This window comes from Petromyzon marinus, chromosome 10, assembly GCF_048934315.1.
Source record: "Petromyzon marinus isolate PM22_M1 ecotype Great Lakes invasive population chromosome 10, UKy_Petmar_22M1.pri1.0, whole genome shotgun sequence".
NCBI lineage: Eukaryota > Metazoa > Chordata > Hyperoartia > Petromyzontiformes > Petromyzontidae > Petromyzon > Petromyzon marinus.
Window position 1 is genome coordinate 10,494,242 of NC_133676.1, and position 70,939 is coordinate 10,565,180.

Genomic DNA, 70,939 nt, shown 5'->3' on the forward strand with positions numbered 1-70,939 from the left:
CGTCGTGTGAAGTTCGTGATTTAAATGCCCGGCAAGAGAAAAGATTGCGCAACGCACGCCTCGATCCCCGGCTGCTCGTGCCGTGAGGGGCATGGCAGGATCCCCGGGGAGCGGTGGGGGTGGTGGTGGCGGTGGAAGTATGGTGAAAGGTATTCAACGGAATTACTCTTTGGCTCTTTCGGTAAAGTCACGTAGAAAGAAAATAAATAAATAAAAACATTATGATATTATTTAATTTATTTTCTTTCTACGTGCCAAGGTCGCTATAATATTATTTAATGTATTTTATTTATACGTGACTTTACCGAAAGAACCAAAGAGTAATTCCTGCAGTCACGAAAGCTTAAAATCAAGTTTTATATTTAACGAAACTATCGTCGATACCTAAGACAAAGATGCCCCACGTAGCCTTGACAGACTTTTGGGGCAAGTGCTGTGAGCGAGTAACACCTATGACGGCCGACACGGCACGCGAGGGGGTGAGTGGCTAACACCACGCCCGGCCGCCTTTGTTTCCCCAGGGGCGATGTTAGCACACAGCACCAGGTACTCATTTGAGGCTGAGTCGACCTATAGGAGGCCGGTTCGGATAATCGTCACTGGCATTGACCGTGAGCGGGAATCGATCTCGCGATGGTGGAAAACATTACACTGCACTGTTTTCAATGTTAATAAAATTAATATATTGTGGCGTTAAAGACTATATATGTATATATTTAGAGTCATACATGCGATCGGATGTAAACGTGTTTTGTACATACATACATGAGTGGGTTTTCAAAATAAACAAATCGCGTTTTGCTGAGTACAGGCAGGCTCAAAGCGGTAAGCAACAGGCAGCACTGTTGAAGGTGTGATAGATGTCGGAGTGAATACGTTTCTTGATCAAGGTTTTTGTTCGAACTAATTTTAGAAAGAGACAACAGGAGAGGGAATCCCACAGTGGAGCAGTGCGAGGAAGAAGCAGAGAGAGAGAGAGAAGAAGTGTTGTGACCTGCAGTGTGGTGAGATCGTGAGTGGGTGAGTGCATGAGTGAGTGAGCGCACTGTTGTGACCTGCGGTGTGGCGGTGGTTGAACGCAGCATGGATGAGACGAAGCGGTCAGTGCCGAACCTTCAACATGGGCGGAGGAATCTACTCCTGGAGTTCATAGATGAGCGATGACTATGGTAGTAGCTCTAGAAGAGAGGCATGGATGGGGGACTCGTGGTCATCCATGGAATGTCCTGAGTCTGGACTTGAACAGGGGCAGCGAGTCGACAGCACGACGGCTGGGGAAACGCTAATTCCAGACCATGGAGGCAGCAGAAGAGAAATAAGCGAACTACCGCTGAGCGGCGGGTATATTGACGAGGCGCTTGGCTACGAATAAAGGACATCCTCACCGGGTCTCGAGGTCATGCTTCAGGAAGATCTTGCTGCGTTGCAATGAGAGTGCGGCTTCGTTTGTCAGGGAACTGGGTGCGCAGAGAAAGCCAGCCCGCTCGTTGAAGAGGGTATGCATTGGATGCACGTTGAACTTCTTTCGCACCGTACGTAACCAACCGTGCTAATCGGAGGTGCGGGGTGGCATTCGCAGCGCTGCACAGAACGTAACGTCTCAATTGTTTAAAATAATTGGCGGTAACATTTACTAATGGTTATATTTTTAATATCGCTGGCTGTGTCTTATACACGACTTCGTTCGATTCCATATGGGGGACAATTTACATTTAACACGTACACGTTGTGATGACATGACCACGACGATGTCGGAGATTGTCTACGGTACGCCAGTAGAGCAGAATACATAAATACATAGAATGCATTATTTGTATTAAACAAATTAGTTGGTGACACTGCGTGGGGAGTGGTACACAAAACCAAACCGCTAGAACACTCAAGACTTCGTCAACAGCACTGCCACGGCTTTAAAGTATATATATAAAATCAGCGACGTTTCAAACAGTACACCTATATTTGTTATGTGCAGTGAAGGGCCATTGCCCGAAACGTCACTAATCATTTTAGAAATATTCTTTGAAAGCATGCGGTGTTCTTTAAGAGCGTTTAGAGGTATTGCGTTCATACAACTATATTTTTTGTTCTTTCGGCAAAGTGACGTACATACAACTGTTGTAATTTCTACGGATAAATTGATTATTTTACGACAACAACAGAAAACACTACACCCAAGTGTCTTTTATGATTAACGCGTCAAATTTGACCACTGTTACTCAGTGACGGATGCAGATCATAATGATTATAATAATGTCCGCTAAAGGGCTCGAGAGCTGGAACGTCGACGCTCATAAATAAACATGTATTAAGTACATAAGTCGAGTTTATTGTGATTAATGAATAAAAAATAATAATCTAGAAAGCTAAATACCGCAGTTCACATTTTAACCGTACGAAAATAACGGCTCCGATATCCATTGTGTTTACTCAGATTGCAGGGACAATATGCACGTTTCACATTATTTTTGCTTTTGGAAACCTCGTGCTCGAGACTCACAAGTACTTGAATCTCGTTCCATCGTGCACCAAAGTTTATTGGCTACTCCGTGGAGTATGACGCTAAAGCCGATATAAAGTGGGCGAAGCGTCGCTACACTCTTTACTAACACGCACATTCACGCATCAGTGGAACGTTACGTAACTGCGTTCGCATTGGTTCATATACGCACACACAAAAAAAACACAAAAACACTCACCATCTCTCGTCGTTCACATTTCCTTGTGAATTATATTATAGGCAAATGTTTCGGGCAATAGCCCTAATTCAGAACGCACGATTGCACACACGTACACACATTATGAGACTTGGCTATCAACAGTGCGCTTGAGCTGAATTAAATGTACTATCGATGGTTTTACAGATATACAACGCAATCAATAGTATGGCTTAATTTTCATGACTATTTATGGATTGCGCTCAGGATATACTTGTCCCCATCATCGAAACGTCGAAATGACAGCACTCGCAAATGACATTCTATTCAGGCGACGGCCACCAATCCCAGGCTCGTTACGTCGTGGGGACGTAACTAGCGAGGGTTATTTATTTATTTCATATATGTTGAACCGTTATTTATTTTCAATGCGCATCCGAGAAAACGAGTTTAACACCAGCTTTGCCTTTGCACACTTCACCGCTCGCCAAACACAACGCCAAGGGCCAGCGCCAAGGTGGGAAAGAGACGCAGTCTCGGTTCCGCTTGAACGTCGGTGACGGGCAAAACAACAATAACCTCGGCGTGATGATGGTGTGGTGATGGCGTGGTCGTGGTGGTGTGGTGATGATGGTGTGTCGATGGCGTGGCCGTGGTGTGGTAATGAGGGTGTGGTGATGTCGTGGTGGTGTGGTGATGATGGTGTGGTGATGCCGTTGTGATGCCGTGGTCGTGGTGATGGCGTGGTCGTGGTGGTTGTGGTGATGATGGTGTGTCGATGGCGTGGTCGTGGTGTGATAATGAGGGTGTGGTGATGTCGTGGTGATGGCCTGGTGCTGATATTGTGTTGGGGATGGCGGAAATCCGCAAAACGTGACTGCTGATGAGACACTGACTGTTGAAACCGGTCCAGAGTTTTGCTTTGTATTAAACCAATACTGCTGATGAGAAGCACTTCCGGCCGCGATTGCCGATGTATTGGGTACAAAAATATAATTTAACATTTTGACGCGGAGAGACAACTGTTGAGAGGTGGCGTTATTCATTTCTTCATGAGCATTCTTCACAGCGATGCTCAGTGACTGAATGTTTGTGCAAAACTACGCAGCGTTTTAGGGTACATTAAAGAAAAAAATCCCTCAACACACTCGTCAACAACACTGCCTTCAAAGAACGATCTACAGTACAGTGTTGACGAGCGCGTTGAGTTGTGTTTCTTGACGAGCGTGACGAGTTTGTTTTGTAAATTGTTAAATGTGTTTGTGCACCACTGCCTGCGTAGTTATGTATATAGAATGTTGAATTTATTTCGCACTGTACGTAGCCGACCGTACTAATCGGGAGTTGCGGGGGATGGACAAACACACTCAACACACACAGCGTCGTCAAATTATTTGGTTACATTTCTTCGAAAACAGTGGTTCTGGCCGAGCTACTGTTTTTGTTGCGGTATATAGCACAAACAAGGACACTAGACACATTTGGTCAATAACACTTCGCTGAAAGGGCGGACATTATTATACAATATATATCATGCGCGATGTTTCAGAAATGTGGCCTTCTTCAAAGGAGAGACAAAGGTCCGCCGAATGGCCTTTAACAGACTGTTGGGGCAGGTGCCGTTAGCGAGCACCTACGATGGTGCCGACTCCCATTGTGGCGATATTTACACATCGCACCAGGCACTCGTATAAGGCTGAGTCGACCTAGGGGAGGCCCGGAACTGGCTCACATAGTCGCCGCTTGGCCGAACTCGGGATCTCTGTGAGGTGTGTTCGACAGAGGAGACCTCTCTGCACAGAGGAGAGAAATGAAACTCAAACAGGCGGACGCGGTCACGTACGAGGAGAGTGCGGATGTGACTTCCGATTCCATGGGGTGAGCTGCGTACTAATATCAGAGAGTGTGATTCAAGCGAGGGACATCTTGCGAAGCGAAGTCTCCACCCTCCCCCACCCGATCTCAGCACCGCTTTATAAGCCCATTTAACTTTAAATAAATCAGTGAAACACGCCATTTAATTATTTATATCGCAATATATCTCCCCACCGCTGTTTTTTCTCGTTCGTATGTGAGCACGTGCACTTAGGAACGCTCTCGATTTCGCACTCGCCTGTGCGTTCGCGTGTACATTGTGTGTGTGTGTGTGTACACGACGTTGTCTTTGTATGGAGAAGGAGGTGGCTTGTGAAGGACGCGACCGGGCAAGTTGGAGGCAGTCGCCCTCCAACAACAACGGACGGCGGAGGAGCGACGCTCACAACAACGAGCGGAGCGCCGGGCGGATAAAACGAAGCACGCTAGCACAGGAGGCGGCACGCGTGGTGCATCTGTCAGCCATCTCAGTCAGCTAACCCATGCATAGCACCTGAGTCTCACCCGTGACCTCCTGTCAGCGAGCCTTCGACACTTCACGTCGCCTTAAAGTGCAACCTAGCCTGGTTCAAGCAGTTGTGGTAACGTCTCCGACGGTTCGTGGTGAATGACGGCGGTTGTACAAAAAAATAACTTTGACGTCTGGGCCTCCAATAGGACGACTCGGATTGACATCAGTGAATGGTGCGGTGCGTAAAATGCGGGAATGGAGAGACAAAGGTGGCCGGACGTGGTATACTACTGACCACACCACCTCCCACTCGCGTGCCGTTCTGTTCCCGATGCCCCCCCCCCCCCCGCTAACAGCGTTTGCCCCAACAGTCTGTAAAAGCCATACGGCGGGGGGGGGGGCTATTTGTCTTTATCTGTGCGGCTGTGTAGCCCTTAATAGGTGCTCGCTAACAGCGCTCGCCTCCGTATGGGCTCGGTCTTTGGGTGGATTCTGCGAATTTCATGTCACGGCGAGCGGCGCGTGAAGCTGCACTTGGGCTGCGCTCGCGTCGACGACGCAGCCTTAAATTAGCCTCGACCGCGGCGGTGTTTGTGGTGGTGTTGGTGGTGATGGCGGTGGTGTTGGTGGTGTTGTTGGTGATGGCGGTGGTGTTGGTGGTGTTGGTGGTGATGGCGGTGGTGTTGGTGGTGATGGCGGTGGTGTTGGTGGTGATGGCGGTGGTGTTGGTGGTGATGGCGGTGGTGGTGGTCTTGGTGGTGGTGTTGGCGGTGGTGTTGGTGGTGTTGGCGGTGGTGTTGGTGATGGCGGTGGTGGTGGTGTTGATGGTTGTCTTGGCGGTGGTGGTGATGGTGTTGGCCGTGGTGTTGGTGGTGGTGTTGGTGGTGGTGGTGTTGATGGTGGTGTTGATGGTGGTGGTGTTGGTGTTGATGGTGGTGTTGATGGTGGTGGGGGTGTTGATGGTGGTGTTGATGGTGTTGGTGGTGGTGTTGTTGGTGTTGGTGGTGGTGTTGATGGTGGTGTTGATGGTGTTGGTGTTGATGGTGGTGGTGTTGATGGTGGTGGTGTTGATGGTGGTGTTGATGGTGTTGATGGTGGTGATGGTGTTGATGGTGGTGTTGGTGTTGATGGTGGTGGTGGTGGTGTTGGTGGTGGTGTTGATGGTGGTGTTGATGGTGGTGGTGTTGGTGGTGGTGTTGATGGTGGTGTTGGTGTTGGTGTTGATGGTGGTGGTGTTGATGGTGTTGATGGTGGTGGTGTTGATGATGGTGTTGGTAGTGGTGTTGATGGTGGTGGTGTTGTTGGTGGTGGTGTTGATGGTGGTGGTGGTGTTGATGGTGGTGGTGGTGTTGGTGGTGGTGTTGGTGGTGGTGATGGTGATGATGGTGGTGGTGTTGGTGGTGGTGATGGTGATGATGGTGGTGGTGTTGATGGTGGTGGTGTTGATGGTGGTGTTGATGGTGTTGATGGTGGTGTTGATGGTGGTGATGTTGGTGGTGGTGTTGATGGTGGTGGTGTTGGTGTTGATGGTGGTGGTGTTGATGGTGTTGATGGTGGTGGTGTTGATGATGGTGTTGGTAGTGGCGTTGATGGTGGTGGTGGTGTTGGTGGTGGTGGTGTTGATGGTGGTGTTGATGGTGGTGGTGTTGGCCGTGGTGTTGATGGTGTTGATGGTGGTGGTGGTGTTGATGGTGGTGGTGGTGTTGGTGGTGGTGTTGGTGGTGGTGTTGGTGGTGGTGTTGGTGGTGGTGATGGTGATGATGGTGGTGGTGGTGTTGGTGGTGGTGATGATGGTGTTGATGTTGATGGTGTTGGTGTTGATGGTGTTGTTGATGGTGTTGATGGTGTTGTTGATGTTGGTGGTGTTGATGGTGGTGTTGATGTTGATGGTGTTGATGGTGTTGGTGTTGATGGTGGTGTTGGTGTTGATGATGATGGTGGTGATGGTGTTGTTGATGGTGTTGATGGTGTTGTTGATGTTGGTGGTGGTGGTGTTGATGGTGGTGTTCATGTTGATGGTGTTGATGGTGGTGGTGTTGATGGTGGTGGTGTTGGTGTTGATGGTGGTGGTGTTGATGGTGGTGGTGTTGATGGTGTTGATGGTGGTGGTGGTGTTGGTGGTGGTGGTGTTGATGGTGGTGTTGATGGTGGTGGTGGTGTTGATAGTGGTGGTGGTGTTGGCGGCATTCAGCACTCGCGTGGAAACAAAGGGGTCCGGGCGTGGCGCTGGCCAAGCCATAGGTGTCTCGTGCGCGAAATCGCTTGCTCGCTCACAGCATCCCGCCACAAATCTATATATATAATTCGTGGGGTGGTGGATGTGTGTACTGTACTGCATAGGCCTACGTCGCAAGGCTTTTAAATACATTCTATATTTTGTGTTACAATTCATATCGACGAATAATCATGTTTTTTTGTACGTAGTGTAATATAAAACAAGCCAAGACAAAACCTGGTAGAGTTGCTGTTTCCCTGTGATTATTTAAAAAAAAAACAGTTCTCTCCCTCGCAACGGGCTCATGATCTTACCTTTGTTATTAATAAAGGTCTGATAATCTAACAGACCGAAACATAGGTTTATTAGGCTCACACTGCCGGTATGACATCGCGAGCATTAGAACGCGGCGCAGAGGCAAATTAATGAAGAGGCGATTAATTACATCAAACTAGCGTTTAGATATGATTAATTGTCGTAGCGAGCAATATAGTTGTAGGGTTTGCGTGCGCGACGTCACGTTTGATTAATGTTAAATGACACATTGCGTGTTCTCGGGCAAATTATGAACTTCGCGAACAACCATGGAATTTTCGTGGATTTTTTCGTTTCAATGTATATTTTTAAAGACAAACTGACTCGTTTAATCATTGCAAAAGAGATACGGTAGAATATATAATAAGGCACCAGTATTCGCTCTGAGGCGCCAGACCTTGGACAACCTTGGACAATTGTCCAGGTCTGCGGTCCCCTGCATAGTAAAGATATTTTCCACCAACTAATGAGTGTTTGCATATGCAGGCAGATGATTGTTATCACGATAATTAATTACTTTCATTATTATACACCAGGAATTGTACACCATCTCTTATTCAGTAACAGTACGAGAAGTACGCATTATAAAATCTGAAATGAGACAGAGGCACAATGTGCAACGTAACTGCGAATGCGCAGGACACGTACATGTCCTGTTTCTTGCCGTTGGTTTTTCACACCTGATGATGACTGTTTGCGTTACAGTCGAAACGTGAGAATTTTATTGTTTTATATATATTATTATTTATTGTTTCCCTTCAACGTGACTTTACCGAAAGAACCAAGAATATGTCCTGTTCTGTTGTTTCGTTATCACGGCTGTGGAACACGGGCGCACAACGCCAAGCTGCCAGCAACAAACAACATTTTCAAGGATGTAATGACTTAAGAGTTCATTCGTGTTTTTTTTATTAATTGGCCAATGTTGTAAAATGGACTTCCAATGCTGGGCATTTTGAGAGAAGAATGCTGAAAATAAACTGCAGTTTTGTGGCTCCAATAGTTGGTAGGTCACTCCTGTGAATAAAAACGCTCCATATACTTAGTTATTTCGGTATATATTTATATATATATTTTATTATTTTGTTGTTTCCCTTCAACGTGACTTTACCGAAAGAACTAAGAATATGAATTACTGCAGTCACGAAAGCTTTAAATCAAAATTTAAAAACGCTCCAATTTCCGTCAGTGGATCCTCCATCCGATAATATAACGCGCCATGATCAACTCCGCTCCACTACCCGTTCTGGAGGAGAGACATCACCCGAAACGTTATCCTACTTGGTCTTAAGCATTTGCATCATTTCAAGCAGTGTTAATGGGGACGTTCGATAAGCCTGTTTTGTTGTTTTGTACAGTGAATGGGTTGACACGATGATAGAAACTCGCACGCATACATCCCATACAAGGCACTCACTCGGGCACCGTGCGTGTAGATTTGGGTCCCGTTCCTGTCACCGCTTAGAGGTCACGTGTCCAGTCACATTTAACCGCGAGTCCATAGGGAGATGAGTCCGTAGGGAGATGAGTCCACAGGGAGATGTGTCCATAGGGAGATGAGTCCGTAGGGAGATGAATCCGCAGGGAGATGAGTCCGCAGAGAGATGAGTCCGTAGGGAGATTAATCCATAGGGAGATGAGTCCGTAGGGAGATGAGTCCACAGGGAGATGAGTCCGTAGGGAGATTAATCCGTAGGGAGATGAGTCCACAGGGAGATGAATCCGCAGGGAGATGAGTCCGCAGAGAGATGAGTCCATAGGGAGATGAGTCCGCAGGGAGATGAGTCCGTAGGGAGATGAGTCCGTAGGGAGATGAGTCCATAGGTAGATGACTCCGCAGGGAGATGAGTCCGCAGGGAGATGAGTCCGTAGGGAGATGAGTCTGCAGGGAGATGAGTCCGTAGGGAGATGAGTCCGTAGGGAGATGAGTCCATAGGTAGATGAGTCCCTAGGGAGATGAGTCTGCAGGGAGATGAGTCCGTAGGGAGATGAGTCCGTAGGGAGATGAGTCTGCAGGGAGATGAGTCCATAGGGAGATGAGTTCACAAGGAGATGAGTCCGTAGGGAGATGAGTCCGCAGGGAGATGAGTCCGTAGAGAGATGAGTCCGTAGGGAGATGAGTCCGTAGGGAGATGAGTCCGCAAGGAGATGAGTCTGTAGGGAGATTAATCCGTAGGGAAATGCGTCCGCAGGGAGATGAGGTTGGTGGGTGCGGGGTTGAAGAGGGAGTTGGTGGCGGCGAGGGGGGTGGAGGAGACGGATTGAAGAGGGAGTTGGTGGGAGCGGGCGGGTGGGGGGGACCTCAGGAGATGGATTCGGGGTTCCCAGGCAAGTGACGTTGCGGGGGTCAAAGGGCGAGACCTTTGGGAGCGAACAAGTTCAATTCCTACGTCAGCAGTCCTGCTGTGTTTGTTTCACACCTGATGACCGTTTCTTGTGTTGCGATCGAAACGTCGTCATCTATTATTTTTTCTACCTACATGACTTTACCGAAAGAACCAAAGAGTATGGATTCCTGCAGTCACGAAAGCTTCAAATCAAGATTGAAGTTCAATTCCGGCTGTGCGCCGCACGTGCGGCGGTGGTGGAGACTGTGGTGGCGGCGGTTGTGGTGGACGGAGGCGACCGGCGCGTGGATTCACGTGTCAAGTACTCGTGCGTGCACTTCAAGCGCACTTCTGACCTCTAAGAGTAATATTGTACGCACACGCAGTGAATGATAAAAACAAGGCTAAACAGCCTGGGCGGGTTTGACTAGAGCGTGGATCATATCAAGCACTGTGCGTGGATGAAATCAGGAAGAGAAAAAGGTTGCGATGGGTGAGACACGTGTGCAGGATGGATGGAGGAGGGGCAGGTTACCGAGACGGGCATCGGAATGGCACGCAAGCCCTGAAGCCAGATGAAGGTAACGGTGAGACTCAGAGGCCGTAACTACATTATCTGCCCAGGGGGTGCGGCAATAGGTAGTATACGGTGCGTCCCCAATAGTTGATTTGAATTAAAATGAAACGTGGTAGGCCAAACGAAAGCATTTCCATTTAAAAAAAAACGCATTTTAAAAGTCGTTTTTTAATTAAGTTCGTCGTTCTATTACACTTTTGAAAACGTGTCTCATGGTGGTTGTCAAGGGGGGGGGGGGGGGTGGAGGCACCCCTGCCTGACCCCACGCTAGTTACGCAACTGGTGACACTGAGAGCGGCTACCCTCGAAGGCCGTGTCGAGTGCGAGCTAAGGAGAAGACCCTGTAAAGAGAGCGGTCCTTGCATGTCGACTTTTACAACGACTGTCAGACCTAAGCCGATGGAAGGAGGCGACGGCGAGGTGTAGATTGCCTCGACGGCATTGGCCGCGCGATGAGCAATGATCTTGATCTTGAGTGAATATGCCGTCTTGGCAGAGTGTGAGAAACAATCACCAGGCAATGCAGGCCACACCCTGCTGGCGAGGCTCGCTTGAATTTGAAACCCCGCCAAATTTTGAAACCCGGCCAAATTCCACCGAGACCGCCACTCGTGTCGAGATGAAAACTCCACTGTGAAACGTTGGGTTGGGGAAGCCGATTTGCTCGATGGATTCAACAACGACAAATACTTTATTCGAATGTTTCTCACCTTCGTGAAAGTTCCACCGCCAGATCCTCTGTGCATCTCCTTGTATCTACAATGAACACAGGGCGACGTTGATACGAGGGCCGGTCAACGCCCACATACATCTCACACTTGGGTGCTATAGATACTCACACTCACATTGAACGTTGTTACATCACTGCTCTGTGCAATGCTGCTAGCGGGCCCCCATTAATGTCAACACGGGTGGCGGTCTTGGCCATTCAAAGGCTGCGGCGTAGCAGCCTTTGTCTCCGAAATCTGCCAGGTATTCGATTCGTTTCTAGGCTCAGTAAACCTCGGGGATCTCAAGGCGATATTAAGAAACACATTGCCGATGGTGTACACAGCTACGAATAGAAGCACGTACACGCGCGCTCACGAATTCACGTACACGCCAATTCACGTAATTAACATTGTACTACAGCATCCGTGTACTGAGATCAGGTGATACCACCACCACGGAGGCCGTGCGCGTGGCTGGGTACACGTCAAGAAGTTGTACACACAAACGTCTAAACACCATCTCGGGCATATGTGCGTACGCATGTACTTGATATGTATATAGCATAATGCTGTGGAGAGACAAAGGGAGCAAGACGGACATTCTGTGCTTGCCGCTAAAGTGCCAGGGACCGGTAGATCAATGCCCCACGACTAGGCCACGGACTTCAATAGCCGAACCAGACGTGCCGCTTCGCCCCGAAAAAGACAATAGCAGAGAAAGGGGGATGGAAGAAGATCGAACGTGAAGTATCTTTGCGCGTCGATCCCTTTGCGAGTTGGCTCGCGCGCAACGATCATCAAGCAACACAGAGACACGGCAGCAACACACAGAGAGACACGGCAACAACACACACAGAGACACGGCAACAACACACAGAGAGACACGGCAGCAACACACACAGAGACACGGCAACAACACACACAGAGACATGGCAACAGCACACACAGAGACACGGCAGCAACACACAGAGAGACACGGCAGCAACACACAGAGACACGGCAGCAACACACAGAGACACGGCAACAACACACACAGAGACACGGCAACAGCACACACAGAGACACGGCAGCAACACACACAGAGACACGGCAACAACACACAGAGAGACACGGCAACAACACACAGAGACACGGCAACAACACACAGAGACACGGCAACAACACACACAGAGACACGGCAACAACACACAGAGAGACACGGCAACAACACACACACAGAGACACGGCAGCAACACACAGAGACACGGCAACAGCACACACAGAGACACGGCAACAACACACACAGAGACACGGCAACAACACACACAGAGACACGGCAACAACACACACAGAGACACGGCAGCAACACACACAGAGACACGGCAACAACACACAGAGAGACACGGCAACAACACACAGAGACACGGCAACAAAACACAGAGACACGGCAACAACACACACAGAGACACGGCAACAACACACACAGAGACACGGCAACAACACACACAGAGACACGGCAGCAACACACACAGAGACACGGCAACAACACACACAGAGACACGGCAGCAACACACACAGAGACACGGCAACAACACACAGAGAGACACGGCAACAACACACAGAGACACGGCAACAACACACAGAGACACGGCAACAACACACACAGAGACACGGCAACAACACACACAGAGACACGGCAACAACACACACAGAGACACGGCAACAACACACACAGAGACACGGCAACAACACACACACAGAGACACGGCAACAACACACATAGAACACGGCAGCAACACACAGAGACACGGCAACAGCACACACAGAGACACGGCAACAACACACACAGAGACACGGCAACAATACACAGAGAGACACGGCAGCAACACACAGAGACACGGCAACAACACACACAGAGACACGGCAACAACACACACAGAGACACGGCAGCAACACACACAGAGACACGGCAAACAACACACAGAGAGACACGGCAACAACACACAGAGAGACACGGCAACAACACACAGAGACACGGCAACAACACACAGAGAGACACGGCAACAACACACAGAGACACGGCAACAACACACAGAGAGACACGGCAACAACACACAGAGAGACACGGTAACAACACACAGAGACACGGCAACAACACACAGAGACACGGCAACAACACACACAGAGACACGGCAACAACACACAGAGAGACACGGCAAACAACACACAGAGACACGGCAACAACACACAGAGACAAGGCAACAACACACAGAGACACGGCAACAACACAGAGAGACACGGCAACAACACAAAGAGACACGGCAACAACACACAGAGACACAACAACACAGAGAGACACGGCAGCAACACACAGAGAGACACGGCAACAACACACAGAGACACGGTAACAACACACAGAGACAATGCAACAACACAGAGACACGGCAACAACACACACAGAGACACGGCAACAATACACACATATACACGGCAACAACACACAGAGACACGGCAACAACACACAGAGAGACACGACAACAACACACAGAGAGACACGGCAACAACACACACAGAGACACGGTAACAACACACAGAGACAATGCAACAACACACAGAGAGACACGGCAGCAACACACACAGACACGACAGCAACACACAGAGAGACATGGCAACAACACACAGAGAGACATGGCAACAACACACAGAGAGACACGGTAACAACACACAGAGACACAACAATAACACACAGAGAGACACGGCAATAACAACACACAGAGAGACACGGCAACAACAACACAGAGACACAACAACAACACACAGAGAGACACAGCAACAACACACAGAGACATGGTAACAACAACACACAGAGACATGGCAACAACACACAGAGACACGGCAACAACACACAGAGACACAACAACAACACACAGAGAGACACGGCAACAACACACAGAGACACAACAACAACAACACACAGAGAGACACGGCAACAACACACAGAGACATGGCAACAACAACACACAGAGACACGGCAACAACACACAGAGACACAACAACAACACACAGAGAGACACGGCAACAACACACAGAGAGACACGGCAACAACACACAGAGACACGGCAACAACACACAGAGAGACACGGCAACAACACACAGAGACACAGCAACAACACACAGAGAGACACGGCAGCAACACACAGAGACACGGTAACAACACACACAGAGACACAACAACAACACACAGAGAGACACGGCAACAACACACAGAGACACAACAACTCACACAGAGACGCAGCAACTCACACAGAGACACAACAACACCACACAGAGACACAACAACAACTCACAGAGACACGGCAAACAACACACAGAGACACAACAACACACAGAGAGACAACAACAACACACAGAGACACAACAACTCACAGAGACACGGCAACAACACACAGAGACACAACAACACCACACAGAGACACAACAACTCACACAGAGACACCACAACTCACGAAGAGAACAACTCACACAGGAGACACAACAACAACAACAACTCACAAAGGAGACACAACAACAACTCACACAGGAGACAACACAGCAACAACTCACAAAGGAGACAACAACAACAACTCACACAGAAGACAACAGCAACTCACAAAGGAGACACAACAACAACAACTCACACAGGAGACAACAACAACTCACACATGAGACACAACAACAGCAACAACTCACACAGGAGACACAACAACAACAACTCACAAAGGAGACACAACAACAACAACAACTCACACAGCAGACAACAACAACTCACACATGAGACACAACAACAACAACAACAACTCACACAGCAGACAACAACAACTCACACATGAGACACAACAACAACTCACACAGGAGACAACAACAACAACTCACACAGGAGACAACAACCCACACTGGAGACAACAACAACAACTCACAAAGTAGACAACAACAACAACTCACACAGAAGACAACAACTCACAAAGGAGACACAACAACAACAACTCACACAGGAGACAACAACAACAACTCACAAAGTAGACAACAACAACAATAACTCACACAGGAGACGACAACAACTCATACAGGAGACACAACAACAACAACTCACACAGGAGACAACAACAGCAACAACTCACACAGGAGACACAACAACAACAACTCACGCAGCACGGTGACCGTGGCACCGTAGTCCCCAGCGCAGCCGCCTTCACCGGGCGCGCTTCGGCGGAGCGCGCCCGAAGGCGCGGGCGCGATTCGCGCGTCGGGTCACCGCCACCCCTCCGCGCGTCATCGGCGTGATGGACAGGGGCCGCGAGGAGGAATATTTTACAGTCGCGTGCGGAGGAGAGCCAAAGAGAACGACTCGCGGAGCGACCGCGTGCCCCAGGCCACGCTCGCGCTTTTTCGCCGACTGTTTTCGTTTTTTACGAGGCGCGACGCGGAGCGGTTTGCGCTTATTTGTTTTGCTCGTTCGTTCGCTCGTTCGCTTGTTTGTTTTGCTTTTTTTTTTGCGCGAATATTTTTACCTGTCCATCTCGCGAGCTCCGCGGTCGCACGCGCTGGCGCGTGAGTTCCTCTCACCTGGGCGAGGTGTGAGTGGGGGCCGCCTCCCCCCACAGCCCCCTCCCCCACCACCCCCCCCCCCCCCCCCCCATGAAGTGCGCGTGAGTGCAGCGGCTCGGAACGACTGCGCGTCTCTAACTCCACTTGCAAGTCTCCCGAAACAACAAAAGCCGTTCGGAAATGGCACCAGACCGGGGCCCTCTCGCTTTATGGCACCGTCTAGACGGCAACGATCACGCCGCACCCCCCACGCCAGCACACACGCACACACACACGCACACACACACACACGCACGCACACACACACACACACGCACACACACACACGCACGCACACACACACGCACACACGCACACGCGCACACACACACGCGCAGGACACAAGAGCGTTCTGCGGACGAACAACTCTGTGCTTCCGTAGTTGTGATGATGGCAGTGTGGGTTGGCTGCTGGCGCCGGCTCGTTAGTAACAATTGATAACGATGGAAATAAAAATAAGGAAATACGAAAAAAAGTGATAGCGCGTTGTTGGCATCGGTGCAAGCAGCACAAATTATACGAAGACGACAAAAAAAACACCCCAACGCATTCGTCAATAACATTCATCTCAAGACGAGTGATAATCTCGCTGCTATTAAGAAGGGCCATTGCCTGAAACGTCACCCATCACATTTTTTCAACATTTTATATTGATAAGCATGAATACGTTTTGATGACGACGACGCGTTCTTCCCAATCAAAATGTGTGCGGTACACATACACACATATTGAACGACATTTACATTCACGACGTGCAGAACGTATAGGAGCGGGCTGTCGTTAGCGAGCGCCTATTGAAGCCGTCACGGGAACGCGAAGAGGTTATGGCAAGCAGCACGCCCGGCCGCCTTTGTCTCCTCAATGCTTCCGTTTTACGGTCGGCAGCAGCTACTGGTTTCTGGCTGAGTCGACCTAGTGGAGGCCTGCTACAGGGTCAAATACCACTTGCCACTGATGTCGTCCTCGGCCTGGAAATCGAGCAGGACCTAGGAATTGGCGCGACAGTACGAACCACCGTGCTCCAACAGCAACAACAACCGCGGTTCGCCACGAAGTGGGGGTGACGAGACCACAACACTTGTGCCAGGCTAGGTGCACCTTGGGTTCATGCTAGGCCACGTAAAGTGTCGGTGGCTCGCGGCACGGCAGCAGGTCACGGGACAGACTCCAAGTGTTATGGGGGTTGACAGAGATGACCGGCAGATTCACCACCGTCCCGAATTGCTTCTTTTTTTATCCGCCCGGCCCTCTCTTCGTTGTTTTGACCGTCGCTCCTTCGCTCTCCCTTCCACGTAGATAAATGCACGTACGTTCGGAGCCACACACTCCAGCAGCCTGAGTCATCGCTTACGGGAAAGCAGATCATTATCGAGCATTACTCACTGCGTGCAGTACTGAGAACAGCCTACATGAGCACACGCCAAGCAGGGCAATTTAAGCCACACTGCACGACGTGTTAACGACTTCCACCGTCGCCTATAGCATTGAACAAACAAAAGGCATTTGTGATACTGCATTGGCAGTGGCGCGCAAGCACAAATGAGAAAAGCAGCAACTCAACCAATTCGTCAATACCACTGCCCTAAGAAGAACAAAAACATACCTTGAATAGGCGAGGTTTTGTGTACTGCCAATTTGCTATGAAAAATGCAAGGTTTTCAACCGTACGCTGTATACTATACTCATATGGAACGTAGACCCAGTTTGTTGTTTACAAGAAAATACCGAATGCATGTCGCGTTGTTGTTATTATTTTATCCAGGATGTGCGTGTCGAGTCTTCGAGCCAGCTGTCCAGGATATCCCACTTACACATGGGGAAGCTGTGCTGCAGTGGTTATAGCCCACTGCGCTCCTGAAAACGCCCACCACGGTAAAGAATCCCGGCCACGGCTAACATCATTGGCAAATGATTTCTCAACAACAATAACAACAACAAAGAAAACGATGATTTTACCTCCCTTATGTCGATTGAGCCTCGAATGCATGCTCTCACGTGGTGTGTAAAGAACAGCATTTCAGAGTGATAAAGGCCACCGGGCGTTGTTATTACCCCGCCCCCCGCGTCACCACCACCCCGTGTGCCCGTTTCAGTCTTAATAGTTGCTCGCTAAGAGCACTTGCCCCTAACGTCTTTATGGGTTATAGTGGGGGTGTTATCTTTGTCTGTCTATACGCCAGTGTGTTTGTCTATGTACGTACAGGTGCGCTATTGTCTTTGTCAAATGGCTGCTTTTATAATCGTGACAAAGGAAAAACCGTGGAACGTTTCCGTGTCCCCACTCGCGTTTTGAGAAGCGTGAGTGCAAAAATTTAAAGTTTCTCTTACGATGTACGGACCAACTCGCCAGCAGATGGAAAATCCAAGTTGTGCTAAACACCATTAATTGGTCGTATTACATTTTTGGAGTTGTTTCTATCATGTATGTATTTTTTTAAAATCTTGAATTTCAATGTAAATAAGTGTGAACGAAGTGAACTTTACACTTAAGGAGTTGTATGCATTGTGCTGTGCGCGTGTGTGCCGTGGTGCGTATGGGGATTGGTAGTGTGGCGGTTTCACGCCACGCTTTGAACCCGGCGACTCGAGTTCGATGATTCCCGTTCACGGCCAACACCACGTGACGATTATCTGAACCGGTCATGGGCCTCCCCTAGGTCGACTCAGCCTCAAATGAGTACCTGGTGCGGTGTGAGAACATCGCCACTCGGGAAACAAAGGCGACCGGGCGTGGTACTGCCAACACACCCCCTCGTGTGCCGTGTTGACCTTCATAGGTGCTCGCTAACAGCACTTGCCCCAACAGTCTGTTCACGCTATGGGGGGGGGGGGGTCCTTTGTCTTAGTGATAGTGTAAGTAGACTCAGCCTAAAAAAATCAGTACTTGGTGCGGTGTGAACATCAGTGGATATTTGTCTTTGTTCGACTGCACAGGTCACGTGAGCCCTTCTTTATCTATCCTCGGAGGTAAATGCACGCATTTGGTGCGACCGATTTCACTGAACCCGCTTTCGGCGGGGGACCAAAAAAACCGCAAAGAACACGCCTAGGCGATGTACTATTCAAGGTGCTCCAGATTAAAAGCTACCAACAACAAGCATCTGTCTTTAAAGCAACGCATTGGTCAAAGCCGTTCCGTTAAACAAGAGCGTACGTAGCAAGGGATATGGAGCGTCTTCACGGAAGGCTGTTATTGTCATGCAGCTGCCGATGCACCGAGGTTTCGTGTCACCCTCGTGTTCGATGAACGAGTCATCTCCCCTGCCGATGTATGACTCGTGCGGTGACGCGACCTTGCGGAAGCGCTCTTTTTTCGCCGCTGTTGCAAGACGCGGACGGATCTAATTCCGCGGTTCGTCATAATCGGGACGCCCTGGTGATAACCGCATGCTGGTGTGGACCGTAAAGATCTCCCGGCGTCGTTTAGATAGAGAGAGAGCAGGCAATCGCGTGCCGGCATCAGGGTTAACATTTCACCAAGTTCAAAAATGACCCATAAATTAGTAAATTGGGATTATACATAGCAATCACCCCCCCCCACCACCCTTACTGGCGGACTAACACCCTCAGGTAGCTCTTGCAATTGACACTATGGTGCAGTCCTCTTGACTTCTTCAACGTGATCGCGACGAATCGTCGTCAATGTTGCAGAGTCGTGTGGGATGTCCACCGTTAGATGAAGGCATTCCTGTGCCCTCACCTTCCGTCACGGTCCCAAGATGCCACGGTGCATCTCGCTCTTGCGCATCTCATTAATCTCGTGGCTGGTCGTCCGTCGTCGTCGTCGTCACAGGGAGCGTTCCTCGTTTGGGCCGCCACGCTGCCATCCGCTATCGTCATCCTACAGCGACGTGTGCCGCTCAAACCACCTTCATTCACAAACGATGCCACACGTCTCTTGCGTGGTTTACGCGGTTGCTCCATGATCAATGCCTTCCTCATCGTGTCTGCCTCTCCGCAATTCCGAGCATCTATGTTGCTATGCTTCTCGTGCCTTAATTGTAACTCTTACCTATTCTAGATTTAAAGCTTTCGTGACTGCAAGGATCCATACTCTTTGGTTCTATTCGGTAAAGTCACGTAGGTATAAAATAAAACAACCAAAAAAATCACGACGTTTCGGTCACAACACAAGCGGCCTTCATCAGGTGAAGGGATCAGGCTGTCTCGAGGACAGCGCTGGAGTGAAACACAGCCACGCTCAGACCGCGGAGCTTTAAGCTGCCGTGGCTGATCACTGTTACAACGCTGTGGGTGATCACGATATAATTTTCTCCGATACCAAGGTTCTTTGCAAACCCACGGGTTTTTATCAGAGATTTGTTCACGAGGCAATTCAGATCTACAAACACAGACACAATTTCAACCGAGAAGATGGTTTCAAATTAAGCAACCATTGGAAAGATGTTCTAAATCGAACTAAACATTAAACTAATTTTCAATGGTACAGTATATTTTTTCAAGTAGTGGTACCCCAAACTTTCGCAGCTCTTAAAAATTCCCTTTTCACACCATCAATAGGTAAACTCCCCCTCCCCCCCCCCGCGCCAAACGGCAAGTCCACCCGCACGTACACCACCTCTATGCTAAATCGGCCAATCAAATGCTATTTTTAAGCTAATTCCTTTGTCAAGGCACCTTGTTTCCTCGCACACAGCTTAAAGGTCCGCGGTCTGAGCGTGGCTGTGTTTCACTCCAGCGCTGTCCTCGAGACAGGCTGATCCCTTCACCTGATGAAGGCCGCTTGTGTTATGGCCGAAACGTCGTGATTGTTTTGGTTGATTTATTTTTTACCTACGTGACTTTACCGAATAGAACCAAAGAGTATAACTCTTACCTGTCATGTATTTCCTCTCTGGCCCGAGGCCTCTCTCACCTCGAACTTTATCCACGCAAATTATCTCTTTCTTTTCAAACTTCCATGGCCATGAGTCACGCAATTGTACCGCGTGTTGAGCCACTTTGCATTTAGGTGTGTTGTCGATTCAAGTTGTGGTGTACTGTTGTGTGATGAGCATTGTCTGTAAGGAGTTATTTTTCTATACACATCGCATTGATCCCCAAGTGCGGTGGATTATCACTATATGCGCATAAATTCAATGTTATAATTATGATGTGTGTTTTCCAATTCGTGCATCTCGTTCTAATTCCATGTAGGCACCTTTATACCATGCTTTCTGCACTTGTGAGGTTTTTGTTGTATTTTATTCAACAGTGCCCGTGTTTCTTCTCATGCTATGTTTAATAGCAGGTATTATATACAGCGCTTTAAAACGTTCCCTTTTAGCACACTGGGTTACGTTGCTGTATCTTTGTGTGTGTGTGTGTGTCTGTCTAGATTGTTGTCCTGCCCCGCACCTCCGATTCGCGCGCGGTTGGCCACGTATGGCGCGAAAGAAGTTCGACACCTCGGGTTGGAGACATCGCATCGACTGTTACGATGACACGACGCATGCGTAGGTGGGCCCATGGGCAGGAGACGTCGGAGGCTTCGAAGGAAGTTGGTGGTGACCCACGGCCGAGACGAACATCGGCAGCCAAAGGAGGGAACGCGCCCAGGAGGACCTCACCTGAGAGAGACGAAAGGATGTCTAGATAAGGTTATTGCGTCGCCAGACCGGTGCGGTGATTGTGAAGGCCTTCATCCAGCAGTAGACAGTTCATGGCTGACGGCGATGATGATCGTCATTGTTCAATGCATCGGTCACTGCAGGTCTAACTTCATGAATAGGCGAGGGGCTCCATCCAATATTGCCAGCACACACGGTAGACATGCAGCCATGGACCGACTGTGTGAGGCTTTGGGCCTGAATGGCTAGGCCCCCACGTGCCCTCACGCTCGATCGGGTCACTGCTTTGTCATTCATGAATCATTCAACTATTTCAATCATTAGTCCATTTCATACGGTTGTATATGCATGTGTGTCACGCGCGGCCTATGTACATAGGCTGTATAAATTATATACATACACTGATCGTCTTGACTTACATTCGCCAACAAATTAAATAGTATATATATAATTATAGTAAATATAAATGTGAAAGACGTATGTTATGTTACATCGTGTCACGATTGTGATGTGTATTAAAAGGTGATTTGAAATTAAGAGTCGAGGTTCATTTATTGTTTTGCGTGTATGCACAATGCGACTTATTGTTGCTGGATATCAGTTCTGTTGTGGAGATTGCAGAAAAACGTTTCCGCTTGCCCGTTTTCTTGTAAATGTTTTAGCGTTAATGTGTCCATGTCCTATACCTGTGAAAGCGACCTCGTATCAATCGACTTTCCTGACCTGTCAAAGAGGCAACTTAGTTAACCGCCCGTTTTAATGTTTTATTTGTGATCTACGCAGTCTATAATAGTGTTTGCTTATATTCTTAGCTCTTTCGGTAAAGTCACGTTGAAGGGAAACAATAAAATAAAAACAAATATATAAAACAATATATTTTATATATAAAACAATATATTTTATTATTTTATTGTTTCCCTTCAACGTGACTTTACCGAAAGAGCTAAGAATATGAATTACTGGAGTCACGAAAGCTTTAAATCAGTGTTTGCTTAATTTAATCGGATTCTACAATTGAAAATATTTATTTTAAAACGTAGGGGTGATACTTACCGACTTTTATTCACAGTTCAGTTGGCAAGTCAAACATTTATAATTTCCAGTGTATATGATATAGACATGATCGGCGTTAAATAATGTAAAAAAAATCACGTAATAGACTTCCTTTTTTGCTGTTTATTTAATTACAACGTGTAAGACAAATTCCAAACAGTTCTTAATTTTTCTGATGTCTTTGAATGTACCATCGTTTATTCAAATGCCCCCCCCCCCTCCCGTAAAAGCAAAAAAACAGATAGTAATTGGAGCAACATCACGTCCACACTTTCTGAGCTGCAAACCGCGTTTTATAAAAGTTGTTTTACCTTTGTGTTTCACAGTGGTTTTTGGTGTGACTGGTATGAGATACTCTTCTTCAGTGTCGTTTGGTGCAGGAATGGCAAACACATCATAGCATATGCAGCGTGAACACACACACACACTAAAGGATTGTTTATACACTTTCGAAGTTTGTTAAAAAAAATACTTCTGGATGTGCCCTTCGGCAAGAGTTAAATGCATTCCAAACCACACTCCTGCACACGAATACCCACACGTATACACGTGGATGCTATACGTGCATTGTACGCAAATACACGTAAACATCTAGTTGCTTTAAGTACATTGCACACACACACATACGTGTACATGTGGTTCCTATACGTGCATTACACACACACACGTATTCACGTGGTTGATATACTTGCATTGCACACACACGTATACATGTTGCGTTATGTACATTGCACACACACGTATACATGTTGCTTTAAGTAGATTGCGCGCACACACACGTATATATGTAGTTTTACGTGCATCGCACACTCACACGTGTACATGTGGTTACTCTACATGCATTGCACACACGTATACATGTAGTTGCTTAACGTACATTGCACACACACGTATACATGTGTTTGCTATACCTACATTGGACACACACGTGTACATGTGGTTGTTATGCGTACATTGGACACACACGTGTACATGTGGTTGTTATACGTACATTGCACACACATAACGTGAGTGGGCGGTCAAAATTGTCCACATCGTGATGTTCGTAATTATACATCTTGTTTAAGCTAATGGTTTTAAACACTTTGTAGTTCACCTTTAAATCCCGCAAAAAAAAAACATTTACTTTGTGATATTGTGTTAGAGCCAAGCGTACAACCGCAGCTAACAAAAAAACTCAACATATGCGTCGTTAACACTGGCCGAAAGAGGATATATATTGTGAGTATATATGTGTCTAAAATAAGTGACGTTTATGGTAATTTTCCTTCTTCATAGTTGCTTTTCCATAGGTCCTATGAAGAAGGACCATTTACAAAAACGTATTTTCATACACATACACGCGTTCCTCTTTATGGCTGCGCTATTGACCAACGTGTTGAGTTTGTTTGACCCCTATTCGTTTTTTTACGCTTATGTGCCTCGTGTCAAAGCCTTTGATGGAGAGAAAATTATCCATATCATTCTTTAAATTTAAGATGACCTGCCCCTCGTTCTACATATATACTGTATACGATTGATATATTGTATATACAGTATACACACATACATACAACGACAAAGATTCCCATTATAGCCCGAAAATACTTTTTGGGCAAGTGCTGTTAGCGAGCATCTATGAAGGTCGGCGGCTAAATCATTTGAGGCTGGGTCGACCTAGCGGAGGCCCGGGACCGGTTCAGATAATCGTCACCGGTGTTGACCGTGATCGGGAATCATTGAACTCGGTTCGCCGGGTTCGTAGCGCAGCGCGGCTAACCCGCTACGCTCACCCGTACACACACAAACAGGCAACATACACACTCTCATGCACTCGAATGGATAAAGGTCTCCCGGTAATTATCGGTGATTAAGAGAAGGTCCCTTGCACGGGAATTGGCATGGTTTGTGAGTTTCATAACCGCCCTCCACCACTACCCCTCCCCCCCCTGCGCCCCCCCCCCGCACCAATCCCGCACCCACGCGACCAAGATGCTAGAGAGCTGACATTAGCATTTACAGTCACGAATCATCATCATTGTTTTCCGATCGCCACAATGAGGCACCCGCGATTGAACAGATTCTATTTGGTGCTGCTGCTACTGCTGCCTCCATCAGAATCCGAATATTTATTTATAATGGAGGAATCCGATGAGCTACAAAACTCGTTTTCACAGATTTCCAGTAGATAGTTGGTGCACAACTAAACACATTCGTTAATAAGAGCATTTTGGCCTTAAAAATGGTGAAATATATATATTTAATAGGCGTCCGTTTTCTGGGAAAATGGATATGAACAAGGGTAATTGCCCGAAACGTCGCTTATTTTGTTTTTAAAGGCCACACGGGGTTGTTATTGACGAATGTGTTGAGTGTGTGTTCGAGTTGCAATCGGTTTCAGGGAGCCGCCATTGTGTCGTCACACCGCTTGCAACTGGGCAGCGTACACACACACGTGACTGTGTCACGTGCCTCTCTCTGCGTGTGAATGCACAGTGAGGTTTTGATTGTTTAATATGTATTATCGTGTACATATGGACTTGTTTTTGTCCCCCCCCCCCCAATTTCACCAGCAATTAAATGGGTAGAGGATTATCGTATTTATATAAGGGAGACTTTAATATATATAAACTTTACTGTGCGCGTAATTATATTGATACCAATGATAACAATAACAATTGTAGTAGTGTTAATTATAATAAAACACGAAGCATCGCAGCATGCCCACTAAAAACGAGAACCACGTGACGGGTTATGGACAATATAATAACTTACAACACACACACAGACAGACACACCGCGCGACTGTTCCATGCAACACAGCAATCTGCATAACGCCTCGATATTGGCAACACTCCACCTTCAAATTGGCGATTTGCCTCCCTTACTTTGTCGGCGATGTAGAAAGCTTGGGCAAAGTTTTACGACCAGCAGAAAATATGAATATAATCCGACCCCACCCGCCAAATAAAAACAAAAATTGGCATTCACCAAAACTTACAAATCGGGCATCGACCACGCGCAACGTAATCTCAATTGTGACGTCATAACACGCAAGCACGTGCCACGTAACCCATATTGTTGTTGTGATCGTTGTTGTTCGTGGTGTTCTTGTTGTTACACTGTGCGTGTGAATTGCATTTTCGCATTTATCTTGTACAAACGGAGATATATATTTTTTTATATTTATACACTCGTATATGGCTTTAATCACAGCTAAATAAACACCGCTCCAGTCAATGCGTGGGTATACCTGTACAATGTAAATAGAGTGCAACGCATCTGTAATCATTCGTTTTGGTATCGAGACAAGTGACCACCTTCTTACCTACACACATCGCAAATAAACCCGCACATTCATCAGTCGCGTACAGCATCTTGCAATAATTTATGTAATAATTAATTGAACACGCGTGTACAAAAAGATAAAACGGCTGCTTCTTGTAAATAGAAGGGAAAAAAAAACCCAAAGTCAATCATCACTGCACTAAAAACCAATAGGCCAGCTGTATTGTTTCATAGGCTATATTCATATAAGTCTATACAGTATTATTATTAAATCTCTATATAAAGATAATGAATTATTACCTTTATATATGATATACAAACTTTATACATCATCACCATCATAATTCATAAAATTATTGTCATTATCATCATCATCCGTCTTGCACTTGTGGCTCTCGTCACCACCCGTATTATCATCATCAGCAGTGAACACACTTATGAGCTGTACCGTGTCGTATCCTGTGTGCACAAAGACAAAGATCCTCCGTGTAGCCTTAACAGACTGTTGGGGGCAAGTGCTGTTAGCGAGCATCTATGAAGGCCGGCACGGCACACGAGGGGGTGGCTGGCCAGCACCACGCCCGACCGCCTTTGTCTCCCTAGTGGCGATGTTTACACACTGCGCCAGGTACTCATTTGAGGCTGAGTCGACCTAGGGGAGGCCCAGGACCGATTCAGATAATCGTCAATGGTGTTGGCCGTGAGCGGGAATCGAACTCGGGTGGCCAAGTTCGTAGTGCAGCGCCCTAACCGCTACACTACCGCTCACACATGTCCACACATACAACACATCCCCACTATAGCCGTGGAGAGACTGCCATCGCCACCACCACTACACCTGGCATACTTTCCTTCCGGCTATCGCAGTGCTTAATGTTTTCACACGCCGCAGTAGGTACAACTAATTTAATGCCGAGTGGACCTAGTTGGAGGCCCAGGCGATACTCGCCAATGATGTTAGCCGTGGCCGGGGGGATTGGAAACCCAGGTCGTCGGCTTCGTAACGCTGTACGCTAACCACTGCGCCACCTATCCTCACAACACAACAAACCTACACAACAGACACAAGACAAAGATCCCCTGTATAGCCTTAACAGATTATTTTTGCAAGTGCTGTTAAGGAGCACCTATGAAGGCCGGCACAGCACACGAGGGGGTGGGTGGCCAGCACCACGCCCGACCGCCTTTGTCTCCCCCCGTGGCGATGTTTACACACCGCTCCAGGTTACTCATTTGAGGCTGAGTTGACATAGGGGAGGTCCAGAACCGGTTCAGATAATTGTCACTGGTGTTGGTTGTCATGAGCGGGAATAATCGATCTCGGGTTGCTGGGTTCTTAGCGCAGCGCGCTAACCGCTTACAACAGAGACACGTACACTGACATGCACACGGACACACACGCGCACGCACACACACGCATCAAACACGCACAGACACACAGAGACATTCGCCGACAAGCAACGACAGCCCTTCACAGCAGCGGGTTGGCCGCAAAGTACTGCATTCGATCCCTGTTCAGCTTCTTCTCTTTCATGCGCCTGTTCTGGAACCAGATCTTGACCTGGCGGTCGGTGAGGTTGAGGAGGCGTGAGATCTGCAGGCGCTTCTCCTTGTTGATGTAGACGCTGAAGAAGAACTCTCGCTCGAGCTCACGCGTCTGGAACTTGGTGTAGGGGCAGCGCTTCTTCCGGGGGCTCCGACCGACTGCTGTTGCGGCACACACGTGCGCAGAAAGGGAAAGAAAACAAAATAGACAAGCCGACACACAAAAGACAAAGATCCCCCCATGTAGCCTTAACAGACTGTTGGGGCAAGTGCTGTTAGCGAGCACTTATGAAGGCCGGAACGGCACACGAGGGGGTGGGTGGCCAGCAACAAGCCCGACCGTCTTTGTCTACCGAGTGGCGATGTTTACACACCGCATCAGGTACTCATTTTAGGCTGGGTCGACCTAGGGGAGGCCCAGGACCGGTTCAAATAATCATCACTGGTGTTGGCCGTGAGCGGCCGTGAGCGGCCAACACTACCGCACACGCGTACACACGTACACACAGGCGCATATGCACACACGCACGGACCCATGTGCCCCCCCTAAATTCGCACACCCCCCACGCGCGCAGATGCTCTGCCGTGTAGCGCCATCAATCATCGCCGGCGCGCGTGGTCCGGATTGGAGCGAAGCGACTCTACACGTGGGCGCTAAAACGGTCTCTCGTAAGGCCGGAGACATGGGAATCGTCAAATCTAAGTCGCTTGGATGGTTACTTCAGTTTCACTCGTCGTCGATTAAATCGTTCTAAGTGTGCCCGAAGTGAGTGGGGAGGCATGCGAAAGCAATGCACTTAACAAATGCTGCATTCTCGTAAGAAGAGCGTGGATGACGCAACCGGTCAGTTTGATATTCTTGCGAATAGCTTCGTGACACTTATAAGCGTAATCCGTGCATCGTTAATTAAAAAAAGAACTACTTTGTTGAGTTCAAATCCGATGTCGATCAGTGATCAATAGTTTTATCCCCTTATAAGTATGGGTATTCTCCGTTTACTCTGGCTACCTATTTATTAATTGGCCGAAAGATTCCAGTCACAGTATTCTGAAGACGAGTCCTAAGACTCTTACATTTCCATGGCTAAATAAAGAACATTGCTCGTGACCACTCTCGGTCCGATGTTTAGGAGTAAACAGACAACGGTGAATATTCGCTACACGCGTGTGGAGAGTGGTGGCTAAGCACGGGGCCTGTAATCACGGGTTGGTGGGTCACACGAAATGTTGTGCAACTCCCTTCACTCGCGAGCGTCGAGATGCCAGAAGCATGCAGTACAGCAAAGTGACATTATCTGTCCCTGCTGTATGGAATAGCGCGTTGCCCCCTTGCACGCGTGGGCTTTTTTCGGGGTGCACCGGATTCGTCCCATCAATCACATTGGCTGAGCACATCTTGAGATATATTTATAGAGGACTGCGGAGCTCGGAGTAATTTTGTTGGAGCCGGCTCGCCCCGTGGCTGCTGACTTCACAAGCTTGCCCGTGGTCCTTCGGCGATTGTGAGTGACAATTCACGTGATCGACGGCGCTCGAGAAAAGTAATACGTAAATTAAATATATTATATATTATTAGCTAGTAAACAAAACAAAGCTCAACAATTGCCAACAAGATAATAAATGCACGCCTAAATAATGAGACAAAAATGTAGTCTCGAAGGATAACAATTGCTTTTTTTTTTAAAGCCCATCGGCCGAAGTGGCTTTCCGGACCAACGGTTTACAGCGACATTCGTTGAAGCAGGCAATCTTTGTGCTGGTTTCGACCATCTGGGTCTCATCAGCAGAGTAAAGGTACAGTCGCCGGGTGATATCCCAATCCCCTCTCACCACTAATGTGGAACGGGGGCATCGCCTGCAACGATGAATATGGCAATAGCGCCGCCATTCGCATCGCGAATTGATAACAGAAATTAAAAAGAAATCTAAAGTTACGAGCCAGATTCACGTCTTCAGCAAATTTTTCAAAACCCATCGCGCAAGATTAGACGTCAATTCCCACCCCCCCCCCCACCCGTTACATGTCGTCAGACCCCCCGTTACATGTCGTCAGACCCCCCGTTACATGTCGTCAGATCCCCCGTTACATGTCGTCAGATCCCCCCGTTACATGTCGCCAGACCCCCCGTTACATGTCGTCAGATCCCCCGTTACATGTCGTCAGACCCCCCGTTACATGTCGTCAGATCCCCCGTTACATGTCGTCAGATCCCCCGTTACATGTCGTCAGACCCCCCGTTACATGTCGTCAGACCCCCCGTTACATGTCGTCAGACCCCCCGTTACATGTCGTCAGATCCCCCCGTTACATGTCGCCAGACCCCCCGTTACATGTCGTCAGATCCCCCGTTACATGTCGTCAGACCCCCCGTTACATGTCGTCAGATCCCCCGTTACATGTCGTCAGATCCCCCGTTACATGTCGTCAGATCCCCCCGTTACATGTCGCCAGACCCCCCGTTACATGTCGTCAGATCCCCCGTTACATGTCGTCAGACCCCCCGTTACATGTCGCCAGACCCCCCGTTACATGTCGCCAGATGTATTCCCCCGACGACGGGGTCGGGCCATGCCATCCGTTCCGAACAATGAGACAGGCGCGTGGTGGCCCAATACAGAAAATTACGTTCATCGGCCGATTACGTAAAGGATTGAAATCGATTTGGCCCATCGTCGCCTTTATGAATTTGAGACTCAATCCAACCATTGTTTTGGTGATGGAAGACGACACACACACACCGGCGGCGCATATTTGTCCAATAATCCAGACACGACAAAGATCCCCCGTACAGCCTTAACATACTTGTGGGGCAAGTGCTGTTAGCGAGTAGCACGTATAATGGCCGTAACAGCACACGAGGGTGGCCAGCACCACGCCCGGCTGCCTTTATCTCCGTAGTGGCGATATTTATACATCGTAACCAGGTACGCATTCGAGGCTGAGCCGACTTAGGGGAAGTCCAGGACCGGTTCAGATAATCGTCACTGGTGTTGGTGGCCGTGAGCGGGAAATCGAACTCGGGTTGCCGGATTCGTAGCGCAGCTCCCGAACCGCTACAACTACCGCTCCCCAGAGGCACACACACAATAAACATTCGCCAATAACACGCGCAACGGGATTCGTGAATCGGAGCCCAAGAGACTCCGATCCCCTGCAAGGCGCATGGAGCTGTAGACGGGAGTAAGAAAAACACACACTCACACATTAAACGCTGAAATGTGCACGGCCGAGGAGGATGGATGTTTTTTTTTAGGAAAGGCTAACCAACGAAAGCGTATTCGTACGGTTTGCACGCGTGCGAAACAGTCGGGCGAAAGAAGACGCCGTACAACAACGCACGTTGCTGATACGCGGCCCAATGTCTAATTTTCCATATCCGTGAGTGCGAGAGTGTCTGTGTGTGTGTGAAAATGTGGGGAGCGGTAGTGCAGCGGTTTGCGCTGCGTTGCGCTACGCTACGAACCGGGCGATTCAAGTTGATTCCCGCTCACCGCCACCAAACACCGCTGTTGAATATCTTGAACCGGTCCTGGGCCTCCGCTAGGTCTACTCAGTCGCAAATTAGTAATCTGCTGCGGTGAGTAACCTGGTGCTGGCCACCCACCTCCCCGTGCGCCGTGCCGGCCTTCATAGGTGCTACTTTTGCGAACAGCACTTGCCACAAAAGTATGTTAAGGCTGTAAGGGGGATCTTTATCTTTGTGTTTGAAATACTGTGGGGTTTTTTTAATGCGGGAAATGTGCCAATGTCTGGATGGGCTTCGCTACTGCCTACAGTTCATACAGTGCACCTCAAAGTGTGCGCATTGCTTACTCCGTGTGTGCGGTTAAGGCGCAAGTGACAACGGGTCCGTTCGCCGACTCAAGTGGCGGTGACGTGACCAAGGGCGCTTGTGCCAGGCTAGGTGCACTTTTGAGGCCACGTGAAGTGTCGAAGGCTCGCTGACAGGAGGGGAGGTCACGAGACGGATCCCAGGTGCTTATGGGTTCGTGGAGTGGGAAGACTGGGAAGAAATACTCTCGCAACCACGTCCACAACAAAGAGAAAGATGCCCTCCCCCCCCCCCTATCGCCTTTGACACACCATTGTGGGTAAGTACTGTTAGCCAGCCACCTATAGGAAGAACACCACAACAACAACAAAGGCTATTCGCCACTAAGTGGCGGTGATGTCTCCCCGGCGCTTGTGCCAGGCTACGTGCACTTTAAGGCCACGTGAAGTGTCGAAAGTCTCGATGGCAGGAGGTCACGGGACAGACCCAGGTGCCATGGGATGACTGACTGAGATGACTGCCACACACACACACAGGAAGGTCACACACACACACTGACATGCAAACACATACGCACGCGTATATAGCACACACACACACGTTGACAAGAACACGCATTGCGAGGTGTGTATACGTGGGATTACGCAGGTTGGTGTAATTCCGGAAGAGACGGGTGGGTGAACCCGGTGTGAATGTTTATGGGTGTCCCTGTTTGTGTGGGTGTGTGCTGAGGGTCTGTGTGTGTGTGTTTTCTCGGAGTTCCAGATTGTGTGTGTTGGGTGCCCCAGTGTGTACGTGTTCTGGGGTGGGGGGCTATGTGTGTTTGTGTGCTCGGTGTAACAGTTTATGTATGCTAGGTGTGTGTGTATGTGCTGGGGGTCCCTGATTGTGTGTGTGTCCTGGGTGTCTGAATGAGAGTGTGTGTGTGTTCTGGGTGTATGTGTGTGTGTTATCGGTGTCTGAATGTGTGTGTTTGTGTGTCCTGGGTGTGTGTACGGGGCTTCCTATGTGTGTGTGTGGGTGGGGGGGGGGCTTCCTATGTACGTATGTGAAATGGGGTGGGGTACACGTGTGTGTGTGGGGGTTCCAAAGGTGTTCGCTAACTCACTTTTCCCAACAGTCTGTTAAGGCTATACGGGAATCTTTGTTTTGTTTGTGGGTTCCAATGAATATAGAGTGGGGTCTCTATGCATGTAGATGGGGTCCTGTGCGTATATCTGTAGAGGGGGTCGATGTGTATATGTGTGTGCATGGGGTTTCTATGTGTGTGTATGTGGGGGTACACGTTTGTGTGTGCTATTGTTGGGATTCATATTTGTGTACGGAGGTGGGTTGATGTGTGTGTGTGTATGGGGGTACACGTGTGTGTGTGGTGTATGGAGGTGGGTTGATGCATATGTGTATGGGGGTACACGTGTGTGTGTTATTGTTGTGTAGGGAGGTGGGTTGGTGCATGCGTATGTATGACGGTTCCCTCTATATATGGGGGGGGGGGGCTCTGTGAGGGGGGGTGTGATGCTCTGCATGTAAGAGGTTCTGTGTGTGGGGGCTGTGTATGTGATGGGGTTTGTATGCTGATGCGAGGAGTGGAAGGGGTCTTCTGTTTTGGTGTTATTAGTAGGGGCGTGTCCCCGTGCAAGCGGTGTGTATGGGGATGGTCCTCCTTGTACGCGTGCTGGAGTGAAGGAGTCTTTGTGTGTGCGAGTGTCCCTGTGGGCTAGCGTTTGTGCCCTTGTGTGTGTTTTGTGCGTGATGGAGTCTCTCTGTGTGTGTGTATGTATGTCAGGGAGAGGGGTAGTGTTAGCGATGAGCGCGCTGCACTACGAACCCAGCAACCCGAGTTCTATGCTCGCTCACGGCCCACCAACACCAGTGACGATTATCTGAATGGGTCCTGGGCATCCCCTAGGTCGACTCAGCTGCAAATAATTACCTGGTGCGGTGTGTAAGCATCGCCACTAGCGAGACAAAGCCGGTCGGGCGTAGTGCTGGCCACCCACCCCCTCGTGTACCGTGCAGGCCTTCATAGATGCTCCTCGCTAACAACATTCGCCCCAACAGCCTACATATCCCTCTACGGGGGGCATCTTTGTCTCTGTACGTGTTTGTCTGTACGTGTACGTGCACGTGTCCCCAGTGTGTATATATACCCCTGCGTTTGTGTGCGCGCGCGCGTGCGTGTGTCCATGTATGCGCATGGACACGCACACACACACATATACTGCCCCCCCTCTACGAGCATGCAGGAGGTGCTGCAGCTGGAAGGCCACTGACCCCCCCACTAGACTCACCCCCCCCCCCCTGCCCCCCGTACCCGCCGAGCCGCACGCCTTCTGCTCGCTGGGCCGCGCGGCGAGCGGCGACGCGGACGCCGCGCTGCCGCCGCCGGACTCCGCGCCGCTGTCGCCCTCCTCCCTCTCGGCAGCCCGCGCCGCCTGCCCGCCCTCGCCTCCTCCAGCCGCCGCAGCCGCCGTCGCCACCCCCCCTGACTGGCCCTGTAGGGACCCCCCCGCAGTGGCGGCGTAGCTGCCGGAGCCGTGTTGCTCCTGCTGCTGCTGATGGTGATGATGGTGGTGGTGGTATCCGACGTAAGCCGACGACTCGAAAAACTGATCGAAGCCCTGCGGTAGAACACCATTGCGCCCAAGCTGCGCGGGTCTCTGCTGTTGCTGCAGCTGCTGCTGCAGCTGCTGCTGCTGTAGCTGTTGTAGCTGCAGTCCGGCGGTAGAGGAGGAGGGAGAGGATGAGGAGGGGAGTTCTCCGCACACCGAAGCGGCGAACCCGGCTCCGATGGCGCCGAACACCGCCGCCTCGACGCCCACTCGGCCGCCCTTCGAGTGAGCTCCCACCCCATCGCTCGCCGAACATCGCGCCGCTTGCATCTGCTGCTGATGCTGATGCTGCTGCTGCTGGTGGTGGTGCTGTTGAATCATGGCGACGTTGTCTCCGGAGAATCTGTTGTCCCAGTGTCTCATGGCTGCGTCCTGGAGCCCATAGGCTCTGAAAGGGCCCCCGTCGCGGCCCGAAGGTAGAGCGGGCGGCGCGGGGTACGGGTAGTGAACTGCGGGCAGGAAAGGAGGCACCGCTCCCAGGTCGCAGTAGCCGTGACAGGCAGGGAGGTAGAGGCCCTGGTGGTGGTGGCTACCACCACCACCACCACCTCCTCCTGCTGCTGCTGCTCCACTTCCTCCTCCGCAGCCCCTCTCCTCCAGCTCCATGTCGCGAGAGAGCGCGCGCGCGTGCGTGAGAGAGAGAGAGATAAAGAGAGAGAGAGAGATGAAGAGAGACTGATGTCTCTCTGTGCACAACACCGACACAGCTCAGGGACCCCCGGGTGATGTTTTCATTTTGCGGCGAGGTAGGGCGTGAACGTCGCTCGTACGGAGGTCAGAATTCTGAATTAAAGGAGATGGGTGGAGAAGGAGGAGGTGGTGGTTATGCTGGAGGGGGGTGTGGATGAGAAGGGGAAAAGGGGAGCTGGGTCGAGGGGTGTGGGGTTGTTGGGAGCGGAGGGGGAGAGGGATGAGGGGTGGAGGTTCAGCGTTCTCCTAGAGATGACACGTAATTTATCTGCAAGCAGGCAAGCCGGGCACTGGGCGGGTCATGTGATCGATAGCAGAAATTCCCATATATCAATATGGCGCGTAAGCGTGCGGAGGTGATGCCAAAGCGATGTGCCTGCCCTGTTTATATATTTTTTTTATCTAAAAAAAAACACCCCCGAAAAGAGATCTCACGTTCGGCGTGTAGCAATCATCATCATCATCATCATTTATCATCGGTTGATTATTTATAAAAGCGCTCACGTAACAACAAGCGTAGAGTCATCTTGAAACACAATTGAAACGTCCGGTTCATATAAAAGGAACCAAAGTTATGTTTTAGGGATTATTATTTAGGCTAAATCGGAAGAAGGCTTCATCCGTGCGTTTATGTTTAGGGGGCTGTCGCGCTGTGCTGTTGCGTAACGAATTCTCTCAACGTAACGATGCGCGATCGAACTTGCTTCACTTGAAAGGGGGGGGGGGGCGGCGGGGGGGGGGGCGGCGGGGGTGGGGGGAATCTACGCATTCGAGCACATGGACTCCAATTTGATCTTCCCCGTGCGGTCATTCCCCCGCAAATAAATAAAAATGAGCGGCGGCTTCACGTGAAAGGCTTTAACATAACATCGAAAACATCTCCTCGTGACATTTTCCTCGAGCTCGACCCCACCACCGGTACACACACACATTACACAACCATCCTCCTACACCGATATAGATACGTGTGTGTGTGTGCACGCGCACACGTGTGTGTGTATCTGTGTGCACGCGCACACGCGTGTGTATCTGTGTGTACGCGCACACGTGTGTGTCTGTGTGCACGCGCACACACACGTGTGTGTGTCTGTGTGCACGCGCACACGCGTGTGTGTGTGTCTGTGTGCACGCGCACGGCTATCTGCGCGCTCGCAGATCGCCCTCTCTCTCGCGCGGGCGCGCACAGCGCACTACGCGCGACTCCTGGGCACGGCGCGCCTCTGAACGCGCACGCGTTATCTTTGTAATGAAGGCTGTAAATCCGGCCGATAATGGAAATGCAGATTTATGGTAAACATTCATTCTTTTAATGCGGGGGCGGGGGAGGGGGGTGTGTGGAAGTCGAGCGAGCCCTTGAGAGAGACGCAGGCAAGAGATGACGGCGGCGGCGGCGGCGCGAATCGGCGAGGCGTCTCAACGCGGAGTCGCGCCGTGGGCAGGGGGGGGGGTCCCCATGCTTGACAAAGAGCTGTGGTGGAAAAGCGAAACGATCGTGGGCGAGCGCTGCTGCGCTTGCATCCTTTAATCGCGCGCCACCCCCCCACAACCCCCCCACAGTATATATCCTTGACGAGGCATCGCGAGTCGGAGCCATACACGGCTAAAGGCGGCCTTGGTGATGGTATTGTTGTCTGTTCGGTGGGGACTGGCAGTGGTGGCATCGTCACGCGGCCCATGTGTGTGTGTGTGTGCACATAGCCTGGCACGAGCGCCGTACTAATGTCACCGCCACTTAGTAGGGAATGGCGGTTGTTGTTGTTGTTGTGGATGTGTGCGTGCGTCTGCGAATGTGATGCAAATTTCGTACGGTCGTTGTCGTTATCGTTTTACATCGTAGGCAAAGTGTCTGGGTTGTCAGAGATGTAAGTGAATTGTGATGATTGTGTTGGTTTGAGTTTTTGTGTGTGTGTGCTTTTTTACATCAACTCGCTTTCGTTGTTTGCGTTGCAGTGATATTGCCGCCCGCCCTCCCTCCCCCCGAATTCAGATGCAATCATTCATCGGCGACTGTGGTGAATAATTTATAATGCTGGTGACGACGGTTTGGCGAGCGAGCCTTCGTGATCTGCTGGTGATAAGGTTCGATGCTACGGTTTCACATTTTTGTTTGCGACCAAAATCACTCTAAATACCGCCCCATCTCGGATGCTTAAGAAGAGGTGATCCCGTTTAGGATTGGGATGGGTGTCTCACTGAGGTTTTACCAGGTTGTGTGGTAGGCGTTGGAAGTAGACTCGAGACTCAGCGACGCTTTTCTGCGTGGATAACTGGCATTATAATTTAACACGTAGGCTTTCGCGACCAATATATTTACGCGATCTAACCCAACAAAACCTCTATTATGGATGGCATAATTATTACAACATTTTTGACGTTTCGGGCGTGATGCTTGATGGTTTTTGTGTCTGTTATTTGTGTGATTAAGGTTGAGTGTGTGTGCGTAACATTTGTGTGTTTTTGTTTAGGAGTGTGTCATATTTTTGGGGTAATGATGTTGGAGTGTGCGTGTGTTATGTTTTTTTTTGTGTGTGTGGGGAGCAGTAGTGTAGTGGTTAGCGCACTGCGCTACGGACCCGGCCACCCGAGTTCAATCTCCACCCATAGCCAACATCGGTGACGCGTATCTGAATCGGCCCTGGATTCTTCCTCTAGTTCGACTCAGCTTCAAATGTGTACCTGGTGCGGTGTGTAAACATCAGCGGTGATGTGTTCCCGTTTGACTTGCCTTTAATAGGTGATTGACAGAACTTGCCCCAACAGTTAGTTAAGGACTTTGTCTTTCTTTGTCGTGATTACGCTTGAGTCTGTAATATTTGTGGAATTGTGTATTTTATACGTGTGTGTGTGTGGTATGGTACTTTAGTGGTGACGATTGAACGTGTGTGGGTGAGGTTAGGTTCTGCGTGACATTATCTGTCACGTAAGAAGAAAACGACAGGGATCACGCTAATCGTGACAGGCAGCGTACAGCCACAACGCACAAACCTTACATTTTATTGCATGACAAATATTCCCCTATAGCCTTAACAGACTGTTGGGGCAAGTGCAGGTAGCCAGAAATACCGATAAAGGCCGGCAAGTCACACGAGAGGGTGGGTTGTCAACACGACGGCGGTGTTTACACACCGCACTTGGCACTCATTTGAGGCAGAGTCGACCTAAGAGAGCGGGCAAGCCTGCACGGGGGACACATGGCTTCCTTAGCACACGCGCCTTTAGAAAAGCGTGGCCCTGTAGAGACCGCGTAAAACACGCAACACCAAACTTCAACAGGCCCCGTCTGCGGTAAAAAAAATGGACTCACACTGCGTGCCCTCCTAAAAATAACGTTTATTAACCGACTCACCCCCCCCCGCTCCGGCTCCCTCCCCTCCCCCACAGTGCCTTTACGTGCAACGTCGAGTCGAGGGACCGTACGAATCGTCGCGTTTGCCGTCTGATATATGGCGCGCGGCGCATACCCGCCCCGCGCGGAAGTCATGCACGCGTGCGAAACGGAATTTGCAACTGCTGTGCGCGCGTGCGTGTGTGCGTGCGTGCGCGTGTGCGCGCGTGTGCGCGTTATGTATCTTGAGCGGGGAATCCAACTCGGGTGGCCGCCGCTCAATACCAACAGCGATGGCGAATGCTGGAACCACTCACGGGCCTCTCCTACGTCGACTCGGCCTCAAATGAGTCCCTTTGACGAGGAGGTCGGGGGCGTGATTGTTGGTCACCACAGCCTTTATCGGTAGGATTTTTTTATGCTAAGTTTTCAAATTAGCGAGGGCAGACGCGTGGCATAGCATTACACTGAGAGATAGCACAGAGGAACTAAAGCACGGGTCAGAGACACGCGCGGGTTAAAAAGGACACCATCCGTACTGTGAAGAAAAGTAACGAGGAACGATGGCCCGGGATGATAACGGAGTGACAGCCAAGGGACGGGAATGCGTCCGAGAAAGGACCTCAACCGGTTTTTAAACAGAGCGATCAAACCTATTCGCGCGCAGGTGACCGGTTGGATTACTCCATCGCGGAATCGAGAGGTGGTGGCGATTTTTGGAGGGCTTCGTCCGGCAGTGGATTTTCCATGGCTGCTGGTGGTGATGATGATGACGATGTTCGCTTTGTATTTGTGCGTTCGATTGCAGGGTGACGTTCATGCGTGCTGTCTCGCAGATATTGTTCATGGTTTTTTTAACACTATATGAATGTATTTTACGTTGTGCAAACGCCTACTCAGTTTCTTAATTACAACCGGAACAGTCCGAGACGGTATTCATCAAATTATTCTCAACGCCAGATCCTACATTATCACCGTATGTTGTCCTCGTAACATTTACAAAAACATGTTCGTCGGATTAAATTGAAATATGGGTGTACAATAATATCTGTTTAGTCTAGATAGCTATACTTTGTACTCTAATGGTAGGGCCTTACGCCAACAATGCCTACTCAGAGCCAGCTTAAACAACGTTGCAAAAAAGAACCAGAAATAACTTTCATACCGGCGACGACTGCATTTGTCAGATATTTATCCACGTATCACCAAGTGTCTGCTGTGTATGTGTCACTTGACAACCCTGAACATTCTTGCAAACGAGCTGTTCCATCTCGAGGGATTATCCCGGTGAGATATTGTAATCAGTAAATAAAAACCAACAAGCGAATTACCCCATTCCTTCCACTCATTCCCGTTCGCCACCACTAGGGGCGATTGGTGAAGGAGATACAGTACGCGTGCGCGTGCGTGCGCGTGTGCGTGCGTGTGAATGTGTGTGGAGGTCGACTCGGCCTCAAATAAGTACCTGGTGTAGCGGTGTGTAGTAAACAACGCCACCGGGAAGACAAAGTCGGTCGGGCGTGGCGCTGGCCACCCAACCGCCTCGTATACTGTGCCGGTCTTTATAGGTGCTCGCCAACAGCACTTGCCCCGAACGTCTGTTTCGCCTGTACGGGGGGATATTTGTTGTCTTTGTGTGTTGGACAGCGGTGGCGGTAACAGTGGTTGCCACATTTTGTTGGGTTATCGGCATAAAACATAATTGATCATTGCAAGACGTTTTGTTTTGGTTATTCATCGGGAAATACGCTGAGAAATTAGAAAATCACATTTCGGACATTTGACCGATTGGTCTCAGTCGTCGATATTTTTGGCCACTCTCCACCACTGCCGCTTCCTGTGAGCGTCTCCTGGCTTGAGTGTGAGAAGTTGTGAATGTGGTCTGGGATGTTGAGACTTAATGGCTAATTTCTCAGTTGTGATCACCTTTTTGTTTGTTTGTGCTTTCTTTTGTTTTGGTACCAGTTAATAAATTAATGTTTATTGCCTGAGGGTTTTCATTTGCTTGGTAGTTGCTTACTATATATGATGTGGCCCTTATATATAATTAATGTACAGCGTTGTGGGGTGAAATTAGCATAAGTTACTAGATTTATAATGAAATTATTATCATGGAGGTAATGTGGATCGTGGAGGTGATGCAGTACAGGGCCCTTGGTTGAAATAGACCCTAGCAGCTCATTGGGTCTTTCCTGCCGAAATAAATTTTTGTATCTATAATAAATATATATCTATAATAAATCTATCTATCTCTTGTTTGTGCCAATATCTGTCAATGATAATTGACGTTGGTTGGCCCCACCCATCCATCAACACTCTCCGCGTGGACCCAATCACCACCCTCCTTGACATCTCGCATAAAAAAAACTAAACCCAGGGGCTCTCGTTTCTTCTATCGATTCTGTAATATGAAAACAAAATAATATAATAATTATAATCATCATAATACTAATAGCTTTACCCATATTAAAGCGTATCCAAGTTGCATGACTGTATCGGTACCGCCCTGCCATTTCTGGGTGTTTGACTCATGCAATGAACATTTGAATTTCATTTTGTATTTATTTTATTTGGAGACGGATATCTATCTATTTTGTTTATAGTATTTACAACGGCACTAATGATTATTTTGAGTTGTGCATTATATGGTTTTGCGTCACAGGTGCCCCACCCCCCCGCCCCCATTGCGTGGAGAGATTTTGTCCTTGTCCCTGTATAGGATTGGCATTTCGTCAGAATGAATTCAGGCAGGCCCGACTCTTGCTGATGAGACACTGGAACGTCGTAAGCCGGTCCACAGTTTGCTTGTTTCGGAGCAATGCTTCTGAAGTTACATCTTCCCACCGGGCCGTGCGGCTGATAGATAGGTTGTGCAACAATATTACTATTCGATTGCTTGTGTGCAGACGGATGTGTGTGTGGAGCGAGGGGTGGGCATGTCGTGTCATTATTAATCATGTTATTTTTGGGGGGATTTGGTCCTTATATATAATTAATGCACAGCGTTGTGGGATGCCATGAGCTTAAATGACGCTATATAAAATGTAAGTATTATATTCTGCACAACGACGATAATTATTATTTTCAACCGATACGTGTTTGGTGTGTGTGAGGAATGCAGAGTCCCCGAAAGGAGGAATCCCACCGTGCGCTCGTGAAGGGTTAACACTCAAAGCCTCCAACTCTTTAGATAGTCTTCGGATCCGTTGTCTGTGCTTTCGTCTCCTAAACCACCTCATATAGCTCTCATCGACAATAAGGAAGTTTTCATTACAAGTACTGAACCAGGCTCAACTAGTGCTTAGCTTCCGAAATCCGACGGGATCGGGCGACATTCAGGGCGAATTTGAGCGACTGCGTAGTCCCCTACGTCTCTCTGAGTAGCCTACAGCACGGGGTGCCTGCTAAGGGGCCCCTCAACATTTCTACAATGTTGCTCACACGAAGCAATGATCCTCACGTTGGAGAATGCTGGGAATTATCCGCCCTAAAGCGATATCGAGAAGAAGCGCCGTGAGGAGGATTTGGAGTTTCTCAGCAAGGCTGGGCCTGCGCCAGGACATAGGGACATCACAGGCGCCACAAGGGTGAGAATAATAATTACATTTTCAAGCAAAATTATCAAAGAGCTTCATGCTGTCTAGGACACTCTCCCAATGTCGAACGAGGCTACATTTTAAAACCCAGGCCTGAGAAGCGAACGAAGAGTGAGGAGTCACTGGAAACCAAGGGACACAGATCGTCGGGTTAGGGTTCGGACTCATCTTGAAGGCTACTTACTGGCACCAAGGCGCGTGCAAGACGACTCGCAACGATGACTCGTACGCACGCCCGCAGTTTATCGATCCATCTAAGACTGGAAGTCGAAATATAGCGCGCGAATAGCTCAAATGAAGTGAACAGCAAAAAGAGAACGGGGTCTCAAGCAATGTTTACCTTTGCAAAGTAGTTTTATTTATGTATTTCGTGCTTGTTGTTGTGTACGGGCCTGCGTGTGACCAGACCCTCCGTCCTCCGTGTCGTCTCGAGCTCACGGTCATTTATTGTCTGTGAAAATATTGTGCGTTCTCTAGATTGCATCGCTGTTATCATTCAATAATAACAATAATAGCATCGTATTTAGTCTGTGCAATCACGTCCTTCGTGTGACTGTATGTGTGCGTTGGGCCTCTTTCGTGCGTAGCCAACAGCGTATATGGGATTCGGTCCCGATAGCTCAGTGGGCCTTATCTGGCGAAATAAACATAGTTTATATTTAGTTTTACTTATAATTCATGTACATCGTTGTGGGATGCTGTTGGCATCAATGACGCCATATACAATTAAAGTATTATCATTAGGTATCTCAAGTACCCCCTTTCGTCTGGCGACTCGAGCAAACCTTCGATTAGCACGGGTGACCACGTTCGGTGCGAAAGAAGTTCAACATGCGTAGCTGTCGTGACGATGATAGTGGCTGATTGTCTAGAGTTGGGGCTACGGTTAGAGTGGATGCCGAGTTATAACATCCGATGGATTAATTCGTTAAGAGGTTTGAGGCGGTGAGAGGGATATAGTGCCCGCGGACGGGTGGCTCGTTAGTTCGTGTTAGGGATATAGGGCTAGCTAGCATATGATTGGCTGCTGTACTTCTCTCCGTTATGAATGCATTGCGTGCACATCCTCCCCATAGCTACGCGTCTTCCCCGCGAACATCCATCTGAGTTTACCTTGATTTATAATGGATTTTTTTTCCAGGTGGACACTTCCGCTCAACTGGTGTCTCTCTCTCCAGGAAACAAACCTTACCCAGGTGCTTGCCAGCGCAACGTTCCAGACGGCTGTTCGGAAGCCGATTTCCCTCCCCCCCCTCCTCTCTCCACACCCTTACCAAATGCCGACAGAACTCATCACAACAACAATGACGACGATAATCATTATAATGATCTCCATGCTATTATCTTATTACCCCGACGATGATATTTTTTCGTAACGTCACAGTAACGGTTAATTTACGTCACAGTTCCCGCATAACGTGAGCTCATTCGCTCATCATTATTCGCTATTTATTTGCAGCTTGATGTAAACACATTAATCACGCACGCTCAGGGCACGTGCAATAATTAACGAGAGCAGAGCCCCCCCCCCAACCATTGATCAATTTTTACGCTTCATAAAGTGCGCTAGAGCGGCCTTCGTTAAGCCGTAAGCGAACCCACAGCCTAAGGGGGCTGGGGAATTGGTGGGAGGGAATATATCTTGAGATGAGATATTCCCAGGGATTAATTTCTCTCCTCGATATTTTCCGGGAACGCTTGCGTTCAAACTGGTTTCATCCTAGGCCTTTAATGCACGATGCACTACTACCAGCGTACAAAATATACGCCAATCCATAATAATTATCCTACGTAATTGTACCCTATATATATGCGTACACGGAATATAGAGTATTGTTATAACGATAGAGAGCAGGAGGGTGGATGTTGAACTGTCAATCATCTCCACGAACGTTCGGGCGCGTTGCCACCTCACGTGGTGATTAAAAAGGCAACGAAAGCATAAACATTTTATTATTATTTTTTCACTACGTGTATCATTATTTGTAACGCTTGTTTACCCATTAAGGGGCTCAATGAGTCTTGTGGCTCTTTTTCAGGAGACGCTTGCCAAGTTTTCCAGGTGGGGGGGGGGGGATGATCGCGACGCATAAATAAATATAACAATCGAGTCATTTGTGGCCAATCAAGCAAATGATTGCACCATCACGCCGTCACCCCATGTGTCCGCTGTCCGGTAGACGTCGCGTATTTGTTTGTTTTGTTTGTACGATTAATATTCTCCTCGCGGTATTAATCAGGTCGGCCGCTGGAATCGAACCGTGAAGGTTCCACAGCAAGCGGCGAACGCGCCGAGGCACCAATGTTGAATTCCAGTCGCCACACTGCCCCCGGCAATCACATTGCCACCCAGCGACATCCACATCGTACTACAGCGGGAGAGGCCATGCATTTAATTTTGAACAAAAAAAATGACATGAAACTCGCTCATAGCATTATCGGAATACGGATATAACTATTATTATTAAGGAGATATGCGTGCCATGCAGTCGAGCGGTTAGCGTCTTACGCCTGTAATCCCAACTCTTAAGTCGGCTCAATAACAGCAGCGTTTCCGGAAAAAGATCCGATGGAGGAATGACGCTCTCACGGATTCCCTGCAGGACGGTCTGCGCGCTTTGAGCAGCAACATCGCCATCTAGCGGAGTTTCGTGGTAACTACAAATTCATCATTTAATCAATAACACTGTGGCCTGAACAGGTCCCTGCAGGGTGGGCTGGTAGGAACATTGGAATTTTCCCCAAAAGCGAAGTTCGCAAATGAGATAATGTGACTTCCAAATGTTGGGTGCAATAAGACATATCAAGTCTCTGCGCTGTCAATTGCTGATTTTACACCCCAACAGCACGAGATTTCACTTCGTTAAAGTATTGAAGGGGGACAGACGGACGGACACATTAATCTATTGCAGGCTGGTACACTCAGTTTACAACTTCGTTCCTACCAGTATAACACTGTGGCCTTATAAAAATATATATACAATAGTCGACGTTTCAGGCAATTGCCCTTCATACAACACAAATTAGAGGCCATAGATGGAGTGAATAGTACGAGTTGGAGACTGTACTGTATTGCATGGGGGATGATCGCTGTGTCGTGACGGCAGGAGACGAATCGTGTCAACATAAATCCGATTGTGAGGCTCGCCGGGATCAGAATCAGAGCCACCCATTGAATCGTTCGAGACGTGTAACGAATCACGTCGATTTAAAACCGATTGTCACCCGCTCGCGGGATCAGGATCAGAATGAGAACCACCCATTGATTCGTTCGTGTACAAATCCATTAATGGTGACCCACACAAGTTGTATGCAGCCGCTATGCTTGCGTTGCATGTTGGCCACTGGAATTAACCAGATTCAATACAAACGAGAAGGGCACAAGTGAGACGGTGCACAAATAACACGGGCAGTAAACAGAGGCGACGCTGTCCTACAAACGGGACAGACCGTTTAATCGAGAGCGAAAACAACGGAGAATACAACCGAGATAGACAAGCGCAGACGAAACTGACATGACCAAACGAGACGGCACACGCGAATCGAGAAATGAATTTGTTTAATTCATAGCAACTATGAATGGGCAGTATGCTTACCCATACACCCCTGGGCTCCATCTCACGAATGTAAACAAAACGCACAATATACACATCTTTTGCCAGGATTATTCTGTCTGGAATGTTTCCTTGGACATTTCCAGATTTCCCCATCTGTTACCAAATCGAGATACGTATAAAGAACATTTTTAGATCGCGTCAGCTTACCGCGGGGATTCTAAGAAAATACGTGGTCGCAAACACGACACCTATTTATCCGGCTAAAGAAAGATATATTCCTACGCGAACCCACCTACTATCGTACTCTAGTATAGTAGTTTGGTTATAAAACTATACGAGACGGAAACATGTAAATCAGAACGGGCTTGAAAGATATATCAGCAAACTTTGAAACGCACTGCAGCTGTTAATGTTGAACGCATTAAGAATTCCCGCTCTGTGCCAACAGATTTTTTTTAATTGCCAGTCGCGACGCCACTTTAAATAAACGTTGTTTGGTGTGCCTTAAGTCTCAAATGGAGTCGGAACATCATTTTGTGAGCAGGTGAGAGCCCATTGGCGCTAATGAAACGTCGATTTTTTTCAAAGGGCGTGGGTTACAAATGCAGAGGATACCAAAGCAATCGCACAAGTGACATTCACTTAAAATATCGCAATCGCATTGTTCATGATGATTTACAGCCCTCGGTCGTCCAACTGCTGGATGAAGGCATTTCCACACCATGTCTTGTCACAGGGGGGTTGTTTGTATCACACTTCAGTCTTGGTTAGTAGGGTTTGGTATAGGGTACTGGTGTGGCCAAGACTAATTCAAATATCACTCGCGACTGACGTTATCCACGGTCTGGAATCAAACTCGGCTACCAAGCTCAGAATGCAGTGCTCGAGAACCACTTTGTTACCGCTTTTCCTCAATCGTTGAATTGACAAATACATTAAAATGATCGATTATACAACCTACAACCAATATATAAATTGCTTTACATAATGTAAGACTTTCGTGTTTCATGAATAGGCAACTTCGCTGGATTTAGTGTTTTCCAAAGCATTTCGATTTAAACGATCGCTTCTGGAAAGCGTTTGTCCAGTAGACGTGTAAGACGCACCTGAGGCTACAAAAAAAAACCAAGGAAGACAATACAAACGTGGTATTGCTTGACCGCATACCATAAAAAAATATATATTCAACGTTGCGACAGATCCTTCCGTTGAATGCATAATCATTGGACAGTCTTTTTCACGGCGCCTAACGTTGTCCACACACCCCTTGTTAGACATCGCGTTTTTTTTTGTTACTACGCATCATCTGGAGTCGTTCGCATCGTTGGTTGATTTTTTTTTGACCCTCCGCCCATGAATCGCATTGGAGGCCCTCACGGGCGTCCGCCATTTTGTCTTCACAAGGGTCACTGCAGTCGTCAACATGGCGGGCTTCGGGTTCCGACCATTTGCAGGGCCCCCTTCCAGTGGGTACTTGCCCCGCCGCGTCTGTTGCACGACATTACAAGAGGGGGCGAGGTCACAATATCGGATGTTACATGTCGGGCACTTTACAAATGCATCAATCAGTGTAATCACGAAGCAGGAAAGTGGGGTGTGGGGGCTATTTAGGTGTAGCCTATTAACCAATTTGGATTGGGTTTAAGATGACCCCTCCCGCCTCTTAAGGAAAATGCAAGATTTATAATATAATTTATCCACCTCTCGATACTAAATGCTCATCAAGTCCTAAAATACCAGCGAGTCAGACGAGCTAAATTTTTCACCCACGTGTGGATGGTGATGCTGTTAAAAAGCATACTTATTCCATAATCATGAGGGCGCAGTTTTAAAGCCGTAATTATACTTTCGGCATGACCCCCCCCCCATATGCCGACTGAGGTTTAATTTGAGAAATCCTAAAGGCAATGTATTCAGTAATTATTATTTTCTCAAATTAGGTACCAGTAAATATTTAAAATCAACTATATATTTAACTCCATTTTAGATACGTTAAACTTGTCTCAGGACTACTCTGGGATATATATTTTTTCTTCTCAAATGAATTCATTATTCTTACTTAGCAGCTCGTCAGAAAATATTTTATTGGAATAAGACGCTACTAATATCTGAATGAAACGGCCAACACGCATCAGCTTTGAGGCATTGTCCCTTTGTTGGGCCATGGAGACATGGGGATATTTTATTATCAACATAGAGGCAAAATCCAACATTTTTCAATTATTTACTTATTTGTCGATGAAAGCCAGAGTCGTAGGAAGCCGTATGCCCTCGGACACGGATTTTTATTTTAAAATAGGTTTTGGCCACTTAATGAGTGTTAATTATACAAGTGGGATGAAACCGAAGCACCCGGAGACAACTCACGGTTTGTGCTAGGGGGAAATAATATCTCCATACAGATGGAAAGAGGTGGCGATTAGTCCACTTGTACTGCCGTCTGGCACGCCCAGGATGTGCCACCTCTCCTCGACGGGACGAGAGTTTCACAACATTTCTGCGGCAATCCACCAACCCTCGCTGCCTCCATAGCGCTCAATTACCAGCGTAGTCGGGCCCTTAAATGACTGTTACGAACCAGTGTGAGCAATGTAGGGGCGTTACAGCAATGTGTGCTACATTAACAAGTGCGTAGAATACGTCTGCAGTCTTACCGTGAAAGCGAACACTGCAGATACGCCGAAGTGACCTTTGTAAATGTTACAAACTTGTCAATTTATGGCTGCGTTGACCTCCGTCGCAGGTGAGCATTTTAGGAAGTAAATGTCATTCGCCTTAAGACGAACGAGTGGAGAGGTGGACAGGCATGAAGAGGTCTGAGTGGGGGAGGAAGTTGACCGCAGGCGCGCAAACCACGCAACCCCCCTTCCCCCAAACCCCCCTCTAATGTCAAGCAGCCGCGCCTTTAGTTTACAACCTTGGCGGCCGCTTTGTGTGTTACACAGGTGAATCGCCCCGGGGTCGCGTCGACACATTGCACCCTCCACCAACATCACGGTTTCTTTCGCTCAGCTCCAAACTTCAAACGCGTGGACCGGGAATGAGAACAGCGATACCAGTAAGTGTCCAGTTTGGCCAAATGAAGGAATTCTGTGAGCGCACCAAAGTACAAATTGCTTAAATTTTTGATAAAAAATAAAGCTATGCTCGGGCACGGAGGAATCAAACGCTACGTTTTTTTTAATTTGAGTTTCAAATTAGTTTGTTGCTCTCGGCAAGTATTGTGCGAGGAGGAAAAGCCACGTTTCAATCGGTGCACAGCACCACCAGATGCGCGCAAAGAAAACGAACACCGCTGCAACGACGCGTGGAGGACGCACACGTGGAGGAACACGCATCGGGGTATAAACTGCGGACGCATCGACTGTTCAAATAGTGAGCTTAGCTATGGGTAGCATTCGCTATAGACTAAAATAACCCGGCACCAGAGGGCAAAAAGCAGGAGAGATGGAGTGGCGACGCGATTCGTTCATGCTCACGAGGTGGATTGCGGCGTCGCATGCAGGACCCACGAGGAATGGCGACGGACATGGGGAGAGGCCTTCAATAAATCATTGGCTCAAATCACGCCTAAAGAGTAAACCTGGATACAATGGATGAATTGTACAAACATTCAACTCTTACTTGGGTGGGAAAAAAGGAATCACACGGATGGAGAATGACAAATGCATAAGGACTGAATTGTTTTCGCGAATTCAATACGAGGGTGCACTACATTCACCAGGAGACGTCGTTTTATCTGCAGAGGATTTTTTTGGGTTAGATCGCGTAAATAAAAACACATTGGCACTTAAGTATAAAATTAAATATAAAATGATATTTACGTGCTCTAACCCAAAAAAACCCTCGTGGATAATATTGATCACGAAAGCCTACGCGCTAAACAGTAGTTTTAGGCATGCAAGTTGAACAATTTATGCCGCTTCGAATCGATATCTCCGTGATTTACATGCCTTGAGCGTTTCATTATGGAATCACAGTATTGAGAACTACAAGACCGTACAAGTTAAGAAACTCGTTACAACGCACTTCCAAGGGCACATCCACTGAAAGTGACAATTTGCAAACGTGCACAGAAACTAGGCGAGCGCCCAACTTGGCACGAGTCGACGTGAACAAAAGAATAATGAGAAACCGCACACGACGATTGTGCCACTGTCGGGGAAAGCAAAACGGCAACAGTAATCGCAAAGCGATCCAAACACTTCAGGAGCACATCCATCAACAACCGGTATCGACAAGACCACTTTCAGCGGAACGAGGCGTGGAAAATACTGCGGTGCATAATAATAGAGGTCAAATTTCACATATCCCCGCACCCGAATTGGTTATAGCCCCCCTCCTTTTCCATCCCGACGTCCACAACAAACCCAGACCGACGAGTTCGTGCTCTGGGTTCGAGGCTGGCCGCATCCGCTCGCACGTGAACGCCGCGCCCATCGCGATGCAAGGCTCGAGGGAAGAGAATGACACCTCCCCCCCACCCCCGTGTCCACGCAAATGTAAAGACATCTTCGACGCACTTGCCTTGAGATGGTTCATTTTATTAAGCAGCCACGTGCTCACACTCGGACAGGCGGAGACCTCCACTGCAACAGTCTCCCACGCATCTCCCTGATATACGGGTCCGAGGCCACGCCCCCATTCCCGAACCCTTATCGCTGGTTCGAGATCGCTCGCTCTACCAGCAGACTCCACCGTCCTCTTCCGCCCTCTGGCCACGCTCCTATTCTTGATCATTCCCTTAGCCACCAGTCCATTCGCACTGCAAGCCGACTCCCCTGTCATTACCTCCCGTGGCCACTAGTCGGCTCACACCGTAGGTTGACTCTACTGCCATTACACAAGTGAAGTCTGCAACGAGCGGCTGCTTTTGTTTTGCTCAGTTTGTTGGCTATGTACGGTGCAAAAGAAGTTCACATATACGTGGCGTATGCATGAACAGCTGCACAATCTGGCACACAGGGAGGATGCGATGTCCCAAGTGTCGTGCCGTCATCATAATCTGTATTGTCCGTGACGACCACTTCTTTGGGCCTGACACGAGTGTGAAGTGCTGCCCGAACAAAAATTGGCAACAAAATAGCACAACAGCTCATTCCCATTCCTCCTCGGCAAGCCTGGTGCAATCAAGTGGCAATACAGCAAGTGGGTTTGTGACTCCAAGTCTTCTGCAACGCCCTTTTATTGTCTCCTGCTTTGGTCAGAAATATAAACCACGTCAAACTTCAATAATGCAGGATCATGTTTACACAAAAAAATGACAGGCTTCCCTGCAGGGTTAATTATTGATGAGACTCTGGAAAGCTTTGTGTCCTCATTGCTCGTTATTATGGATGGAGTCTTCTCGCTTGCCGTGTCGGCCACGGGGGTGGGCACACGTTTGACCATACTTCACACTACTGTGATCAGTACGGGTTTGTGAACCGAACATGTACCACAACTATTCACGTAGCTGTCAACCCACACGGTTTACCCCGTATTCTTGTACAGGGAAATTGAGTTTTCAGGTCCATACGGCCGTTCGGGCAACAACTAATATGCGTGTGCCCCTTGTGATGAGACTTTGTAGGATGGACGGTGAGATTTATAAGGGCACGGGGTGACCAATAAAATCTGAATTAGTCTGTAATAACGTAGGCAATGATAAGGGGGCACAAGATATGCTTTCAGATCGCACTCGCCATAGCACAGTGCGCTAACCATTGCGCCACCGCTCCACCCCCTCCATTTGCAGGCGAATTGGGACAGACTCTGCGAGTCTTCGGCTGCACGGATAAATTGCCTTAAACAAATTACAATTTTTTTTATACATTACTATTTGCAATTACCAATGTCAATGTGACACACCGATGGGTAAAATATATTTAAATCACCCACAGCCGCCTCGTAAAAAAGATGTTATCTGAAATAATTAGATTAGCATTTGGTATTTTTAGTCTCTGGGAAGAAACCGTGTACAGGCCGATGCATCCAGATCGTGAAACATGAACGTCATTGTTGTCTCGAGCTGAACCACCCCTCTGTACGGCACCTTACGCCTCCGCAGAGAACTCTTGCAGAAGAACGTGGACACGAGTTCTTCTCGCAAACGAGCGGATCAAGTGCTTTTGGGAATGTGTAACTTCGTAATGGTCAGTCACTTTTTTTTTCATTTTAAATATGGCATTAATTAAAACAACGGGAACCCTGAAAAGTGTGCAAAGCAACATGGAGAGAGAGAGAGTTGCTTAGAATTACATTGCCAGAGAGGTACACGTGGATTAGAAAACATTTGCACCTTCAAAATAAAGTATTCACATTTGTTCGATTGGGAAACTAATTTTAGATTGAAAAACTCATTTTTCTTACAACTGCTTTTTTGTGATAAGTCACCCACCGCCGATTAGCGCGGTTGGCTACGTACGGCGCAACCGGTCAGGTAGGGGTCCCAACATTTTATTCGTCTGGCACGGTCCCACCGAGGCTGTGTATCGCGGCTCCTCTTGTCTAACAACATCACGACACGCGCCTTTGTTCTTTTACATTGTTGTTTAAAATATCTCATGGTGGTTGCCCCCCCACCCCCCCCCCCCAACTCGTATATTTGGCCACCTGGGGGGCTAAGGCAACCCGTGCGGCGGTTAAAGAGCGTGGCGCCCCCTGTCGTTTCAAATGGATCTCAGACGGAGTTCGCATCTTCGTCAGAGGATCCGTTCTTCGACACCGGCGAGACGCACGGAACCTCGAGTACCTGAAAGGGCGGTTCGGGTGTCACGAGCAGAACTTCATAGCAACTTCCTAGCAATTGAGAATATAAAAATCCCACGTGCTCGTTACACAGCCAAACTGTTAATATCTATATAAACAAAAAAAAAACAACATAGCTCGAGTCCAAAAGGCAATGGACCTGCAGAACCAAAACAAATTAATTGCCAGCGTAAACCAACGCTATATAATCCGAATGTTTCCACCTTCTGGACGTAACCAGCAGCCAAAGCCTTATTGAACTATGAGCGATTTATTTATGCAAGTCATTGGCTGACGGGGTCCCTACAAAAAACATATTTTCTCCAATGATGACAAGTGTTAGATCAGCCGCACCGCTCGAGAAGCGCGTACGTGGCAAGTATGACACACGCGTTATACAGTCAGTCTCCATCAACTGTCTGCCCCCCCCGCTCCCGCCGAGGGTGGAACACCGCAACCCAGTACCCACCCCCCCCCCCCCCCCACATTCGCCGAGCAAGAGAGGGTAGATCGGGGGGCATCGCGGCCGGAGCGTGACATCCACGGGCGATGGGATGTGTGGTGCGAGTGGATCACGTTGGTTCGTATAAACCCGACTTGTGAGAGTTGGTGGGTGGTCGGGGGATAACGTCGTGCGTGCAGATTTGGCACAGCAACTGTGTGCGTGCGTGCACGTGGTAGGAATCCTATGGGACAAGCACCAGAAGCGAGGAGGAATTCGCGCCTTGCGACAAATGTGGTAGCGGTGGCGCTGTGAACCCAACATTGCACCTACAGCGTTTCCATTGTTGGCCACAGCTAGCATCGGTGGGGAGAGAGAGAGAGATAATATCCGTGCCCGTTCTGGTCACAAGGATGCTCACCACTGTCGCCATTACCCCTGCTTTAGGAGGCCGACCAGAAAATATAGAGTTCAAGTGGTTTCATTACCCTTTGTGGAACGCGGAGTCTTACTCTACTTACGGTAGAATCTGAGAGAGAGGACAATTGCCCCGAAACGTCAGGCCGATGCACATTTATGTTTAGGAGACAGTGCTCGTGTCAAAATGTGACAGGGGCAATTTGGTTGAAGATAACAGAATCCTCTGGGTCTCCACAACACGTGTTGCACGCAACAGACACCTCACCACGTACACATGAATCAACGCCACTAACCCCCTCCACCACTACCCCCCTCCACCTGCGTGGCCTGCGACAGAGTCGAAGAGTGACGTTACCGCCTATTGATTTGAAGCTTACATCAAGCGATAGAGCCTGAATATATCGTGCGATTAGCCGCACCTGCAAACACACACACACACCGCACGCGTGCGTGTCGCATCGCTTGCCCCGCTGTTGAACTCGTTCCTTGCAATGTCGATGCCGTTGTCTTTGTTGTGTTGCTGCTACTCTTCTAACGCAGCACCACGGATATATCCCGTCCCAAATAGCCGGGAAACTCGCTAAACGGCATCATCTGCGTGCTCCAGACCAGGGTGATGACGATGATACGAGTGTGGATGATGACGATGGCGGCGATGTCGCTGCTGTTGATTGACGATGATTTGCCTGCACGAGCTGATGTAATGTGTCCGTGCGTGCGTGCGCGATCGCCCTTGTGTCAGCGACTACGTTTTACAATTAGAAGTGTGATATTCGTGTGTCTAATTATTTAATTAAACGAGACGGGTGGGGGGGGGGCACTTCCGATAATTAGCAGAGGCTCCGCGGTGCGGAGATGTTATCTGCCTCTCCAGATTTTCAGGAGGTCGTGGGTTCGAATCCGACCCCGACGCATGCTGCTCGATGTTTGGAGTTTGCGCGCTCCCCCGTGGTGGCCGCGTGGTTTTTTTCTCCTCCGGGTCCTCCGGATTTCCCCCGCCACGTTTAGAATCAACATCACGCGTTTAGAGTATTTGGCTGCTGTAAATTTCCACATAAGCCACTTCGTTGATAAGGCCCACAGCTACATCGCTGAGTGGGTCTTATCTGGTCCAATAAAACGATAGTTTAGTTCATAGTCTTAGCATACATATAAATCCGCATTTAAACGTGCGATTGGCACTGGAGGCTTGAAGCAGTAGGAGGTGGGGGCTGGATGCACGTGGACACTGAAAAGGAAATGACATCGCCTGCCTCATTGCGCATTATGCACGGGCATCTTTAATGAGTTTAAGGCGCCGCATGGATGCAGGGAAGATGATCTTGGTATCATTGCTCATTTGCACCATTAGTCGGTTTTTTAACAGCCTCTTAAAAGCACAGTGGACAAACTCGCGATTAAATATCTTTGCGCTGCGCCAAATGTAAATAGGCTATTTTACAAATTGGGATTTTTTTTATGGGTGGAAAAAAGATGAGCGGGAAGTCCAGCGGAATTGTGTTATTAGATCGCCCACGGCACTAACATCCTGCTTGTCCAGATATCTTTATAATCGTTGACGATTGAGCCGTGAACGTGGACATCGCTGGTGGTTGATGCGGTGATTTGGAGCACGCTACCTGCATCGTGATTATTTTAGACTATTTAGATGTTTCTACTATACGTTTTCACGTGATAAGCCACTTCGTAGAGTTGTTTGTGGCCAGATCGCTTCAGAATAAAGAAGCTAATGGTTCAGTGGGACTTATATGGTAAAATAAAAAATATAGTTTAGTTTTATTTTGATTTAAAGCTTTCGTGACTGCAGGGATTCATATTCTTGGTTCTTTCGGTAAAGTCACGTAGAAGGGAAACAATAAAATAATAAAAATATAAAACAATAAAAACAATAAAATATAAAGCAATAAAATTAATATAAAACAACACAATTGTATTGTTTTATATACAATTGTATTGTTTTATATTTTTATTATTTTGTTTCCCTTCTACGTGACTTTACCGAAAGAACCAAGAATATAATATAGTTTAGTTTTATTTGTATATATTTGTCAGTGACTTGTTTACCTTTCCTATACTTTGCACTCCCATCGTGTTTGTGTTTTGTTTGTTGTTGTAACGTTCTGACCTGCCCCTACTGGACGTCTGTGAAAAAAAGATCTTTATAGCTCATCGGATTCCTCCACTATAAATATTCAATTTGTATGTTGAACTTCTTTCGCACCGTACGTGCTAATCGGAGATGCGGGGAAAGCACACATTTTGAGAGTGAAGGTTTAATGATAATATCATAATAATTTACAGCGTTCTATGGGACACTTTCATGCCGGTAAAAATAATAGGTTTTAACCTTACCGGAAATAATGCAGGAGGCGTTGAGATGTTCAAACACCAAATAGACGCCCGCTTCGCTTCAGACCTATGACGAGATCGGACGCATTCCGGCTGATCGTAATATATATGGCTCCTGACATCTGGCGTTAAGAGGTACATTCCCCCCCCCCACGCTACCATCACGAAGTGGATCATACCCTCATCCCCCCCCATCGTATAATGGTAGCGCCCATACCCGCCGCGCTCCGTGGACAATGTGCGGTATGCAAATGAGTTAGTGTCCCTTTTAAAACCACGGCTTCTGAACACAGCCGCCAGACCCAAAGACCCACAAAGGCCAAGCGACCAGCATCAAACGGACGAATTGTGTGCGTAACATACGAGAATGAGCACTTTTTTTTTAATAAAACGAGGTTTTAAAAGAGCTTTGAGAAAAGGACTATGGGTGAGAATTCCATGTGGGTTCGTGTGAGGGAAGACAGAAAGAGTGGTGGTGGTTGACCTGCAGTGTGGTGGTGTTTGACCTGCAGTGTGGTGGTGGTGGTTGAACACAGTGTGCTGGTGGTGGTTGAACACAGTGTGGTGGTTGACCTGCAGTGTGGTGGTGGTGGTGGTTGACCTGCAGTGTGGTGGTGTTTGACCTGCAGTGTGGTGGTGGTGGTGGTTGACCTGCAGTGTGGTGGTTGAACACGGCGTGGTGGTGGATGAGACGAAGCAGTCAGCCTCTGGTACAGACCGAGTCCTTAACACGGGCGGAGGAGTCAATAACGGACTCGCCCATTGTTCGTCCGCTCATTTATTTACAGTCCTTCACCGGTACTGGAAATTCCACATTCCTACAGCCGAGACAAGTTATTCCATTGGACAAGCCGCTTCTGAGTCACCCTCTCCCCGCCACCAAGTGGCAGTGTAAACCCAGGAGAAACGGAGGGGTTGAGCCCGTCCCTCTTGAGATTCACGCCTTTGTATGATCTCTGCATTGCTCGAATATACCTAAACAAGTGATTCGTTGTGCGATTGAGCAAGAGGTTAGTTAAATATTAAATTATACATTAATGTCAGAGCGCTGTCGTCAATAACATCCACGGGGTGAAATAATATGCCGGAAATGGTTCGCAACACAGAGGGCACCGGACAAGTTTGTTTGGTTACTCCCAGCACTTCTGTCCAACCACAGGTCCACCCTAACATTTGGTACACCGCAGTACGCCTGTGGTGGGGCAAAGCGTCGGTATATGTCCACCTCTTTCCCAACACGGCTTCCGGTTTGAATCAGTGCAGGATTATCCTCGTAGCAAAAGTAGCTACACGCGCTACGGGCCCCGCACTTTCAAGGGCCCCGCGCTAAAGGCTTTCAAGCTATCAATTCCGGTTTAGTGATTCTGCACTTGCTCTATTACTATAGTACTATACTGCCTTTAACTTTTATGGACTGGGTGTTCAAGATTAGCGATTTGTCGTATTATCTGACTGTATAGCAAATTAAAAAATGCAATTACTTTACTATGCAAGTAAAACAATTGTGTTTTAATTTTCTTTTTAGGGCCCCTTTATAACATTTGCTACCAAGCCCCGCACTCCCTTAATCCGGCAATGGTTTGAATACGTGCACAAGTTAAGATCTGCCAGAGGAGGGCGCTGTTAGTCCAGCGTCTCCCGTGTATTGACGGCTCAATTTTAGCATTCCACACCCCGACTCAAGAGTGGCCACAGTCGCCCGTGTTCTCATCGCGCCGATCCTCTGGCATTTCTTAACACCAAATAGACACCCTATTGCAAGGCAGCATCAAGTCTGCATTAACCAGACATCACGCCTGTGGTAAAGCATGCAAACGCACATGGTTTGATGACAATGCACGCATTGTGCTTTAAAACTGATTGTGCTTTGAAACTGATTGGCCTATACCAAAGACAGCCTCCTGTATGGCCTTGTCTCACCACCAGTGTTGGACCAGGGAACGACGCCAAAATACGAACAGCACAAATGTGATGCAGTTAAGCCTATGTAAGCCTCTTTTTTCCAGAATCAAAATATTAATTTCTTTCATATATTTGGCAGTAACATTTTTTGTATCAACACAGTACTGAATAAGGCTCGAGGCGACACGAGAGGGCGCTATTACGAACAGTGGAAAACAAAGGAGAGGCCAGGTGAACGCGTTCGCCTTTTAACACAAAAGCGCGAGGTCAGCGTCTGACAGAAGTGGACACAACGATCGAGGCAGGAGCTAGCAGTTTGCGTCTATGGGAGCCCTTTCCCCATAACGAGTAGTCCTTACTTACTGGTCTCCATTTGGTTCGAATTGTATCGTCTCGGTTCATCAGGGAAACAAAGAGAGAAAAATCACGTAACATTTAGATCCATCAGCCCGCATAGACTTCTTTATAGATCCTTTTGTGTGTTCTTCCCCTGGTTCAGCAGTCTCTCCGTTTCTCTCTCTGAGTCACAAAACCTCCGCTGACTGAGGAGCAACAGACCGATTGTCTGACGTGGCTATTTACCCAATTAGCCTACCAGTTATCGAGTGGTTTATTGTTGGAGTTACAGGACAAAGGCTATGTCGCTATTGGATTAAAGCGCAGCCTGATGGTTCCCGGTCCCCCCTGTTCGTGTCCCCTGTTCGTATCCCATGTTCTTGTCTCCTGTTCATGTCCCCTGTTCGTATCCCCTTGGTTCGTATCCCCTTGGGGTTTGTGTGGGCACAATCGAAGCTGTATCAAGGCGCGTTCACAATAGCTGCATCCACACCCGTCATCATCATCCCCAAACCGTCGTCATCGCTCCGTCTCCGTGGTGGAGGTCCCCTTCTCCGCGTGTTCTCTCTTTTGGCGGCCACTCAGCTCACCACAGCTGAGTGGCCGGTCACCCAACCACTGACAAACACGCGCACGCGCGCGCACTCGCACGCACTCGCACGCACTCGCACGCACGCGCATATAGCCTTAGCAGACTCTAGGGGCAAGTGCTGTTAGCGAGCACCTATGAAGACCGGTAACGGTACACGAGGGGGTGGGTGGCCAGCACCACGCCCGACCGCCTTTGTCTCCCTAGTAGCAATGTTTACACACCGCACCAGGTACTCATTTGAGGCTGAGTCAACCTAGGGGAGGCCCGGGACCGGTTAAGATAATCGTCACTGGTGTTGGCCGTGAGTGGGAATCGAACCCGTGTCGCCGGGTTCGTAGCGCAGCGCGCTAACCGCTACACTATCGCTCCCAATACACACAGACACACACACACAGGGCGGCTTAACATTTCACTTGATATTTTTTTCCCGAATGCCAATAGGCTGATTTGGAACAATCAATTATCCATAATGTAGTCCTTTCTCGCTTTGTGCGGCAGTAGATGCGTTCTGAAAAAAGGGCACGTGAAACGAAACCGCACTGCCGAGCAGCGCATAGACAAAGATCCCCCGTATAGCCTTAACAGACTGTTGGGGCAAGTGCTGTTAGCGAGCACCTTAGCGCAGAGAGCACACACACACTGTTGTCCCACGTTTTTGTTTGTTGCGGTTGCACCCGAGTCAAGAGCCACATGACTCACAGGGTTAACCTAATAAATGAAACTGAAACGTCGGATCACATAGCGGCATGCGAGTGAGTTCAAACCGCATGTAGCACATTTTGGGAAGAAATACGTTCAACACACATATATACGCGAAATCGCACAAACCGAACGTGCATACATCAAGGGAAAGCTGTAATTCTATTTTGTCCCTCTAGCCCGTATTCCTATTACCCCGTGAACGCGTCGATAAAAGAGAGGTGTGATCCAGTGTGGCTGGTTGCTTTTATAGAAGTCCCGGGACAGAGTTGTTGCGGACTGTTGCGGTTAAACTGAATCGCTACACCTCCCACCTGGGCTGTGCGCCCCAGGGCAGTGTTCTTCATTGCAAGGCCCGTGGGCCACTGGCAGTGCCGGATTAAGCTCGTGCGGGGCCTGTAGCATATGTTATAAAGGACCCCTAAATAGTAAAGTAATTGTATTTTTTCATTTGCTATACAGCCAGATGATACGACAACTCGCTAACCTTAAACACCCAGTCGTTCATACAAGTTGAAGGCAGTATAGTACTATAGTAATTGATAGCTTTAAAGCATTTAGAGCGGCGGGCCCTTGAAAGTGCGGGGCCCGTAGCTACATATGTAGCTACTTTTGCTACGAGGATCATCCGGCACTGGCCACTGGCGGCCCCAGGTGACCTTTAGTGCAGCACCTGACCTGCGGGCCGCCCGACAATTCGCAACAATGTGAACGCATCCCATCATCGTGCTGTCAAACCCCCAGTGGTTTCAAATGTGTGGCGGCGACCCTCACACACACTGATGTCTGTCGGCGAAGAGCACAGCCCACCTCGTGTCGTTCTGACAACCGGTGTGACATTTCGTTATTGAAACAAAATCCTTGAAAGTTGCTTCATCTCAGCAGCAGAGGGCGCGCGAAGCCAGGAGACTCAACCCAGCGTCTCCGTTATGTTTCCCTCCGCAGGCGTGACGTCATAGCGCTACATCATCGTCGTCGTCACGATGAGCCACGGTCTATGTATCCACTGCTGGATGAAAGGCCTCCCCCAGGCCGTCGTCACCTCTCTCGGTTTCGTCACGCAATAATCTCGCCGGCACCTGCACGCGAGCTGATTCCATCAGCCAAAGTTGCCACCTTGTCGTGGTTTCACGGTTCACGTTGTATCCCTTGGCTGCTCGATGATGGATGTGCGGTCTTCTTGCTGTCTCGGTGCAATTCTGAGCGTGTCTGTAATTCCAACTTTGCGCACTTTTAACATTTTCAAATCCATTGTCAACGTCCGTGTCCATGTGCATGACCCATATGTCATATCAGCCAATATGCATTGGTACTCGTATGACTAGATTATTTTGATTATTTAGCTGCTATCAATTTTCACGCGATAAGCCACTTTGTTGGATGACTCATTTGTGGCCAGGTCGCTTCTGAAAAATAAGTTAATAGCTCAGTGAGCGTTACCTGAAGAGATAAAACAAAGTTTAGTTTGATTTGTATATATAAAAAAGTCGTTTGTTTACCTTTCCTATACTCTGCACTCCGATCGTGTTTGTGTACTCTAGAAAAATAATTATAAAAAATAAAGTGAATAAAAAGAATAAACAACAAAAACACTAATGTAGACTGCAGCCTGGTTCTTAATCGGAGTAAGTATACAGGCAGTCTATAATGTAGACTGTCGCCTGGTTATTAAGTTTGGTGAGTTTACTGGCAGTCTATAATGTAGACTGTAGCCTGGGTCTTAACCTCGGTGAGTGTACTGGCAGTCTATAATGTAGACTGTAGCCTGTTTTTTTTTTAAGCTGGTGAGCGTATTGTTTGTTGTTGTAACGTTCTGACCTGCCCTGACTGGTCATCTGTGGAAAAAATAGCTTGATAGCTCATCGGATTCCTCGAGTGTACATAAATATTATGATTCTGATTCTGACCGTGGACATTCATATTTTTCTCTCCACTATCGAATTCAACGTCCCAAAAGCACGCCAACCTCGCTGCTGTCGCTCGCCAACTTATGTCATCATTTTTATCCCGATCCGCCTTCAAAAATAAAAAAAATATTTCACCACCTATACATATTATCCTTTATTTTCCATACGTGACCCTGCAACGGTTTACTGTATGTTGTTAAGCACACGCAGACCCACGCGCACACACGCACACGCGCGCGCGTATATTGTAGTATGCGGTACGCGAGTGACGGTGATAACGAGACAGAGGGACACGTCTGTATGTTGATACGTTAGTCTGGTTTGCGAGCGCCAGTTGTTCAGAGATAAGCGCTGTTCTCCCGCCAGCCCAGCATATGGCGCTAACGCACGGCTTAGGGCATCCGACACCGCGCGCGCTGTAACAGCCCCCGTGGATCAATCCCCAGGCTCCAATCGGCAGGGATTTCCAAACTCCAGGCCTCACGACCCACCACGCGATTACCAATTTACTACCCTCCCCTCCTCCCCATTTCAAAATTACAATTAACTCGTTCCACACTACACGCGCCCGATGTTTGTTAAACGCGTCCCGCGCGACGCGCTAAACAAGAAGTAAACCCCTTTGCGTCAATAGAGCCGACTCAAATGAAGACTGGGAACTGAGTGTGCGTGCGTTTTGTGTACATGTGTTCCACGCAGACAGCGTTAATCGTGGGACGTGTTTAACAATCATCGGGCGCGCGCAGCGTGCAACGAGTTAATTTGTATTTGAATGGGAGGATAAAATTGGTTAAACGCGGAACGACGGAGCGTGGTAGCGTGTCGCGAGGACTGGAGATTTGGGAAGCCCTTGGAGTCCAGCGCAAGTGACGGTCGTGTTACAACATAACACGCGGGCAGTGAGTGTTATACTATCGTGAACAGGCAGTGGATTAGTGGCGAGTGATCTCAAAGCCGACGATGCAGGGTGGCCGCCGCCCAGCTTCACCGACCCCCCGTACTGACGAGAGCGGTGAAGTGTGGGCAAAGAACGACAAAACCGGCAAGCCTTTATCCAGCAGTGGATTGAGAAAGGGTTGCACAACAAGGCAGTATTCTATCAGCACGCATGCGGTGTTGTAGAGTGTGGGCTGCAGGGTAAAGTAACGAATTATCTGAAAAAAACGAATGCGGAATCCAATCGTTTCCCCTACTCCCCTACTCGCATCCAAAAGCTCCAACCCTACCTGTGCCCCCCCCCCCCCCCCGTCATGCACGGTAAAGTCACGGGCCACTGGTCACGGATCCCGAAACGAGCCTCTGATCGGATGTTGGTACACTTCTTGTCACGACTCTTTATAGCCGATATCCAGCGCTCTTGAGATCTGTGAAGTTCTCAAACGCCCTACGGCTGCGAGGTGTTGCCTCGTAGATTTGCGGTTCGGCAAGTCGGTTCTCGAGAACGAGAACGTCTCTTTGCAGGCCCCGTTGTATCTCTTGTCTCCTCGGGGGCGGGGCGGGGGGGGCTCCGGGTTTCCTGCCGACGTGACTCCCACAAATATTCCGCTTTAAGAATGGGCAAAGAGCCTCCTGACTGAGCCTTTCGACGCTGCGAGGTGTTCAGCGACGGCTGACGACTCGGCCAGGGGGTGCGGGACCCTCATGATCCCCGGGCCGAACGCGACCCGTGCGACTTCGCTTCGTACGAGCCGCGGCACACGTGAGGACGAGAGAACCGCTGCCCCCCGGTATATTATCCCGCACTCAATCGGACAACGGATGCAGAACGCTTAGGACGTGGCAGCAGCGACACGCTTAAAACTTTAGCACGCTCAGTCACGTGTGAATCACGTCTGACGCTAACCTGCAGTAAAACGTTGAACGTTGATCATCAGCAATTCGCGATGAAGCTCTCACGGTACCGATATTGACGAACACGCGACTCATTCAATTAACGATTACTAATTGAACGTTGGGCCGGATCGCCGAAGTGAGTCAACTGTGTGTCGTGGACCCCCCTCCACCGGACGCGGCACAATTCGTGAATGTTGTCACTCGATGAACACAGACTTGCCACTCATCGCCGTCGCCGGAGAGCGGACACGCACACGTTTAACCATCGGGTACGGACGTTGCAATCGATGTAGCCAGAAATCCCCTACAGCATGAAGATTGTAAAACAAAATATTGTTTTTTTTACATTAAAACTTCGTGTTCACGCACGTGCACCTTGCAACGTTCGTTCCGTCTGCGGTCCGTTTTTGTTTTGTTTTTGTTTTACCCTTGATTGGATATCATCAGCCGATTTCCATCAGAACCACGCTCCCCGAGGTCGATGTCGAGTAACGCTGCGATTGCTGCTATGCTCTGCTGTTGAAGGTTGTTCCCCGCTTGCGTGCTGTAGGCACGAGGCGCGCCTATTGTCTCGTCGCCGGTCACTCAACTGAATGTAAAATTGCGTCTTCGGTACGGCGCGGTGGTTGAAGTATGGTCTGACGATTGTCCGCAAGAGCGACGCAGCGTGGAGACGCCGTCATCCAGCAGTGGATTAGCCAGGGGCTGGCTGATGTTAACTAGAACAGCGCGGTGAGGTCAGAAGTATATAAGGCAGTCCCCGGGTTACGGAAGGGTTAGGTTCCCGAGAACGATTCGTAAACCCGAATGTTCCGTATGTCGGGTCTTCCGCAACTCGGGGACTTACTGCATACACATATATATTTTTAAAGACGACAAGGTTTTAAACGGTTAAACGCGAAATGACAGACTCGCATAGAGACCCATATACTTGCAAGGAAGAAGATGCTGGAGATTGTGAGTCGCTTCGTTGAGTGAGACATATATTTGAGTAAGTAGAGTACAACAATCAGAGCAACGCGTGCAAACGCACCCACTCTTCAAAGAAGACGCGCATGATGAAAGCGAACGCGCGTCGTTTGAACATGAACATGGAATGTGCCCACGTAGATCTACTGCACGAAAAAACGCGATGCAAATGAAACGCAGACACAACGACGTTAGCTAATAGGCACATCGGCTCGCCAATGCACCCGCATACAATAACTTGGGGCCCGCGTCTGTGAACGCCATGATTCCTATAAGAGGGCGCTAACGACTGCGCGTGATGACGCGTCAGGAGGAGCGGTGGCTGACCCCGGGCCCCGGCGGGGATGCGGCGAGATGAATGATGCGTGCGTGTGTGTGAGCGCGTGTGTGTGAGAGTACGTGTGTGCGTATGTGTGCGTGTGTTTGCGTGTGGGCGCGTGTGTGTGTGTGAGAGAGTGCGTGTGTGTGTGAGCGTGTGTGTATGCGTGCGTGTGTGTGAGACTGCGTGTGTGGGTGCGTGTGTGCGTGTGCGCGAGAGTGCGTGTGTGTGTGCACGAGAGTGCGTGTGTGTGTGGATGTGTGTGTGCACGAGAGTGCGTGTGTGTGTGGATGTGTGTGTGTGCGTGCAGTGTCGTAGCGGTTGGGGAGTTAGCACGCTCAGTCACGAACTCCGGCCACCAAGGTTCGATTGCCGCTCACGGCAATCGAACCTTGAACCGGTCGTGCCCCCCCCCCCATTAGGTCGACTCAGCCTCAAATAAGCACCCGGCGCGGTGTCTAATCATCGCCACTCGGGAGACAAAGGCGAGCGGGCGTGGTGCCGTCCACCACCCCCTTGTGTGCCGTGCCGCCGGCACTTGCGCCAACAGCCTTGTCGAGGCTACACGGGGGATCTTGGTCTTTGTGTGCACGTGCGCGCGCGTGCGCGCGTGTGTGTGCAGCGCAGTAATGAACGCGCAAGGTGAGTGAATGTACCGTTCGCGTGCCTGTGTGTGTGTCTGTGCAGGGCGTGCAGCATCAGCGCCTTGTTAATGTGACGATCATTGCTGTTAAACAAAGACCACCTGACATTCCTGCGTGGCGGGCCGGAGTGGGGGGACCCGCACGACCAACGATCTCGCCACGAGGAAGATGGAGAACGCGGCTCGCGGCATTCCCGACGATGAATATTGTTCACTTCACGCGTCGTTGTTATCGTCATCATCATCATCATCGTCGTCGCCACCATTAGCCATATTGTTGTCGTGGTTGTTGTTGTTGATGTATGTTAGTCTTGTCGCAAGTGCATATCCTCAATAAAGTCTGGAAACGGGTACGTGAGATAGAGTTTGCGGGACGCTTATTCATTAATGGTCCGAAATTGGAATCGCTTTGCAACGCATTACACATCTTCTAAGTTGCTTACCGAATAAATCACGGGTTTTTCCACGTTTCAATTTCGTCCAGTTTACTACGCAAACCGGTCAATTTGGCGGCAACGGATTTACGGCTCGAGACCCATTCTGATAATTATAATTAGACAGTATATGGCAATTAGAACGTGATAACATTCATTTCGGAGGGGGGGGGGGGGGGTAATGGGTTGGGGGGGGGGGTAAGGGGGCTAAGGGGGGCCTTGTATAGTTTCTCTAAATGTGATCTCGCACAGCAGGTTGGGGTGATGAATGTTTCTGAAATTAAAAAAGGAGGCAGCTTTAATTGCCGCGCCGTTTAATGAATGCATCCGAGTCTGTAATTCCGTTACCCCGAAATCAGCCGCTCTACAAAGACAAAGATCCGCCGTATAGCCTTTGGCAGATTGTAGGGACAAGTGCCGTTAGCGAGTAGCACCTATGGAGGCCGGCACGGCGCACGAGAGGATTGACGGCCGGGATCACACCCGGGCGCCTTTGTCTCCCCCGTGGCAACGTTTACACACCACACCGAGGACTCATTTGAGGCCGAGTCGACCTAGGAACGGACCAAAAACCGGTTCAGGTAATCGTCACTGGTGTCGACCATCGGGCGGGAAAGATGCGAACTCGGGTCGACGGGGGTTGCAGCGCGAGGCGTTAACCGCTGCACCACCGCTCGCCACCGCCGTGCCAGCGCGCACAGAGAGACGGGCTGCTGGTTATTCCTGAGACGCGCGTCACGTGCCCATTTAGTTTCAAATCGTGGGCGCATTCTCTCTTCTGCATCGATTTAAATGCTCGTTTGAGCAGTGCACGGACAATACTCTGAAAAATGCAACACTTTTAATAAAAATCTGTAACGCGTTCTGCTCTATACCACACGCATAACGTGCTAATGCACGCGTAGTGCACGCGCGTGTGTATATATGTACATGCAAGTGCGTGTGTATACGTATAATGAGGAGCTGGCGCGCAGTGGTTAGCGCAATGCGCTACGAACCCGCCGAACCGAGTTCGATTATCCCTCACGGCCAGTATGGGTGACGAATTATGTTAACTGGTTCTGGGCCTCACCGAGGTCGACTCAGCCTTAAATGAGTACCTGGTTATGTGTGTAGGCAACATCAGCAGTGGGGACAGGAAGGCGACTGTGACGTGGTGAGATTGTAGGGTGAGCGGTAGTCTACGAGCCCGGCGACCCGATGTTCGATTCTCGCTCACGGAAAACACCAGTGACGATGATCTTAACCTGTCCTGGGCCTCCTATAGCTCGACTCAGCCTCGAGTGAGTGCCCTGTGCGGTGTGTACATACGCGGTGCTGAACACACCACCCCCACGTGTGCCGTGCCGGTCTTCGTAGGTGCTACTCGCTCACAGCACTTGCCCCAAACGTCCGTTAAAATTCTATACGGGTGGTCTTTGTCTTTGTACTTGTATACATATATTTACATGTACGTGTATATGTATGTGTATATGGATATAGATGTGTGTTATATGTATGTATGTATGCGTGCGCATGTTGTGAGCGTTGTGGAGTGTTAGTGTAGTGGTTGGCGCGTCGCGGTCTAATAACCAGGCCACCCGAGTTCGATTCCCATTCACGGCCAACAGTGACGAATATCTAAACTTGTCCTGTGCCTCCACTAAGTCGACTCAGTCTCAAATGAGTGCCTCGTGTGGTGTGTACACGAAGCGCACAATCTCACGCTGTTCGCCAGCGCCTGGGTGGCCAGCACCGCATCCCGAGTAGCGATGTCTACACACCGCACCAGGTACCTATTTGAGGATCAGTCGACCTAGAGGATGCCCAGGACCGGTTCAGATAATCGTCACTGGTGTTGGCCGTGAGCAGGAATCGAACTCGGATCGCGCAAGCGCACTATGCACTACCGCTCGTCCTACAATCTCACACACACACACACGTGCGCGCGTTGACGCTCTGAAACACCACGCAGACACCTCGCTAACACGTGATGCATTGAAGAATGACTCCGACAAAATTGATCCTCAACATGACGACAGATTGCGCGTGTCCGACGCACGCTCATGTATCTGTTCCGTCCCGACGGAACGCGTCGTCTTAGCTCTCCGTGACCGCACGTTGCTTATTGCCCGCGACGCGAGCCGAGCCGACAACACGGACCTCCGGTGAAAGAGACGCGAGTTTGTGAACCTATACAGTATTTATGTACGTTGAATTTCTTTCGCACCGTACGTAGCCGACCCTTGCTTAATGGGAGGTGCGGGGGGAAGGACAACAAACTAAACAACAAAAGAAACAACAACAAACTAAACAGGCAGAGCCGTCCCTAGGATTCGGCGAATCTGGGCGACCGCACCGCGCCCCCGCGTTTTTGCGGGGGGGGGGGGGGGCGCAGCTTCGACATCACGGTGTCAGATACTTAAAGTTTAGTTTGAAGTCTTTGGGGGGGGGCACATAGCAGGATTCGCCCGCACCCCATACCACCCTCCCCCCCAAAATGGACGTGCCTGGCTGCAGGTTTGGTGGATCATTGCACAGACGTCGTGAAACTCCGTTCCCGCGGGCGTTGAGGAGGTGCCATCGCCCGGGTACGGGGGACAAGAGTGTTCCACCCTCGCGCAAAGGCGTGCCGCTTCTCCGAGTGCTCCGATTGTCCTCCTCCCACGTGTGAGAATGTCGTGATGAATTGTTTAAAAAAAAAACAATCTTAAAATAAAGACCCACTGTGGCAGGACCCTCTTGAAAATGAGCCTTACGACTGAATGTGGCTTTCCTGGATAAAAAAAAGTTACATTTGTTATCACTGTAAGATGGCGGAGATCGATCAGTTAAATAGACATGCACATGTATCCCAGTTTATAAGCATATATCCCTTATAGCATATGTGTGTGAAAAGATTAACTATGTTTATATATATGCGTTTATGCATGTGTACACGTATGGGTGTATGAATGCATGTACCGGACTTCATAGGCGCTTTTTCGCGAACAACACTTGCCCACAAAAAGTCTGTTTTGTTTATTTGGGGAGCGGTGAGCGTTGCTGTGCTACCAAACTGTCTACCAGAGTGCGATTCCCACTCACGACCCACATCAGTGACGAACATCTGAACCAGTCCTGCGCTTCCCCTAATGTCGTCTCAGCCTTAAAGGAATAGCTGGAGAAGTATGTAAACATATCAGCACTGGAGAGACAAAGGTGGCCGGACGTGGAGGTGACAGCACTTGCCCTAATAACCGGCTAAGGGGGGAATCGTTGTCTTTGTATTTCTTTTCATAAGGATATTGTTTTTTTATAGTGCAGAAGTGTGGAAGTATATAGATTTGTGTCTATACTGTCAACGTACATGCGTGTGTGTGTGTAGAGGCGTAGGATACACAGAGTAGACGAATACACACACACAGCAGCCACAGTGAAGGCCAACAAGGGGTCGACAAACGGAAACAGCGAGAAGAGCCATCTTGGCTTAAAGCTTTCGTGGCTGCGGGAATTCATAAAAATAAAATATTAATTTGAACCTATCCACGTGACTTTGCCGAAAGACCCAAAGAATACGAGAAGAGCCATTCTTTTCGCGAACTCGGTACAACAACAACTCAATATTGCAAGAGGCCAGCGACGCACGTGAATACATCGACACATTACGCCACGAGGCCGTTCGTAAAGAGCCCTCGCGCGCGCCCCCGGCCGGAGTCGCAGGTTGCTGACCCCCCTGGTCGAGACAAACTCCGTCCGCGAGTAGCTGCGGCAGAAACACCACACACAGAGACCCACAGAGTCCCCACATGCCTTCTATAGGCTCGCACAGAGATCCATAGGCAAACACAGAGACGCGTACTCACACAGAGGCCCACAGACTCCCACATGGGATCCATAGGCTCGCACAGAGATCCATAGACTCGCGCGTCTGTACAGCGACCGCCGCATGTAGCCGCTGTATAAACCACATCGCGTTGCATTCTCTTCTTGCGTATGGTAGCAGCATGTTCCAGGAGCTAAATGCCAATGCGAAGGTCTGCTAGCCACGAGAGGGCTCCAGGAGAGAGTCCGTGTAGCGCTGCTGCTCCTCCTCCTCCTCCGTTGAAGGAGCGGCAGACCGCAGTGGGTTTGTTTACTCCGTGGTTCATAGTTCGGGCTGCGTGGCCACAATCGCGCCACTGTGGCTTGTTCCTTTATTTGTCCATTCATGAAGGAGATGCGCGCAGCGGTCCGCTGTCGCTGATGTTGCTGTTCCGATGATGCGGTTGATGGTTTAAATCACCGGTGTCTTCGACGAGGAACGTCGGAGCCGATACAAAAAAAAACAAAGATCCCCCGTATAGCCTTAACAGACTGTTTGGGCAAGTGCTGTGAGCGAGCACCTATGAAGGCCGGCACGGCACACGAGGAGGTGGGTGGCCAGCACCACGCCCGACCGCCTTTGTCTACGCAGTGGCGATGTTTACTACACAGCACCAGGTACTAATTCGAGGCTGAGTCGACCGAGGGGAAGCCCAGGACCGGTTCAGATAATCGTCACTGGTGCTGGCCGTGAGCGGGAATCGAACCCAGGTGGCCAATGTTCGTAGCGCAGCGCGCTAACCGCTCCACCACGGCTCCCCACAAGATGCACGCACACATCGTGTCGTTCTGCATTGTTCTACTTGCGCACAGCGTGCCCAGTGATTCGCTCATTCATTCCTTCATTAAATGTCTTCACTGGCAAAGCAGAACACAGCGACAAATGGTCGCGACTGGAGACATCTCATACGCTTTTCTCGGCGAATGAGTGAATTCATTGTAAGGTTAGTATCTGCATTAAGTCGGCTCGCTGTGATTAGGGATTTTCCTGAACTGTCATGTTTTATTTGTTTCATAGTCTCGCGTATTTACATGAATACTTCACTCCGTTGATGTTGTTGTTTGTTGTCAGGACTTCATTGTCTGTCGGAGCTGTCCAGGACTGAGTGTCCGGAAAATATTTCCCTGCAACTCCCACACCCCCACCGCAAGCACGCTGTTGGGTCGGGTGGGTGGGGTGGGGGTGGGTGGCTCAACATATTTCGTGAGAAATTAAGCCCTGGTTTATGTTTGTTGTTGTTATTGGCAGTTGTCCACTTCTCGAAACAAATAATCACCGAGCACGCAAGTTCAACTGTATATATGTGTATGCTGAACTTATTTCGCACCGTACGTAGACAACCGTGCTAATCCGAGATGCGGGAGAAGGACAACAAAAGAAACACAAAGTCAGGAACTGTGAACGTGACTCTGAGTATATAATGTATCCCCCCCCTCCAACTCGTGTGCCTATCCGGCATTCATAGGTGCTCACTAACAGCACTTGCCCCAACGGCACGTGAGGCTTTACGGGATTTGCCTTTGTATTTATAAGACGCACGCACGTATACAGATTACATCGTATCCATGGAGAGTGTGGAATAAAGTACTAGACACTGGTGCTGTGGACGCGCAGTCACATAGACACGAGGGGCACTCGGGTCGACAGACAGGTGAAACAGCACATGGATCTATACCGATATCGATGCAGACGGACACGTGAGTATTGGAGAGACGCGAAACATACAACGTAGGCAGACAGATCGAGTGATAACAGACGCATGGATATGAAGTTGGACGGACAACATACCGACAGACACGTACATATAGACACGTGCACATATGTATAGAGAAGGTAGCATAGGTGAGCGACTGATAGACATTGAATACAGATTGGCCGATATAGATGTAGGTGACAGACACATTATATGACTGACAGGCAGACGGACACATGGGGATATTGACTGACAGAGGTATGTATATTTATGTTCATATGATGGACACATAGATTTCAAAATAAATTCATTAGATGTAACAAAAAAAGTCAATATGCTGCATCGCGCATACTGATAACATACTCTATCTGACACACACACATATTACGGAGGAAGACACATAGATACATGGATATCCGTATGATACGCAGTCAGAGACATATATAGACATATATCTGAAAGCAAAACAACCCCCATCACGTTCACATAATTTGGTCTCAATCTTTGTTACAAATCTGCGCTATGTCTTCTGTACGCGTGAACCTATAGACGCAAATGCAGTATAATCTGCAGACGAGACAATGTAACGCTCCAGCTGGGCATCTGTGAAAAGAGCTTCATAGCTCATCGGATTCTTCCAGTCTAAATAAAGATTCTGATTCTCAACTCCTGCGAGCCAAATTGTCTTCTCGATAAGAGAGCTAGAATTTCGTTCGATATCTGGGCAGACACGATCCTGATTGGCACCACCACGAACGTCGCGATGGGTTTCCAGGCCGTGTTTCGCGCCTCCGATGAGCACGGCTGGACTAAGTACGGCGCTAAATAAGTTCAACACACACACACGCATGCATACGTTGCATTGCATGCGTCGCGGGACGAGAATCTCTGAGCGTGAATACGGACGGGGGGACAATAGACGCAAGCCCATCGCCGCTGTTCGTTCGTCCGACAATTTGCCGCTGAGAAGCGCATATTCCGGCCGATAGCGGTCGTCGTTTGATTCAGTGATTGTGTGTGAGTGTGTGCGTGAGTGTGTGTGAGTGTGCGTGAGTGTGTGTGTGAGTGAGTGTGCGTGAGTGTGCGTGTGTGTGTGTGAGTGTGTGTGAGTGTGCGTGAGTGTGTGTGAGTGTGC

At 49.0% G+C, this 70,939-nt stretch overlaps 1 protein-coding gene and 2 long non-coding RNA genes across 4 annotated transcripts; 1 reads left to right on the plus strand and 2 right to left on the minus strand.

Annotated features, from left to right (window-relative positions):
• Positions 1 to 25,076: 25,076 nt before the first annotated feature.
• LOC116941148 (uncharacterized) lies at positions 25,077 to 34,534 on the minus strand. The gene is made up of 2 exons (XM_076066007.1): positions 33,253 to 34,534; positions 25,077 to 27,435 (listed from the first exon to the last, which is right to left on the minus strand). The coding sequence occupies exons 1-2, from the start codon at positions 34,150 to 34,152 to the stop codon at positions 27,088 to 27,090; spliced, it is 1,248 nt and encodes a 415-aa protein (XP_075922122.1). The 5' UTR covers positions 34,153 to 34,534; the 3' UTR covers positions 25,077 to 27,087.
• Positions 34,535 to 40,193: 5,659 nt separating this feature from the next.
• Positions 40,194 to 43,116, plus strand: LOC142924230 (uncharacterized). Its single transcript, XR_012941420.1, has 2 exons — positions 40,194 to 41,148; positions 42,299 to 43,116. It is a non-coding gene; the product is annotated as an uncharacterized LOC142924230 (long non-coding RNA).
• A 1,458-nt stretch (positions 43,117 to 44,574) lies between these two features.
• On the minus strand, positions 44,575 to 55,733 carry LOC142924229 (uncharacterized). Of its 2 annotated transcripts, none has more exons than XR_012941418.1 (3): positions 55,306 to 55,733; positions 54,658 to 54,721; positions 44,575 to 46,202 (listed from the first exon to the last, which is right to left on the minus strand). It is a non-coding gene; the product is annotated as an uncharacterized LOC142924229 (long non-coding RNA). The 2 variants fall into 2 exon arrangements; XR_012941419.1 differs by lacking the exon at positions 44,575 to 46,202 and adding an exon at positions 49,882 to 51,447.
• Positions 55,734 to 70,939: the final 15,206 nt, after the last annotated feature.

Coding starts and splice junctions, on each gene's coding strand:
- LOC116941148 (XM_076066007.1), bottom strand. CDS start 34,152: ATGGAGCTGGAGGAGAGGGGCTGCGGAGGAGGAAGTGGAGCAGCAGCA. Junction 27,436..33,252: donor AGCAGAAGGCGTGCGGCTCG/GCGGGTACGGGG, acceptor GTGCTCGCTAAC/AGCACTTGCCCCAACAGTCT.